Raw genomic sequence first — 72,089 nt, 5'->3', positions numbered from 1 at the left:
TCCTCGAGAGGAGGACAGAACAAAATTGCAGTGGCCACGGTGGTCAATTCGTCTCTACGCGAAGTGACCAGCGCCTCTATCCGACACTGCACAGCAGCAGAGGCCGAGGAAGTAGCCATTTCTCTAGCGGGGCGGAGGGCTATAGAGCTGGGCGGTCGCTAACGATACTCACGGACTCTCAAACAGCCTGTCGAAATTTCATGAATGGTAGGATTGGTCGTCACGCGCTTCGTATACTCCTCGAAGCGAGCGACAGATTTAAAAACCACGAAGAAAACAAGACCAGACACAAAATTATATGGGTACCGGGGCACATGGGGGTGGCAGGGAACCAAGAGGCTGACAGGATAGCTCGAGCATACACTACTTTCCGAGCATCCGACGGGTCCACGGAACTTTTGCCAGCACCCAAGGCATACTCGGCCATACTAGAAAACTATAGAGGAAGAAGAATGCGATATCCCCCACCGCACAGTTCTCTCACCAGAGAGGAAACTGTCATATGGAGACAATTACAGACGGGTTCATACCGAAACTTACACATAGTAAACAAAATGCACCCTACCATATACGCTGACAGATGTCCGTGGTGCTATGAAAAACCAACACTATATCACATCACATGGGCATGTCAAAACATAGATGTGGTCCCCAAAATTCGAAACCCGAGTGCGGAGCAATGGGAGACTCTGCTGTCCAGCGACCGCTGCGAAGACCAGCAAGGTCTGGTACAGCGAGCCCAACGGGCGGCAGCAGCCAGCGGAGCCCTGGACTGAGGGCAACCGACCATTGTAAAAAAGTGGACGAAGTCGACGGAGAAGACTCTTGTAGATACAACAAGCAGACATCTCTGAAGACGTCCAAAAACCGCCAAATAATATAGGGCTAAATAAAGTTTTTCCTCCTCCTCCTCCTCCCTCTTTCCCTAGCCTGTCATCCGACATCGCCACCTCGTCGTCCATGTTGTGGACACATCGATTCATTCCGGAACAACTCTAGTCGTTTGTGGCGTGCTTGATTTGCATACCCTTGCCAGATGTCCCCTCTGCGCGCACTTGAAACGCACTCTACTCTTGTTTTGGCATTGACGTGCCGGGTGGTTTCTCCGGCAGCGGAAACAACACCCACTACCTTGCTGCTTAGTTTTCACAACGTTCGCAGACTCTGCGTCAGCAGCATTCGCATGGACGCGCTCGGCCGGCGTCTGTTTTCTGAGCACATAATGCCCGGAAATCTCCGCGCCGCCTCCATGGCAGTAACAGTGTTCTTTGCGGTCTCAAATTCCATATCTGCTGTTTCTAGGAGCCGGCTCAGTATTGTGATGTCGTTGATTCCACTCGAGATTTGGTCTCGTAACAGCCGCTCATGGAACGGTAGGAAGTTGCATTCGCAAACTCCTTCAATGAAGCGATGAAGTCGCTGACTGTCTCTCCGTCCCGACGATATCAAAAAAAAAAAAAAACTAAAAAAAAACACCTCAGACACGCTCGCCGTGTAGTGCTTGTGGTTGAGCATCCGCCTCGCATTCGGGAGGTACCGGGTTCTATTCTTGGTGCCACCGGTTACCCACCGGTTTTTAAATGGGTACAAGCTTTCCCCGGGCCTGGTGCTCAGCTCTTCTGGGGTGAAATACTTGGGGAAAAAAATCGCAGCCAAACTGTTGTCGGCAGCTTTGTAGGGGCGAGCAAGCTCTGCAGCAACCAGTATGTTTCTGCGTTACAACATGTTAGAAATAAGACAGTCTTCGTTTCGTCGATGTTTGTCGTGAAGTGCAGTTCTACGACCACCGGCGGCTGTGCTTCGATGCAGGCGGAACGAAGAGGCGTCCGTGTGCTGTGCGATGTCAGTGCATCTTAAAGAAACCCATGGGGTCGAAATTTACGTGGTCCTTCACTACTGCGTCACTGATAATCTTGGTCGCTTTGTGGCGTTAGACCCTACAAACCAATTCAAACCAGTTCTACGCATTCACGGTACTCAAGCCCAACTTGGCTAAGTCAAAAAGGCTCTACCTTCCCTACTACAGTCATGAGTCGAGGGTAGACTCCACACTGACTGCAACTCAGCCATGCGTGCCTTTTATTCAGATAGGTGGTGACTCCTCCAAGTGAGCAATAGACGTCACAAATACTTTATTATGAAGCAGCGCACCAGAGAAACACACCGACAGGAAGAAGTGACAAGCACTGAAATGAATGGCAAATCAACTAGCCCGATATCCGCTTTACGATTCTTTCCAGGAGACTAAAGATTATTTTAATGACGCAGCCCATAAGCTTCGTCTGACAGAAATAACCGTTCGGTACAAGCGCACGAAAAAGCTTAAAAAGGCAATTTTTACTCCGCATTAGAACATCAGAAGCTGAAATTATTTTGTTCGACTTGAGCATAAGAGTATCTTATAATATCCCACGGTTGCATACAAAACGAGTCAACAATGCTAACAAAAAAGTAACTAGAGGCGTGTTTTTGTCGTGTTCATTAGTGTGAAATATTATATGTAATAATGAAGATAATTATTTAGAATGGCGATGAAAAACAACTAAATTCCAGTGGGTGGGCTCGTAACCCACCAGTGGCATGTGGGTGCTTTTTCTTTTTTTTTTTGTTTCTGGTCACTCATCTACGTGACTGCATTATTATTTCAAATTTATCAAAACTATTTCACGTGCTTTATTTAGTGTCAGTGGTTGCTGGGTATTTTCGCATGCATCGTGTAACGAGCCCTTCGTTTCTGTACATTTTTTTTTTTTTTGCTGTAACCTAACGAGGGTCTCGATTCTGATTCTGCCAGCCTTGACGTCATAGGTGATGTGAGATGTAACGTTATCATACAGCTCCCACCCTCAGCTTTAGATCTCATCATCATCATCATCATCAGCCTGATTATACCCACTGCAGGGCGAAGGCCTCTCCCATATTTCTCCACTTAACCCGGTTCTGTGCTAGCTGCATCCACATGACCCCTGCGAACTTCTTAATCTCATCCGCCCACCTAACTTTCTGCCGCCCCCTGCTACGCTTTCCTTCCCTTGGAATCCAGTTTGTTACCCTCAGCGACCATCGGTTATCCTCTCTTCGCACTACATGTCCTGCCCATGTCCATTTCTTCTTCTTAATTTCCACTAGAATGTCGGTAACTTGAGTTATTTCTCTGACCCACTCTGCACGCTTTCTATCTCTTAATGTTACCCCTACCATTTTTCGTTCCATAGCCCTCTGGGTTGTCCTCAACTTAAGTAGAACTCTCTTGGTTAGCCTCCACGTTTCAGCTCCATAGGTGAGTACAGGCAAGATGCAACTGTTGTATACTTTCCTCTTGAGCGATACCGGTAAGCTGCTAGACATAATCTGCGAGTGCTTGCCAAATGCGCTCCATCCCAATCTTATTCTTCTTGTTATTTCCTTTTCATGGTCCGGATCTGCGCTTACTACCTGTCCTAAGTAGACATATTCGCCTACTACTTCCAGTATTTCGCTACCTAATGTAAACTGCTGCTCCTTCCCGAGGCTGTTGAACATTACCTTAGTCTTCTGCATATTGATTTTCAAGCCTACCTTTCTACTTTTCCTGTCTAGGTCATCAATCATTATTTGCAGTTCATCCCCCGAGTTGCTTAGCAAGGCAATGTCATCAGCAAATCGCAGATTACTGAGGTATTCTCCATCTACCCTTATCCCTAACTGCTCCCATTCCAAGTCTCTGAATACTTCCTCTAAACAAGCTGTGAATAGTACTGGGGAAATTGTATCTCCTTGCCTAACACCTTTCTTTATGGGAATTTTGTTACTTTCTTTATGCAGAACTAGATCTGGTTACAATTAAAACTCGCGGTTGGGCAGAACGTTCTCACATTCGCCGCTAGGGAAAAGGATGGCGCTAGCTAACTGCCTCAAGATGCCTTAAGCAAATAGAAATTTCTAAGAGTGCAGAATACAAAAGAGCTGTCACCGTGGCTAGGTCGGCGTCGTATCGGATTTGAAATTCGAAAATAGTGGGCTAAGGTCCCACCGGAGGCATTCGATTGTCTTTTCTCCGATTTGCTAATAAATAATCTTCATAATTGCATTATTATTGACATTCATAGACGTAAGATATCCCTGATGTTTATGATGTATCGGGCTGTTGACTGTTTTCGTAGGTGCCTCATACCGAGCCCTTTATTACCCACATTTGTTTAATTAATATCCAACATTTGTCCCACAATTAAAAGGCAGTCCAAATCCCTTCTCATGAGTTCATTTTACAGGCTTATGAAAAACCCAAGCCGAAGAAATCAGTTTTTTGACCTGGTCACGTCTCAGCCTCCGTTTCACCTAAAAGTCCAGTCGGAAAGTTTCCCTCTCCAAGACCTAAGTTCACATTGAAATCAAACATTTCGATTTAGACAACTTCGCAGCTATTGTTTTCAGACATAACTCAAGGCCATCTAATAAGAGCATAAGAATTTAAATACTCACCATAAATTATGACCAAGGTACGGTGACATAAACAAGGAAAAATAATAAAAAATATAATGGTTATACTGCAGCGTGTTAGCGCCAGGAACTTATTTCAATCTGGTGTCTTCTCACAGTGCAGTATCAGCTCATTTCAAAACCCACGCTGCTGGCTCCAGCAGTTATCAGTGTACATTGCCACGATTTGCACGTCCGAGGTAACTAGAGCAAAATGACCCATAAAATGAAGTGGTCAGATTTAGGTTTGCTGCACAGAGGTGTTACTCGTGAGTGTGTGCCTTGATGGACCTTCTTACATGCAACGTATTTGTTTGCGGTAACCTGTATGCGGTAGCTGACAGGGCGCGCAGATTGACAACTCCCACTCACTTGCAGACATGCTTGATTTTTTTTTCTTGGCCTTGAATCCTCGTTCTGTCTCAGGTTCCGGGACTGCAGTGCAGGGTTAGGTTCAGAACGCCCTGGTGGCTCACCGTCGTTGCAAAGTCTCTTCTGGCCACATCTAGATGATCCGCTAGTTCTAGTGACGTCAGAACAGTACAGTCAAGCGCCGTTCTATGGGGCTCCTCACAGGTGTGTCGCGGTCACAGACTTGCGCCACCGCTGTACTGCGTAGCTACAGTGTCGCTTAGTTGTCTTCGAGTCGATTAAGCTCTCTTCTCTTCACTCAGAACTGTCTTCTTCTTCTTCTTCTTCTTCTTCTTCTTCCTCTTCTAGCTTGATAAATGGCACATACTCACGAAGGGGGATTGGCCAGGGTTCAGTGTTGGCTGCCAAACGTCCAGCAGATACTGAATTAGCGTATTTAATTATTTATCAACTAAACATAAGCTTAAGATTTAAGGTCACAAAACTGAATGCAAGGAAAAAAATATGAAGCAAAAATTTGGAAGTTTGTAAATTTGAAATACATTAGAAAGGGAATCGGTCCGTAGCTGTGATGTAGATATGTAAACACAGCCCAATTTGAGGCAACGCGAATCCTTTCGCATTCGGGCCGAAGGAGAGTAGAAGAGGGACCGACTATTTAAATCCCAATTGTGCTATTAGAATTTCTGAATGCACCCTTCTCTGATGTGGAAACCTTCGGCAAGCAAGAAAGAAATGTTCAATTTTTTTCGATCTCACCGCAAGCCTCACAAAAGTTTGTGGGGCCGAACCAGCATCTACATAAGTAAAACTTTATACGAGGAATCCTACATATCATGGACGTCAGTGTTACCTCACACTGCCTTGATTTACATGAACAAATTTTCTATGATGTTGTTGTTGTGCCCTCAGATAAAGGCACATACCCACGAGGGTGATTGGCCACATGTGAAACCGGGAGACTTCTTTTTCTGTAGCGCGCAAATATATGCTGTCTTCTTCCTTCTCTCTCACCCGTTTTATTTCTTTATTACCTGCTTTGACAACGCCACACAAATACGGGTCAATATAAATAATGGATAAGTGCCCCATAAGTATAAATTGTTATAGTAAAATTTCCTGGGATGAGCCAGCACATCAAGAATGCTCTCCCACTCAGATGGTTCGCTTTGGGCTCGGTGCACTCATCTTATGAACGAAGCACTTTTAATGGTGTTGTCACGTACTGAATGCACATTGATATCTTCATGGCAGATAGCTTTAGCTCGTTTGTCTTTGCAAACATGCGCGACAGCTGTAGTCACTCGTCCCTCTATCTGAGAACAGTTAGGAGACAATTTTCAATGACAACCTCTCGACGGAGGAGTGTGAATGTCTATCAGGCAGCGAGAATAGTGTGCACGTTTCACGGCACTCTCACTAGATGGCGACATTTGAACCAGGGCCCTGGTTCATGGCGGTGGAAGCTAGTAAAAAACGGCTGGAAGATTGGTGGCTTAAAAGCAAAAAAGTGACATAATGTTGGTAGCGTGGAAACAAAAATTTAATAAATAGAACGATGGCATAGAAAATTAAAACAATAATTAAGATATAGGGAGAAAAATGAGCATGATAGCTACTGTTACCACCCCGTTTCAAAGGGGACGCTCCCATATTCCATCCATTCCATCTATCTCATCCACCCTTGGCAGCGTTGTTTTCAAACGCTCGTTTTGTTTTAAACGAATAAGGTCGATAAAATATGACAGTTCGACTGTTCCGAGCAGAAAGAACGCATTTTCAGGCCGGAATTCAAGATTCTGGGTGCTAAATTCGATTGTGGGTTAGCACTTTTCTGGCCCCGTTCCTTTTGACTAGAGCTCTGGTGTAAATATCTCTGGCGTGGTACAGATCTGTCCTAAAGTTTGCGGTATCAAACAAGTGCCCAACACCGATTTGTCGAACACGTTCAACATCCGTAAGGAATCTGCGTAGAACGGAACAAAGAAACAGCGCTAACAGACGGAACGAGACAGACATATTCGATGCCTCGTCTTCGCTTCGTCTCATCTGTTAGCGCTGTTCGTTCCGTTCAACATAAACCAGCCTGCCCGACAAAGCCCTCTTCTCCGTTGCGTTATCATGCAGGAAAAAAATATGAGGTTATAAAAATTTCACGTCCTGTGGTTTTCAGCAATTGGCAGGGAAATCTCTGATCAACCGATTATAGCGCGGAAGGAAGTACGTTTTCTCTGACGTGTTTTAAAGGAGTTCTGTTTCGCTTTCTTTTTTTTTGCTGTAATCGATCCGCGATGGCCCTGAAACAGAGGGACTTCAACTCAAAAAGTCCCAGCACAGCTGAATTCATTAATTATCAGGGTATTTATCAGGTCCAGTTTCGGTTTCGATCTCTCCGAGGACGAGCGCGCGATGACGTCAAAGATGCGAGAATGCCACACGAGCGCCTCCTACTGGCAAGACTGGTGATCACTTGAATACAGAATCTAATGACGCATACGGGAACCGTTTTTCGTCTGCTTGCAATCACACGTACAAGAAAATATCGTCTTGAAGTAATTGTAACATGCACCAACGAAGACAGTATGAAAGGCCATCGAGTCAAGCGAGCAGAAGCGCAGACCATTCCCAGGGCATGGCCGGGCTCAAGCGGCAGCGGCGCCCCCACTTCGATTCCAGCTCGGTGAGCTATCCGGTGTCATCACTGCTCTTTGCTTTACTGACTTCACGTCACAGCTGTTTAATGACGTCAGTGTGTTTACCTATGTACACGTTTCCGTCACAGAGATATCAGCGTCGATGGGTTTTGAAAAACTGAGTATTTTCCTGGCTTGTATTTAAAATCAAGTTAAAATATCTTCGCGGCAGCGTGAGAGGTTGGGATTGCTTGGGTGGCATCTCTGTATAATCAATCAGGAAACCAATCGTATTCCTTCCGACGCTTCAAAAATTGGTGTCTACTCCTTTAACTCTGTGTAACAGCTGCTTTTACTCGAAATTTACCTGATTGTTTCAACTTGCCACAAGGCACTCGATGAACCGGTTAATGTGATGACTTCACGTAACATTAGAATTGTTTTTCCAAACGCAGTAAGAGGTTTAACATGGTTATGGACCTGTCTGATGAGCTCTGCGTGTGATGTCATCTGGGAGCCGGCGCATCCAATGGCGGATGTTTAGCTGTGGCCACCGTGATCAGCTCCAGCGCAGCGATGTGTTTTGCTATGGAGGCCACGGGATTAGCCCTACTTGTGGCGCCACCTGGAAGCCGCTGCCTCAAATAGTAGATGTTTATCCCAGCCTAAACCAACCTAAACTGAACCTGAACATCAGGGCCCGACCGCTTCAAATCAGCTCCGATGATTTTTAAGGCAAAAGCATTTATAGGCTCATGAGTGTGTGCGCAGAAAGGGTTCATTCGCAGAGAGTGTCACACTGTCCCTGTCGGCAATGCTGTGATTTGTGAGTAAAAGATTGGGGTTATGAGGTAGAGGCTGAAAAAAAACTATATGTGCAAAATTTCGTTCGTGTCGAGTAATCAAGAAAGACAATGCAACATCAAAATAATCGTGGACGTCAATATAGTGTGGAGACTTCTAAACGGTCATAGACGTCAATAGTGGGAAAAAGTGCAAGAACGTGCAAGAACATTGCAAAATTTGGTAAGGCCTCGTCATTTTGTTACAACATCAAAAACAGTCAGTTCAGTTCAGTCGTTCAGTCGTGTCCGACTCTTCGTGACCCTATGGACCATGTCACGCCACGCTTTCCGGTCTCTCACTATCTTCATAACATCACATAACTTCATCTGCAGTGCCTCGAGGATGCCATCTAACCATCGCGTTCGCTGCCTACCCCTTCTCCGGCGACCCTCCACCTTTCCCAACATCAAATCTTTCTCCAGCGACTCCTCTCTTCTCATCAGATGACCAAAGTAGCTGAGCTTTAACTTTAGAATTTGACCCTCCAATGAGCAGTCAGGGTTTATGGTTGACAATATCGACTGATTTGATCTTCTGGCATTCCAAGGAACTCTCAAGAGTCTTCGCCAGCACCACAATTCAAACGCGTCAATTCTTCGGCGGTCAGCCTTTTTCACAGTCCAACTCTTGCATCGATACATCACAACTGGAAAGACCATAGCACGAGTTATACGGATCTTGGTTGGCAGACTAATGTCTCTGCTCTTTACGAGGCGGTCAAGGCTAACCATTGCTCTCTTTCCCAGAAGCAGGCGTCTCCTAATTTCAGTCGAGAGCAAGTGGGAAAAAAAGTAAAGAGGTTTGGTTTAGTTTGCGGGGTTTAACATTCCAAAGCTACTCAGGCTGTGAGAGACACCGTAGTGGAGGACTGCGGAAGTTTTAACTTGGGTTCTTTAACGAACACTGGCATCGCACAGCACACGGGTGCCTTACTTTTTACCTGCACCGAAAAGCGGCCGCCGAGGCCGGGATTCGATCCCTCATCTTTGGGCACAGTAGTCGAACGCCGTAACCACTGCGCCACCCCGGCGGGGAGAAGCAGTAAAGGTGTGAACACAGTAAGCAGACAAAAAAAAAAAAAGAACCAAAACATATAAAAGCAGAAAGATTATAATGGAAAGAAAGAGAAAGAAGAGAAAGAAAAGGCGCAAATTAGTGATAAAACGGCAAATGAGTGCAGATTGCCGCAAAAAAGGCTTTCGCCTTACTGCGCTTAAGAGAGATCTAAGTTCCCCGAACGAATTTTTTTTTTTTTTGGAGGGAATGGACTGCAAGAAGTAAATGACAAAATTTGAGACGTAGGGTGCTTCACTCTTTGTTGGTTGGCGAACTCGAAAGATCCGTCGGTAAGGCTCGCGGGTCTAGTTTGAATTGGTCACGTGAGGTTGGTTGTTTGGTTGGTTCATAGGAAAGGAAAGGCGCAGTATCTGTCACACTTGCTCTGTGGACACCTGAACCGCGCCGTAAGGGAAGGGATGAAGGTGGGAGTGAAAGTGGATAGAGAGAAAGGGGGCCGTAGTGGAGGGCTACGGAGTAATTTCGACCACCTGGGGGTCTTTAACGTGCGCTGACATCGCACAGCACACGGACGCCACTTCGTTTCGCCTCCATCGAAACGCAGCCGCGACGTGGTTTTTCCCATACGTAAAAGCTTAGCTAATCGCAGGGACGGCACAAACAAGATCGGGTAGTTTTTGTCGCTAGTGGTGAGCATATGTGCTTTTGCAATAATAGTTGAACTTTGGCCAAAAATAGTGTGTGCACATGTTGGTTTGAACAGATGAAAGTATTAGCTACCCTATTGTTAAGAATAAAGGTTGCGTGATATCTCCATCACGTCAACCACAATTTATGATCCGGAGTGAAGGAAAATTCAAGGCTAAACTTATGCAGATATTAAGAGTGTAATGCGATAGCACTGTTTTGGTCGCTAAGAGGGGGCTGTTGCTTTATTGTCGCTAAGTGGTGCTGCGGCTTTATCGCTATGATGTGTTGAATTCGTTGTCTGTTTCCATGAATGCCATGGCAACCATTGTGCTAATGGTTGATTTCCATATGGTTCCAGAGGAGTAACGAGTGGTACTGGTTGGTATCAGTGGTAACGATTGGTAGCACTCGTCACAAGTCTGGTAGTATTCGGAGCCACAAGGTACATTTGGGTGAAGGGAGGAACCGCCTGGTACACTCTGACAATGATTGATACCACTGTCAAACGTGTAGTTGTGAAGCCGCCCAAGTAATGAGCGATGCTAAAGACACACTATGCCGTCAAATTTTCCTGAGCCTTGCGCTACGGATTAATCTCGTACCTTAATTCGCTGTTTAAACCAAGCCTAACTAGGTGCAGATAGCCTGGTAGCTAGAGCTGGCTCCAAGGTTAGTAGTGTGGTTATAAGTACTGCTAACGGGGAGTCGAAGTCCCCCCAAACCCAGTTCGTGCAGCATGTTCATCACGCTCTTGAAATATTTGTATAATTAAAGAAAACGTCCATGAAAGTTCATCATGAAAGGAAGTTTTTTCAGCAAGCATCAAATCAATCCCACCCTGTAGACAATGTTACGGGCGCACCTATGTCCAACAATATGTTTCGCAAAATATACTTGGTTTGTGGGGTTTAACGTCCCAAAGCAACTCAGGCTATGAGAGACGCCGTAGTGGAGGACTCCGGAAATTTCGACCACCTGGGGTTCTTTAACGTGCACTGACATCGCACAGCACACGGACGCCTTGCTTTTCGCCTCCACCGAAAAGCTGCCGCCGAGGCCGGGATTCGATCCCGCGTCCTTGGGAACAGTAGTCGAGCGTCGTAACCACTGCGCCACCCCGGCGGGTCGCAAAATATACTTAAACTCGTCTAAATTAATGCAGTTTTCAAAACGTGGAAACTTCTGCTTTACAAACTATATTACATAGCCATTCACAGTGCAAGATATTTCGAATATTAAAAGCACTTTTATTTGATAAAATATCACATGATACATAACATTTTACACATAATATATATGCTCAAAACAGAAGTGATGAGCAGAGGTCAGTCAGTATAAACAACTGTTATGGTCCACTTTAAAATCTTCGAGGTATCGGTGAAGCTTCAGCTTGCGGTAGCGGCCTTCAGAGGCTTCGCAATAAAAGTGTAGTTCACTAAAGCAACTCCAATGTTATGCGCAGCCGGTTTGCGTACACGTAACCGTCACGTGCGAGGTCGTACAGATTAAGCGACCCTTCAGGATAATAAAATGGTTGGTTTGATAATCCTACGGGCCTTTGCGTGAACTCGCACGAAAGCGAGGGTTTAAACTCGAGCTGCCGTTTCGTGAATTCCCTCGGGTGTACGACACTGAACCTAAATTTGTATTGGAACGGCCATTGAACGTCGTTGTCCAGGTCACCCTTATGTAACTGCAGTCCCAAATAAAGCACAAGAGCTTGACCATTAATGGCGATCAAAACTCCAGGAGACACGCAGTAGCCACGCAGGTAGACCTTCCCGCTGTCATAGATAGCGGACCCTTGCAATATAGCTACGTCATGGAGCGACTGGATATCTTGCACAAGAAAATCGCTCTGGGCTACATCTTGGTCGGTACGCTGAAAGAACTGTATCAAGTTGCTCATTGTCTTTGCATTCTGTTTTGCTTCGTATTTAATGGAATCGATGCCTGATGAGAGACGTAAATAATTCTGAGCCATCTTTTTTGTCACCTCCTGTAACTCCCTTTTGATTTCCTCTTCTAATGAACTTATCCTGCTCGAGAGATTGTTGACAATGTCACTTCGCTCGGGCGAGCATCCTTCCATCTCCTGACTAGGTTCGATTATTTCACGAGCGCTTTCTTTTAAAGCTTCGGGCTTTATTTCTAGCGCTGCTTGAAAAGGCACTTGCTTCAGTTCTTGATCGAAAGCGCTTACACCTTTCCAGGTTTCTTTCAGCCTGCTGAATTCGGCGTTGCAGGCGGTAAGCGACTGCTCCAGAAGTGCTCTAATTTCCCCGGCGTACAGTTCTAGGGTTGGTCTCAAAGCATTCAAAGCTAGCTCATCTTCGTTGCCTGTCTGCACATCGCATTCTACTGGAGGAGGTATCACGAGCCTAAAGCTTGCACAGTGCGATCTCAAGTGCGCACACACGCTGCGGCGAAGAACCGACGCCGAGCACGCCGGACAGTGAACAGCGTGGTGCACGCAGCGGAACTGAAAGTGATGAGCGATGTTTGGGGCAGTCATTATAGCAGGGCAACCATTTTCCTTGTTCCAGCATTTCACCTGCAATCAATAATAACGATGAAATTAATACAATATACACTTGTGAGCATCAATACAAAGGTATTGTAGTACTATTCTTAGCATTCGATCGCAATGATAACATAACTAAAACTGCTAAAAGTAAAGGAAGAAGGCTTTTTTACCAAGTGATATTGTTAACGAATTGCAAAGGAAACAAGCGTATGGAAAACGCGGCGCCGTGGAAATAGCGAATGCCGAACAGCCACTGAGATCATCGGTTTCCAAATTCAGGAAAAAGTAAGTGACCGGAAGATAACGCGATGTGCAGAAAAAAACGTACAACTCAGAAGTAGGCGGAAGTCTTCGGTGCAATCTGTAAACTCGTGTGAAGCCCAACGAAAAGTATGCTGAAAGAAGCAACTACAAGGAAAACTTCGAAGGTGGCAACAAATTCCCAAGTAAAAATGACGACAGCCAAAATATTGGTGTGATCGAAGCTAGCCAGCACTTTTCTACACTCTAAACACCCTCTTTTCTACACTCTGTTGGCGCATGAATGCTCCAGTCACGTGATATTTTTTTTTTTTTCGCGGGCTTCTACAGAGCATGGAAAAACAATATACGTGAAGTTTTGTTTATCGGAAGAAAATGAAATGGTGATTTTAGAAGGCGGTGTCCAAATATGCAAATCCATTTATTGTCTAAAGACAATAGTTAGTAAATTAGAAAAATTATCTTAATTGCCTGTTAGTTTAATGGAAAACAAAAAAATTCCTGTGGTGCGTCAAATGGCTGGCAGCAATATACAAAAAGTTGTTTCTCTGGCCTACCTCAAATGTTTCATTTTTTAACCCTTGGCTAAAGTTAGCTTACCAAGGGTTATTGTCTGATCAAGAGAGATCTCCCCCTGCCGCGAAGGAAGATCAACCAATAAATGGCAATGTCGATTACACTGTCTCAGTAATAGAACAGCCAAGGCCGTAGTTTCAATTGATTCTGCAACCTATAAAGCTCCACCGCTGTAGACAATTGCATTGACGACTGTTGGCTAACTGGAAAAAACGATCGAGAATCATTGTGCCGACAGTGATAAAAATATCGATAAAATAATTCAGTGGGCTCCTAATGCGCATAGGCACGCAAGAAAACGAACACTGCAGACCAGACACCGCGCTCTTGAAATTTCGCCCTGGCCTGCTCGATTCGACGCAGCGTTCACCTTCAGTTGATGCCAGAATGCTTATTGTACCACATGGAGCTGCCAGGGCCCCTGTGTGTTCGCATTTCATGAGAACGAATGGTTTTTTGAATTTCTGGCTATAGCACCTATCATTGCAACTGGATTTGCCTCGCCCAAATGATTACAGCAATAAAAAAGGGAACAACTCTGCCGCTTCCAAGTCCACCTGCCCACTATGAAAAGCAATTTAGCACAAAATCTTTTCAGGTTGCAGATATCACTTTCCTTTGCGTATAGCCTCCAAAATAAGTCCCTGCTATCAACAAAGAACGGATGCGCCATATGATCACGTCCCAACTGTCGCTGCATTAGATAGGCTAAACTTTCAGAGGTGCTGCCGTAATCTTTACTAAGATTTTGCGATTCCTTTCAGTATAGGGAACGTAGAACCACCCACCGATAAAACACAGGTTGCTTACGTGCGCACTTGGTACAAATGCGCGAAATTGCTTACTTGTCCGCCAGCAAAGAATGTTTTCTCGAGCACTAGTCGTCAACCACTTACTTAACCTTAGGCTTTCATAGAAGCATTTTCGTCTTTAGTCGTCGAAAAGTATCGTGATCCGTCTAGTTCCGCAAGAAATAGTCGCGCGGTCTATTTGGAGAAAGCTGCAGATTTTCTGTTGTCACAACAAATTTTCTGTGTGGTTTTTGTGAGTGAACCTGTTGTGACAACAAAAATACTGGTTTGCAAGGGCAGAATTGTCTGTAGGTATACAAGAGAAAAGTGCGTACTACTACAGAACCACAAACTACAAAAAATACGGTAGAAAAAAACTAAAAAACTGCAGGAAAGTGCTAGAGAACTATAAAAATTTCTGACGTTTAGGATACAACTCAAGAAAATTTTCTCAAAATGTTTGACAAGCTCTGAGTTGTTTTTTCGACGGGGGCCTTATCGTGGTGCCTTCACTCAAGCAACAGACCAATAAATAATGTCATGTTTGCCCTAATTGCATACCTGGCGTTTCATCACCAGTTCAGCTGTTGTCTTCATTGACTTGACCTTCTTCTCCGGGATCCGCAGGCCATCCAGGGGACAGAATGGTTTACCGTCCTTTTCGCACAACGTGTAGCAGTACTGGCACAGAACGTGCGGGCAAGTAAGAACAACAGTCTTTGTGGGCACCAGTCCACAGGCACTACACACTGCAACGCGTGGAAGCGGGCTCACAAAGTACAGCGGCCTCCAGTCCAATTCGGCCCCGAAACCGACCAGCGTGTAGGGGACTACTCCAGGAGGCATTGCGCCCGGCGTCTTCGCTCAAACCAAAGGAAAATCTGCTGTCGATCGAACAATCGTTGTTCATCTATCATTATCTCTCTCTCTTCCCTCTTTTTTTGGTTCGTCATCAAGGCTGTAATCGCTGTACAGCCACCTAGTATACACTTCTTCTTCTTTACGTGGTACTTTGAAGATAGTCCTCTCACTACTAGCACGCAGGCGCGTGGATGTTGATCGCAGAATTTGCGAACACTTGTGAAGTCTTGACTTGATAACAGGATAATATAATAATAATTGGTTCACAGGAAGGAAAAGGCACAGTAATATATCCTTGAATATAATAGGCTGTCTTCTGCTTGCTGTATCTTACATTCCTTTTGACAAGTGTGTAAAAGCAAGGAAGAGGTGCCATGTAAATTCTGTGTAAGCGCATCCGATCCACTGTGCCTTGTTTTCGAAGTGATATGTTTTCGACCACTAATATGTCAGTTGTCAGCAAAAAAATTCTTCAATACTTATGAGATGCGTCCGTTTTATCCGGAAGGAAAACGGCAAGGGATCATTCGGTTTATCTATATGCTTGCAACGAATCGAAATATATAAGCAGCGCCCAGAAATAGCCGCAAGGTCCATACAAGCGGCGTTGTTTTATTTGTGTTTTCGGTTAAACCACTGCACATATGAAGGTAAGCTAATGCGAAGCAATGAACACAAGGTCGCGATTAAAATGAAAGAGATGACAATTTCTCACAATCTCACTGCTTCACTGGATTCCAAGGCACGAACGAAAGCAGCCAAACTGGCGACGATGAAAGAGGAGCATAAATAAGTACGGACGATTTAAATTCGCATGGACACCCCAATGTCTATGTCCTAATTGCAATCACGTTCTTGACATGGCACCTGATCGTGGTTCACCATGCGCCTAATTCAATTCCAGCCACTGGCAACCACTTCAATGCATGCTCGAAAATCAAAGAATAACAAGCGCCCAGTGCGCAACATGCACCGCTGCGATACCCTACGACATATGTCGTCACGAATCGTAACTTCAGCACAAACAAAAAAAAAACATATTAAACCTTCTTTATTTAACTGATAGTATAACATTATCTCAAGAGATACACTAGCTTTTCAAGGGAGGAGAAAACTGCCCACGCCGGGGTCACGGCCTCGGCCAGAATGGCCCTAATGGAATTTCTCCCTTTCCCTTCATCTAGACTAGATGCTACGACGAGTTTTGAAGTAGAAAAAAAAAATTCATTTTTTAAATGTTTAGTACAACGTGATCTTTTGAAATGGCGCTGAGCGCTCAAAAGCAAATAAAACAAATAAAAAAGTTTGAAGGTCATTCGTGCGATTGAACCTTCAGAACGAATCTCCCGCCGCACGGCCTGCACCTCACCGTCGTAAAGTCCTGGTTTGCCCGCAAGCCGGCGGATAGCAGCACCTACCCGGCCCACACTCAACCGCGTTTCCCGCCGATGACCCATGCAGCCAGCTGTGAGCACGCAGGCCGCTCGTGGGCTTCCATCGAGAGACCATGGCAAAACTGAAGAGCTGCCTTTGCTTCTGTTTGTCCGAGCTGCAGGAAACCTTGCCTAGGTTTCTTCTCGTCAACGAACGATGTTCTCCATGATTAGCCTGCCTGAATCTTTTTCGCCATTACCTCGCACAGCCCGGGTAGCCCCGGTATACAAATTTCATTACGGCTCAAAACGACGCTAACCGGCTCAAATGGGTTCCAATATATTCGGAAAAAATTATGTTGAAATTCAGAGTGCTCCTACAAAGCGTTTGAGTTTGATACGTACATCCGACTTGTGTGGACCACCGTTGCTCGCACCAGGCTTCCTTGTAGGTCAGCTGATCAGGGCCAACCGCTGTATAGTACTCTAATAAAGATTTTAATCTGAAAGTTCTGCTTCTGTATGCAGGTGGAATCCAGAGTTTCGCCTCCCTTTGCATGCTTGACCTTCAAGCCCAACCAAGGCCAGCCATACCCCCAGGACTAACAATGTAAGCTGTGATATATGAGTGCTCATGACGTCAAGGGTTTGAGTCCCAAAGAGGGTGTGGTTGAAGCCTCTCACTCGAGTCTCAAGGACGGCAGCCGTCACCAAGACACCAAAGCGGCATGTAGAACAACGGCACGAGGAATAGGTAAATTTATTATGCTACAGAATGTTTCCACATAAGATGAAACAAAGCATGGTCCATCGACCTTTTATATATTTTTTTAATTTTTATATATTGTCTGATGACTTAAAAGAGGAGATGCGCAATTGCTTTTGCTTCCAAATTTTTTTCGAGGCACAGGGAATTAATAATGACGAGGAGGAGGAGGAGTGCCGTGCATATCTTCTTTTCTGTTTTGGGTAACTGTTTCGTCTAAGCTTCTCGGCGTGCTCGGCTTGGGGTAGGCAAGGCACGTGATCACCGTATTGATGAGTTTAAATTTTTGCTATTTCTGAGTTATTGTGTGTTGGTTAGGCGCCTGTCCTTTATCGCGGACTGAATGGGAAATTCTAAGCAGCTGGATAACGCGCCCTTGTTTTGAATGTTACGGATGGTTTGGTTTGTTTTGTTGCTCGTGGCTGCCGAGGGTATAAAAAGACTGCCGTAGTAATCGTTTCGAATAAAGTGTAGGAGTCGGCTTAGTAGGGGGCGGGGCCAAGGGCTGGTGTGGCTGTGGCTTGGAAATGGGGAAGGAGTTCAAGTGTCCGTTTGCACCACACTGCCGAGAACCATGGGTGTCACACAATTTCGCGGCCTAATTGACATCCATCTGCTAGTTTAGTAAGGCGATATGAATTCAAACCGACTTATGTGCCTCCACGCATGCCCCCTAATGACCTCAATACACCATGTGACCTAGCGTGGCACCCATTTTCGAATCGGGGACTGCTGCGCAGTCGAATTTTCGATATGAATGTTGCCAGTACCCTTTGTTTCGAGTTTCCCTTGACTACAAACCAAACGCTAACCACCAGAATATGTTATCGGGTCAAGATTTTGACCTCTGGTATTTTTGTTTAGTCAGATATTAAAACGCCTATTTACTTTAACATTAATAAATCCGCCTTTTGCGCGAGTTTTCTGCGCATGCGCGAAGTCGTAGCGGCGACCGATGGAAACACATTGGACGGCGTCGACGGCGTTTCTCGGCGCCGCCAGTGCACGGGGGCTGGCGGCACCGGGCGGCACGGTGGCCGTCACAGGCTATGCAAAGCGATGCCAACCGCATCTGCCGCGTACGGTTGCCACTCTCTAAGCGTGCCAAGATGCAAGACGCGGTTTTTCAGGTTTCCTTCGCCAAGCCGCAGCCAGCAACGACGTGAAGCTTCAATTAGGGCCACCAAGCGTCAAGATGTGAATGGCCAACCTTAGCAACCGACTGCGTACTCTCGACTGTGCGAAAACACTTCGTTACAGGTATGTATGCATCTAAAGGAAATGTGCGTGATCTACCGGAGTTTGCACCAATCCTGTAACCCACCAGTGATAGCCGCAATGAGCATTTGTTCGGCGCGTCTGATGGCGATGTATTTTGTCGTTTGAAGAGGCCGGGTAGCGCAGATATCACAGGTGGCTGTGTGCGCTAGACCGTAATATTTAGCATGTTTTATAGCGACTGCCGCCTGACTAAAAAGAAAAAAAAAGTTGGGCATTTGTTGTGATGCACCGCCATTCGCGAGCCGAGTGGTTGAGCTGGTCATGAGGCTCGCGAACGGCAGTGCATTAAAACGCCGTATTTTTTTTCTTGTTAGTGAGGTGGCAGTCACAATAAAACATGCTAAATATTAGGGCCTAGCGCACACAGCCGCCTTTGATATCTAAGCTACCTAGCCCTTTCGCACATAAAGAAAAGAAAGGACAAAATACATTGCCTTCAGGCCCCGGCGCAACTAAAGCAATCACGCACCGAAGAAATCCTCATTGCAGCTATCACTGGTGCGCTACAGCCTGGATGAAAACTCCAGTAGGTACTTTTCATCATGTATATTTCGTTTAGATGCATACATACCTGTAGTATCTGTGTTTTTGCCGCTCGGAGCATATGACGCACTTAACACTCTTGCACGACGCACAGTATTGTTTTTTAAATTAAAGGCTCGCCTTCGTGCACGCCAAAGCATCCGGATTTTGTTCCTTTGGTGTACGCAATCAGATGCATTTCGTTAGGGAGCTTGATAATCGTCGTCTTCGTCCAACCGTTTGCAACGGCAAGGAAACCGCCCGGCTCAATAAATGAGTCTCCTGGAGGGTTCATTCTCGTTCACTTGCAGAGTGGATCGCTCTGGACGTAGAACAGGTTTGGTTCCTAACCGAGATGCGCATCCGATATGTAGGAGATGCACATGTGTCACTAAGTTATTGATTCCACAGAAATCACGGCGGAGGCAGAAAGGAACGTTGGGGATCCTTTCACAACAGAATGACCATTCTCTGCGCACCCAGAACCTTTTCAGCACTGCGACCACATCCGTTCTGACTCCTGAGGGCAGAAACCGGCTACTGCGTTGAATCATCCGTTGCCAGAAAATGCAGCGCGTTTCCTGCAGGTGTGCACTCCTGCCGGGAAAATGCCCTTTTCAGGGGGTGTGTATATGTGCCTCTCTGCCGAGCTTCGTAGATGAAATCCTATAGCTGCACGCTTGTAGATGACGCGAGGAGGAAGCGACGCCCATTGCACCATGCCGGCGCCGCGGTGACCGCATTGTGCTCGGTAACTTGAGACACCCCGCGCATATGCGCCGCTCAAAGTCACAGGAGACGATTTCACCTAGCTGTGCAGCATCAACAAACCCCTGGCTGCTTTGCCCTTTGAGATCCCCCCCCCCTCTCTCTCTCTCTCTCTCTCTCTCTCTCTCTCTCTCTCTCTCTCTCAGCCCCACGCTCTCCTGTCTGCCGAAAACCTGCACGCTGAGAGCGTCTCATTCTGTCACGTCGAACACGGCCCGCGCTCTACATTCCCCCATACTGCGTGAACATGATATGCTGCAATCACTGTCACTACTTTCCGCCCCGAGGCCAAAAACGGGGCGAAGCTTTCGCTTTCTACCTGCGTTGTCGTGGCCATTTCGTATGGTGCGCTTTCACGTCGTCTGCTACACTGCCGTCCAATGTGTTTCTCGCCCGCTCCCGCATGATGGCGCCACATCCTCGCGCAAAAGGCGGATTGCATGCGAGTAAATACAGTCCATCGCGAACAATGGCTCATTGTTGCTGGCTGTTGTTCCTTTTTATTTATTTTTTTGTGCGAAAGATACATTGCTCACAGCCTCATCTCGTCATTTCGACGTTTCTGCCCGTGCCTGTGCGGTGCCTGTCCCGCCCGTCCGAAGAGCGAAGAAAGAAGAAGTCGTGGAGGCGGTAGCTGGCAGCTGACATGACCGAGCACTAACTGGACATAGGGCTTCCTGACATTACGTTAGGCAGAAGCTGCCAACTCTGGCCTCTCCTTGCATATGAGAGAGTGACGTCACAATCAGCCTGCCAACACCCTTGCATTCACGTTATCCCCAGGCCACGCAGGCACGTTCATACGGCTTGGTTAAAGCGGGGATTTATATGTTGGCAGGTAGCTAACGCTATCGCGTCATCGCGAAGGTGAGAGTGAAACCAGAGAACGAGCTGCCGTAGTGGAGAGTTCGGACCACAGCGCGATAGAGGCTTTCGCCTCATCGCACTTTAGTGGTCAAAAGTGCCTCCTATGGCATAATTAAAGCTGGAACCACGGAATAAATTACTATGTCCAAGAGCAATTTCTTTACTTTCGAGCCGAGCTTAAGCGCAGTCATGCAGATGTAGCTCTCGCTTAACTCCATGTTTAACCACAAGCTAAAACACTGCTAACGTTTTTCTTTTCAATTCTATTCTAACACAAAGGAAAAAGCTGAAACTAAATCCTTCCCTCGCGCTTCGAGTGTTGAGAAGCACTTCCATCCTAGCACAGATACCAAGGCGAATTGTCGAAAGGTCACAATTTCAAAACGCTGCCATTGTATTCGTTTTGGTTTCACCTTAACATTCCATGCTCTTGCCCCGCTATACTCTGCCTGTAAAGCTCGTCTTGCATTGTAAGACTACTGTTGGTTTCGCACTTTTGTTAATAGGAATACTTGTTAATCATTAAAACTAACAATGACTGTTGGATAATTTTACTACTTCTACTAAGTGCATTACGCTTTCACTCTGTGATGTGGCGATGCTTATGTAATGTTTTAAATGTGTCACTAACAATGCATGTACTTTGTCTTCTTAATGCAGAAGCCACTGCAACTTTATTCGAGTATAAAGTGATACCGCTAAAAGCTCAATTAATTAGTTATTGATAAACCTGTATGCAATTACAAAAAGTTTGACCGTAATAATTAGTGCAAGGAACAGCAAGTGGAGGCAATTTGATGGTCAAAATGACATTAATTCAGCGGCGTGTGTTAATTCAGTGGCGCGTGTTGTATGAAGGTGCGAGGGCGGGGGGGGGGGTTGTGATTAAGGAAAGGCTTCTAAATAATCCCCCCCCCCTTTCCCCCTCCTGCACAGACTCTCCTCAATGGACAAACTTTGAGCACATAAAAAGAACACTGGTAAGCGATCGCTGCTTGGCACATCCGGAGAAAACGGGTTTACTGCACTCTGCTTTTTTTTCTTTACCTTCTTACCCTGTGCAGATCACCTACAGTAAACATAGGTGGGTTAATTGTGCTGCGCTAAGGGCGAACAATAAAAGCAGCCTATATTTTGCCGCTCGTTTCGTTTTTCTACTTGCTTTTTGTGGGCGCTTTTTTGCGACGACGACTTCTACGTTTTTGATCACGGCAGCGGTGTCTAGCTGTTTCGCTGTCACAGTAATGCCACAACTGCAGATGTCCCGCGTACTGCCTGCTTCTCTATCCCCTGAATTCTGCATTGCGAAGGTTTTGGTCTCGTGCAAGTGCTCTTATCATAGGTATAATGCCTTGGCTGTGGGGTCAGGTCACGTGAAAGTTTTCACGATGCACCAATTAGGTTCGGGTCTCATCAGCTGCTACTCTTTAGCAAGGTCTTATTCTTGAAGTTCAACTTTGAAGCTTGTTCATTATCAATCTGTGATACAGGAGAGAAAGAAACAGTCAACAAACTAGGAGCTAAAGTTGTAGCCTGACAAGGGCTGCTGCCCTGTCGAACAGTAATGACAGACATGATGCAAACAATGCAAAATAAACACAGAGAAACAAGCATATGCAAGATATCTTACACAATAAACACTTTGCACTTCAACAAAAAGGGAAAAATAAGTATCCTAACAAAGCGAGGTAAGGGAACATCTAAAGTTGAATATGTCCTATTTTAGTCGGCGACGTGGATGTTTTTATTTATCTTTTCAACATACGTACACTCAAATCAATACTGTTTCCTGGATTATTTTAAAAGGGGCACTATGTATTTACGTGTTGTATGCCTGAGTTTCAAGAATTAGATCTTCAAGAATTAGATCTAGAAGACAGAGAGCCCGAAGAGATGTGGACTGATGTTCGTGATATAATACAAGAAGTTGCTACTAAGGTAGTTCCAAAGCAAAAGAAATTCAAGAAAGCAAACTGGGTATCTGAAGAGGCTTTGCAAATAGCTGAGGAAAGGAGGATGGCAAAAGTTACGGGGGAAAGAGAAAGACACAAGGTTCTCAATGCGGAATTTCAGAAAATAGTAAGGAGAGATAAGAATGCCTTCCTGAACATACAGTGCCAAACAGTTGAGGACAACAGCCAATTAAGGAACACAAGAGCTCTGTATAAGACAATCAAAGATATGAAAGGAAGCTTCTATGCTAAGCTGGGCGTGATAAAGGACAAACGAGGCAAGGACCTCACTGAAGCCTCAGAGATAAAGAGGTGGCAGGAATACACAGAAGAACTGTACAAGAAGGACCCGAATGTGCAAACCCTACATAAGACGGTTGTGATTACTGATCTCGAGCCGGGCATCCTGAAGAGTGAAGTTGAATGGGCTTTAGCCAGCCTTGCTAAGAACAAAGCTAGCGGAATTGATGGCATTCCAGCTGAGTTGCTTCAAAGCCTCAACCATGACGCTGTTAACATTCTGCATACATTATGTCAGAAGATTTGTACAACCCTGCAGTGGCCACAGGATTGGAGGAGGTCAGTTTACATCTCCATTCCAAAGAAAGGCAGTGCCAAAGATTGTTCCAACTACCGCACAATCGCGCTTATTTCGCATGCTAGCAAGGTGATGTTGAAAATCCTCCAAGGTAGGCTGCAGCAGTATGTGGATCGGGAGCTTCCGGACGTGCAAGCTGGGTTTCGCAAGGGCAGAGGAACTAGAGATCAAATTGCCAACCTTCGCTGGATCATGGAAAAAGCAAGAGAGTTCCAGAAACCCATCTACTTCTGCTCTATTGATTATGCGAAAGCGTTTGACTGCGTAGATCACAGCAGATTGTGGCAAGCTCTCCAAGAGATAGGAGTTCCAATTCACCTCATCTGTCTCCTCAGGAACCTGTATGAAGGACAAGAGGCCACAGTCAGAACTGGGCATAGTCTTACTGATTGGTTTCCGATTGAGAAAGGAGTGAGGCAAGGCTGCATACTGTCACCCTGCCTATTTAACCTATATGCAGAGTGCATCATGAGGAAGGCCGGTCTGGACGAGTCTTCAGCTGGAATGAAGATTGCTGGAAAACGTATCAACAACCTTAGATATGCGGATGATACCACTGATACCAGATGAAGTTATGTGATTTTAGGAAGATAGTGAGAGACCGGAAAGCGTGGCGTGACATGGTCCATAGGGTCACGAAGAGTCGGACACGACTGAACGATTGAACTGATGCCTCAGTTTATTCTCATGCGTGGTGTCCTCACTATTTCCTTGCGTAGGTAGTACTGGCTTGGTGGTTTAGGTCCGGTATTCCCACATGACTTATTTTCAATTAATTGCTTATGCTTGGAATGATATATTTGACGACTTTTCAGGATTGCATGTTTTAGATAGAGAGGTTCAGCTCATAAATCTTGAGGTCTATCTCCGAATCTTTCAAGCATTCTTAATTTTTTTTGTATGCAGTATGGAAATCGGGCATAAGTCTTTTGTGCCCATACCAGTCTGCAATAAGGTAAACAGGAATAAAATAACTAATTATATAACATTCTCTTCAACTAACGATCGCCTTCTGTTTCCGAACAGAAATACGGAAGTGGATTCACGTGTCAGTAACTGCAAAAGCGGAAAGATTAGGCGCGTGTTCCAGGTGCACAGGCGCCGAAATTCCATCTGCTCCTCATAACTTTGGCCTGTCAAAACCGCCTGGTTTTCCTTGGTTATATAGGTTAGGCGGCATAATATTCCTAGCGTTGCGCCATCTGCATCCGGATTATAGACCGTTTTATCATGGGCGCTGCCATTTTGTGTATGTGGCGCCATCTAGCGGCCGAGTTGTGAACAACCGCCATGCTGGTATGTGGGGTCCCATCCGCGGAACAGGTGACAAGTAGCGGAAATCGGCATTTTAGAGATTTCGCGTGCAAATTTTTGCTTTCTGAAAGTACCTAGCTGAAAAAAAAAATGTTTTCGGGAGCAGCGAAGCCATTTGGTCGGAAATGACAAAAAATTATGCTCCTGATCAGGTCGGCTGAAGGCTACAAGCCTGATTAAAATTAGTGTGTAACTTTTATGTGGCACAGAAGCGGCGGCGCACCACTGGCAGTGCAGCTTTCGATCTACTTTTTATTCTTAAATGATTTCTAGAGACGGCTTACCGTAACAATTTGAGGAAAGAAAGAAAGCGAATGTAGCCGTTTCATGTCACGTTTAGGTGCAATGCTAATCGCGCTAGATTTTTGGGTCAACCAATCATCATATACTCTTCACTGCTTAAGCGGCTACTGCGGAAGTTCCCACACCTCCACTGGGGTTCTATTCTTAAGTATCCATTATCCATTTCGGATCCACTGACTCTACCCTGGCTACTTTTGTTGGGTGACAATCAGGCAGGGTGTTCAAGCGTCCACTACCAGGCAATCGGATTTCAGCATTGCCTACATGACTCAACCACCTGTTTGCCGGTATGTGCGGGGAGTGGCGATGACTTGTCAACAGCGGAAGCTGCTATCCTGCAATTTCTCTGACTGGGCGTTAGTGGCGTTTGTCTGACGCTGCGTCATGCTGACAACAAAATACAAGGTAAAATGGACAAATGATACCTATCGAATAGTGACTTTAAATTATGTCCCATAATGACCTCATCGAAAGTTGCTTTTGTCAACAATTATATAGTCCATTTTTTGTCGCAGGGTTTGCTTACTGCAAGCAATCGCTGCTATTCCTATGATCATATTCCCATTTATTATCAACAGCAAAATCTTACGAGATGCGTGTTTAAAAAAATATTTTAGCGCTGTTTCACTTAATAAGTTGACCACCAATTTATTATTAGTATATCGTTGCCTTCAAGTGGGACGGGTTCTTTCATACTTGCATTAACCTCAGGTGACTGAATCGAAATAGTTCTTCTTTACCTGGCGGCATCTCGTAAATATTTGCCGCAAGAAATATCATCCACTTGTTGCCCAAAGTCTGTCGTTGTTGCACGGGTATTCAGTTTTTCCGGTCCCTACTCTACAAACACAGTTTTCGGAAATCACACGAAAGGCTACCAAAGCGAAACATTTTCGGTTGGGGCTTGAAATTCAGAAGCTGCTCGTCTTCGCCCAATTGAGTGAGTCGCAAGTGGAACAGTGTAGAGCAACACACGCTCATACCACTGCTGTTAATCTTTTATTTTCTGTTAATCATCTCCTTTTGGTTATTTTTTTTTTTTTGTTATTGCAAACAACTGAGTAAAACAAAAACGATTGCGTTAACCGCGGCAGCTCTTAGCAGCTAAACTGCGGCCGGCGGAAATGAAACGATCAGGGAAATAAAGGAAAGAAAGGGGCGAAAGAAGAAAGAACAGGGAAAGAAAGCACATCGCTCTCATCAGCTAATCGGCTTAGATACTTTGCGGCTATTCAAGACACTCTGTGTACAAAAGACTGCAACGTGTGCCCTTTCTCCGTAGAATGCCCTGCCGCCCCCGCTGCTATTCCCGCGTCCCCACATACCAGACAGGAGGATCCGCGCAGCGCGTTCCGGTTCGAGGCTATTTTCCTCCTCGCCGCGAAAACGGTCTATATCGAAGCTTGGCTTGGGGAAGGGTGGGTGGAGGTGGATATCTCTGTGGAACTGCTGTTACCGTGAACACTCCTAGCCCTAGGTGTACACGAACCACATGCTAAACTCGTAATCCCCCCCTTCGGACTGCAGGAAGAACCCATAAATCTGCTCATCCGCCCTGTGTTAGATTGAGAACAACTGTACGGGTGAGCCCCGCCGCGATGGCGCAGTGGTTCGGGCAAGGGTGGGGAGAGGGGGATATCTCTAGAACTGCGGTTACCGTGAACACTCCTAGGTGTACACGAACCACATGCTAAACTCGTAATCCCCACTCCGGACTGTAGGAAGAACCCATAAATCTGCTAAATCCGCCCTGTGTTAGATTGAGAACAACTGCACCGGCGAGCCCCGCCGCGATGGCACAGTGGTTCGGGCGCTCGACTTCTGTGCCCAAAGGATGTGGGTTTGAACTCCGGCGGCGGCAACTATTTTTCGATAGAGGCGAAAAGCAAGGATACCGTGAGCTGTGAGATTTCAGTGCATGTTGAAGAATCTCAGGTGGTGCAAATTTCCGAAGTCCTCCCCTAAGGCGTCTTTCATAGCCTCGTAAACCAAACCAAATGCACCTACGAGCACCTTCGCGTAAGTATGGCCACGAATGAGGGATTTCATCATCACTTCAGCATAAGCTTGGCATTTTTTGAGAGTGTTAAATTTACACTAGAATAGGTTTGGTTGAGTTTAACGTCCCAATGCGACTCAGGCTATGAGAGACGCCGTACTGGAGGGTTCGTAAATTTCGACCACCTGGGATTCTTTCACACGCACTGACATCGCACAGCACACGGGCACCTTGCTTTTCACCTCCATCAAAAAGTTGCCACCGTGGCCGTGACTCAATCCCGCATCCTTGGGCACAGTAGTAGAGCACCCCAACCACTGCACCACCGGTGCTGGTCATTTGCACTAGAACAGTGCATAATAAAGAACAGTATGTAACAACGGTGAAGATCCAGACTTACGATGCCCTGAATTGCTCAGCTCTTCAATAACAAAATCAGCTCCTTGGGGCTTTACTATATAAAGTTAGCAAGAAACATCAAAATTCTTTCGCATACACTTCTTCAACTGATAAGCGTTTTGCTTATATTTATAAGAAGAGAAGCTTTAACAGTGGTCCACTTTTTGTCACCGAAGATTTCGCTGAGGTGGTCAATGCATGGTAATGAGTTTCGTATCGCTATTGCTTACCTAGCGGGCGTCTTTCAGCTCCTTATCCTCCTGTGATCAAAAACCAGAAAATGTTGCATAAGAACCCAGTGAGTATCTTGTCTTCTCAGAATACACGCAACGCTTGACGCTTAAAGGCCGTCCTCGAAGATTTAAACTTTCAGTGCGAAATTCTCCTCGAGAAAAATAAAGCCTGGCGCGCTGCCGCAAAATGTTTGCATGATTCTCCAAGGAACCAGTGTCGTTGGTGCACGCTGCCGTCAGGAGAAGCGCAGTGTATAGCCGTCGCATAGAGTGCCGCTCCCACATCTCATATTGAAGCGCTTTACCGTCTCAACAACGCGGTTACTCTCCCTGGCTCCCGCACGTACAGAAGCTGCTACAACATTCTGCTGTAAAGCACACAAGAACAAAAGACGTAATAAAGAAGAAAGCGACAGGCTACGGCATCGTACCTTAATTGTATGTTTGAGCAGCAGCCCGGCTAATGCACACACAAATCGTTCTTAGATTTTGTCACAGGAGTTTCTTTTTATGTGCGCTGTATTGTTTTTCATCCACAGTGCTGCGTCATTCAGTGAAGACATTTCAGTAGAGCTGTACACCTGGATCGGTTTTAACGTTGTTGATGCACACTATGGCGGCAACAACGGGAGACTAAACCCTGCGACCGACCGTGACAACGTAGATCGTAGGTGCATAATTACACGCAATCGATTCTTATAAATGCTACCGCATCGCAACCGGCGCGAGAATAATGGTTCTAAGAATTCGATGCGTTATTTGCATTGTAAAAAGCGAATCCATGAATCATTGCAGGAAGGAAACACTTGAATTCCCCTCACATGACAAGCAGCCGTGCTGCGCTCGGCGTCGGCAGTTATTCCAAACGACGCCTCTGCCACTGAAAGGACAGGGCCTAGCTTCGATCCTACTTATGATTATGCTTCTTCAGTAACTTGACGATTCCTGTCATATGAAACGCTTCTTCTGACATTGCTTGCCAAAAAGTGCTCTACAGAACGAAGTAAGGTAGAAAGTTGGGCGAGCTGAATCTGATTCATGATGTAGCTGGCGACAGAATTGAGGATCATGAACAGCACAAAGGTGGCCAGTGGCGACGGCAGCCGGTCGCGGGGGTCGCTAAGATAGGTTCTCCGTGCTGATTATATGTCCGCCGGAGGCGGGTAAGCGGCGGCCGCCGGGGGAAAATATCTGATCATGCTTGAGCGGACGCGAACTACATTTCCTTGGGTCGGGATTGCGCCGAAAACGTCACCGGACGAAGTTCTCGAGCTATTTGAAGTTTTTTTTTTTTTTTTTCTCATTGGAGGTCAGTCTTGACAGGAAACAAAATCGCAGCTGGACAGGCACGATGACATGGTAGGTTTTTAATACTCTAAAAACTTATAACTGGGACCCATCGTAGGTAACGCCTATTTACTATGCACAATGCTTCAAGACAAACCTAATAAATGGAAGCAAAGGCAGGCTTCTGTTGTGTAGAAAGAGTGGGTGTGTTTCGAGTGACTAGCTTCCGCTGCTTCGTCAGGCGAGGACCTGGGTCCGTATGCAGGTGTGATGGGTTTAATGGCGCATAAGCAACTAAGGCTATGTTGTGGCTTTATCCCACCGCTGCCACCAGTTGTCGTGACGCTGGGGCTATGGCGACCCGGCCTTCACTTGGTAGCGTGCAGAGACTCCGGGTTGAAGAAGGACTGAATCTTCGAAGTTGGTAAAATATGTACAAGCAGGTTTACTGGCACTTTGAGAAAACGTATTTACAAGAATATTTACATGAAGAAGAAGGGTACATCAGCAAAATGACAAGCGTTAAGAGTTCATAGCGAGAAGCGACTGGATGAGCCGTTTACCCAGGGCCCAGAGCGACATTTCGTGCTCTGCAGCGTCCTTAAAAACCCCCTATGTCCAGCCCCTCTCTGAAGATGCTGACCAACCAAATCCAGGGCACGCCCCTCAGGTATCGGCATCCAATCGAACACATCACTGCACTGATGGTCTGAAGCACTGACTGGTCCGGCATTCATTCGTTGGGCGTGATCACTTGTTGGCGGGAAAAGCTTGGGAACGGCGAGGAGAGGAGGTACATTTCTATTCTTCAGCAAAGAAACCACAGGCTGGTTCTGGGGGTTTTACTTCTCAGAAACCCGAGTGCACGTGGCGCCGCATAGGGCTCCCAACATGGTCCCTTTTCGACAATTGCAAATCTTTCCTGCATTCCCCGGAAATCACTTAATGGCCGTATGAGTCATGCTCTTCTCTTGTCCTGCACGTCAGCGGACATGTCACTCTGTCGTCTCCTTTGGATAGGAGGCATTCATCACTGGAGGATAGCACTTCTCGACTGGAAGGGTGAACAAAAGAAAGCACTTCCTGCTATTTCCCGCAGGGGGACGTTTCTTTGTGTTTTTCCAGACGTTCTCTTGACAGGGCCAATTTGGCATTTGCAGGTTGTCCACAAAGCAAAACATGCTTACAAAACAGGATTCCTGGAAACAGGCTCACTTAGAGCCAATGGACCATCACCACATATTCACAAAACTTTTCCATGCCCACAGGCGAACAATAGAGCGCGCAAATGCGGATGCTTGGTCGTAACAGCCTCCTCCCCCGCCAGAAGAGACTCGGAGGGCAGCAGCCGCAGCTGCTGCATGAAGAGACGACTTAATGGCCTGCACGTGAACGCTTGAAGCTCGCTGTTGCATGTCGCGTTGTCTTGATTGTTGTAGGCCAAATTGCTTGAGCTATCTGAAACTCAACCACATGTCGAAGCAAGCACTCGGCTCCCGTCTGAAGAGACCAGGTCAAAAGAAAACTGCCATTGTTGTTCGAGAAAAGCCCACTCTCAAGACGTTCAGGACCCACGTATGCCTCGAAAACCAAACGTGCTGCTTTACATAGTCATCTATATTCAAGCGCACGAAAAAAAAAAAACCTGATTATCAATTTGGATACATGGTGAGGAACATCTCGGACCGCTTAGAAAGAGCGGCTAAGCGCGTCCGCATTCCCATTTAACTTCCCCTTTTTGTATCTTATTTCAAAATTGTACTGCTGTAAAATCAAGCTCCACCTAAGAAGGCGACTGTTCTTCGATGTCGCAGTTTGCAGCCAAGCCAGGGGACAATGGTCCGTCTCTACGGTGAATTTGGCCCCTCCAAGATAGCACTGCAATTTTTGAATGGCCCATACAATGCAAGCGCATTCCTTCTCTGACGCGCAATAAGCCCTCTCTCTAGAACTCAGTTTTCTGCTCAAGTAGAGCACGGGGTGCTCATTACCGTCGTCATCTCTCTGGCAGAGAACAGCACCTAACCCTCGATCACTGGCATCACACTGGACCGTGAATTCTCGGCCATAGTCTGGAGCTCGCAATACCGGACGGCTAATCAGCACAGCCTTCAGGTTTACGAAGGAGGCTTCCTTTTGTTCGTCCCAGACTACATTTGTCGGTTCTGTCTTGCGGAGAGCGTCGGTCAGAGGGCTAGCCAAAGCTGAATAGTTAGGGATGTAGTGATTGTAGTACCCAGTCAGACCCAGGAATGCTCGAATTTCCGTCTTCGTGCTCGGCCGCGGGTAGTCTGCTACCGCAGAAATCTTAATCTCGCTGGGTTTCCTGAAACCTTGACCTACATTGTGACCCAAGTAGTCCACGGTCGCCCTTGCCAGGCAACATTTCTCGGCCTTTACGGTTAGTCCAGCTTGACGCAAAAGGCTCAGTACAGCTCTTAGATGTACCATATGGTCCGCCCATGAGTCGGAAAAAACCGCAATGTCGTCTAAATAAGGCACCGCGAATGTTTCACACCCCTTTAAAACCCTATCCATGAGTCGGGAAAAACAAAATGGAGCATTTTTGAGCCCGAAACTCATCATTGTTGGCTGGTAGCTGCCCGTCGGAGTGACGAAAGCCGCGTATCTGCTGGCGCGTTCAGTGAGCGGTACTTGCCAGTATCCTCGAGTAAGGTCCAGCGTAGTCACATATGCCGCTCTACTGACCTGTTCTACTCTCTCCTCAATATTCGGAATAGGATACACTTGATCCCTGGTGAGAGAATTTAGCTTTCGGTAGTCTACCACAGGCCTAGGGTCTTTACCTGGAGCTTCTACTAAGATCATAGGCGAAGCATAATCGCTTTCCGAGGGTTTTATTACTCCCAATTCCAGCATGCGAGTTACTTCCCTATCCAGAATTTCTCTTTGCCTTGGAGAAATTCGGTAGCACCTTGATCGCACTGGCACGTCTGAAGTCAGCTCAATATCGTGCTCAGTCAAATCAGTTCTGCCTGGCCTGTCCACGAAGCAGGCCTCAAACTCTGTTATTATCTCGCCCAGATCGGACAGCTGGGATTTCTTTAGTTCTCCTCTCTGCTCCGTCTTTTTGAGAAGCTCCTGAGCGTTGCTTCCTTTTCCGCTGAGGCAAATCAAGTTGTCCCCCATCTCCTCGGGAAGGTTTAACGTTAGATTTACCACGGCTTCCCTCTGCACATAAGGCTTCATAAGATTGCAATGATAAATGCGCACTTCTTTACGCCTACCGGGAATTTTCACTGCGTAGTTAGTGTTAGAAAGCTTTGCAACGACTTCAGCCGGTCCTTCCCACTGTACTTCGAGCTTATTCTGCCTTGAACTTCTCAGCAACATCACCTGGTCCCCGATACAAAACGTCCTTTGACGGGCTGACTTATCATAGTACACCTTGGAACGAGCCTGGGCTGACTTCATGCTGGCCTCAACGAGTTCCTTAGTGTTATGTAAGCGATTCAAGAGGTTCAGAATGAATTCTACTACTGTTGGGTCTTCTCCGCGCCCCTCCCAGGCTTCGCGCACCATTCGCAAAGGTGAGCGCAGTGACCTTCCGTACACCAACTCGGCTGGGCTAAATCCAGTGGATTCGTGCGGCACTGACCGCAAAGCGAAAAGCGCTGCAGGCAGGCAGGTATCCCATTCGCGCTTGTTTTCATAGCACAGTCCCCTCAGGACTCGTTTGAGAACAGAGTGCCATCTTTCTACGCTGTTGCTCTGCGGATGATGGATCGAGCTATGCACTACCTTAATGCCGCATCGCTCGAGAAATGAGGTGGTGAGGACACTCGTGAAAACGCTACCCTGATCACTTTGTACCTCGGAAGGGAATCCAACTCGTGCAAACACTGACAGCAGCGAATCCACTACACTCTCGGACGTCACCTCGCGCAGCGGAACAGCCTCTGGAAACTTTGTGGCTGGGCATAACATAGTGAGGATATAACGGTACCCTGACTCGGTCACAGGAAGTGGCCCAACTATATCTATTACTAACCGGTGAAACGGCTCGGTAATGATTGGTACTAACACCATCGGAGCTTTCCACTTATCTTGCGCCTTTCCAACCCGCTGGCACGTGTCGCATGACCGTACAAAATTTTCCGTGTCCTTAAAACATCCAGGCCAATAGTATTCTTGCAACAGCCTCTGCTTTGTTTTCTTTATTCCAAGGTGACATGACCACGAGCTGCCATGGGAAAGTCGCAGTAAGTCTCCGCGGTACTTTTGGGGAACGACTAATTGGTCCCGCTCTACTCCGCGCTTATCCTTGAATAAGCGATACAGCACTCCCTTTCTCATCTCGAAAGAAATATTGTTTGCTGTCTTAGTGGCGCGGTGGCGCTCCCTTATCTCCTGTATATTGGGATCATTGGCTTGCTCTATAGCTAAGTCCTCTCGGGTTCCACTTAAAAGTCTCGTGAGATTACTAGACACTGGCGGCAAGAGGTTACTCTCAAGAACGTCCTCATTCCGCGTCTCATCAAGCTCACTTTCAAGTTGACTTATCTGAGATGCCTCGCTCTCAAAGTTTTCTGACCTGCTATCTTCCGCATTTACCATTGTTTTAACTGCCGTTTCCTCCGCTGTGGATTTTTCTGGAATGAGCAGTGTAGCTAGTTCTCGCGCCTTTGAACGTGTTAAGGCTTGCACAACTCTGTCTCCGAAAAGGATGCCCCTCTTTCGCAGCAGCATGTCCGATTTGTTGGAGAACAAATACGGATAGCACTTAGGAAGCTTTCCTGAAACGGCAGCCTCGGTTGTTAATTCGCCGAAAGGGCCCTCGATGACCACGTTCGCGATCGGCAAGCACACACTCTGTTCCTCAACTACCTGTCGGATCCATGCACACTGTCCTGTATAGTCGGAAGGCGATACATACGCCGGATGGACAACATCCATCGTTGCGGCCGAATCGCGCAGTACCTTGCAAGGCTTCCCGTTGACTACTAGGTCATGCAGGTAGGGTTCTAAAAGCTGCATATTTTCATCGCAGTCCCTGACATACGAGAAAGCAATCTTTTCTTTCCGGCAGTTGACGGCAATGTGACCCTGCTCATTACACCTAAAGCATGTGAGCGGCTTCCTAGCCTCAAGCTTATTCTTTGTGTTCTGCACGTTGGTCACTTCCCCACTTTTCTCACTGCCGTCCTTTCTAGGGAATTTGCCTGAAGAAACCTTCATTTCTTCGTTTCCAACTCTAGCAAAGTGCCTTTCCTGACGGTTTTTCATACTGAACTTGGGATTGCGGGGCCTATCCACTGCTGGGTTGCTGAATTGTCGGCGCGAAGCATACTCCTCAATAAGTTCGGCAGCTTCAGTTGCCGACTTAATTTCGCCTCGGTCCTGTAACCAATTTCTTTCTTTTTCTGGGAGGCAGTTATAAAACTGCTCCAAAAGAATTTGCTCGACTACAGCGTCCCTATCACTGTAGGAATCTGTGCTCTTTAGCCACTCGCCCAAATTAACTCTTAAATTGTACAGGAATTCAGGGTAACTCTCGTCCCTGGACTTAGTAGCTTTCCGAAAACGTTGTCTGAACGCCTCGGCGCTAAGCCTATACTTTCTCAGAAGGCAAGCTTTGACCTTCTCGTAGTTGTCCGCGTCCTCCTTGCTTAGCCGCGCGACAACCTCCGCTGCCTCGCAGGGCAGAACCGTCAATAATCTCTGAGACCAAGTGTCTCGCTGGAAGGACAGTTTTTCGCAGGTTCGCTCAAAGTTAGCCAGATACAGACCGATATCCCCTGATATCACATATGGCTGCATGTACTTTGACATCTTGAAATCTGCCTCCTTGTTGAGAAGAGGTACCGCTAGCTGGGGACAATTACCCGACCTCTTGCTCAACTCTAGTTCTAATTTCCGGAGCTCAATTTCTTGGTCCAGCTTTTTTGCTTCTCTTTCACGCTTCTTTTCCTCTTTTTCCCACTCACGTTCGCGCTCCCTTTCCTCTTTTTCCCTCTCAAGTTCACGCTCACGCCTCTTTTCCTCTTTTTCCCGCTCTTTCTGCTCTTTTTCCCGCTCCTTCTGCTGTCTGAGCTGTTCCTTTTTTTGACCGATGAGGTTCCATGCTTCACTGAGCTCCTCATCATCGGCTCCCAAATCTGTGATTGCCTTTATAATCAAAGGTTTTCGTGCCAAACCACTTGTATCAATTCCCAATTCCTCACACAATTGCAACAGTTCCGGTTTCTGCAGCTTTTGTAGGTCCATGATCGCTCCGAGTGTCGGCTACTTCCAAAACAACAGTGCAAACTACCAAACCTAAAGGCGTTTCCACACTCTCTTTACCAGTTCTAAAATCTAACCCTGTTCTAGAACCTGGTCCACATCAGAAGAAAAGCCAAGCACTCACCCACACATGCGATCGATGTTCCGAGCTGCCCTCTTGTTGGCCGATTGTTGCTCCTGCTTGTTGCTTGAGATGCCACCTCCGATCACAAGGTGTTGTGGCTTGTAGCTTCAGATCCACCTCCAATCACCAGATGTTGTGGCTTGTAGATTCAGATCCACCTCCAATCACCAGATGTTGTGGCTTGTAGATTCAGATCCCACCGCTGGTCACCAGTGTTGGGGCTTGTAGATTCAGATCCCACCGCTGCCACCAGTTGTTGTGGCTTTATCCCACCGCTGCCACCAGTTGTCGTGACGCTGGGGCTATGGCGACCCGGCCTTCACTTGGTAGCGTGCAGAGACTCCGGGTTGAAGAAGGACTGAATCTTCGAAGTTGGTAAAATATGTACAAGCAGGTTTACTGGCACTTTGAGAAAACGTATTTACAAGAATATTTACATGAAGAAGAAGGGTACATCAGCAAAATGACAAGCGTTAAGAGTTCATAGCGAGAAGCGACTGGATGAGCCGTTTACCCAGGGCCCAGAGCGACATTTCGTGCTCTGCAGCGTCCTTAAAAACCCCCTATGTCCAGCCCCTCTCTGAAGATGCTGACCAACCAAATCCAGGGCACGCCCCTCAGGTATCGGCATCCAATCGAACACATCACTGCACTGATGGTCTGAAGCACTGACTGGTCCGGCATTCATTCGTTGGGCGTGATCACTTGTTGGCGGGAAAAGCTTGGGAACGGCGAGGAGAGGAGGTACATTTCTATTCTTCAGCAAAGAAACCACAGGCTGGTTCTGGGGGTTTTACTTCTCAGAAACCCGAGTGCACGTGGCGCCGCATAGGGCTCCCAACATGGTCCCTTTTCGACAATTGCAAATCTTTCCTGCATTCCCCGGAAATCACTTAATGGCCGTATGAGTCATGCTCTTCTCTTGTCCTGCACGTCAGCGGACATGTCACTCTGTCGTCTCCTTTGGATAGGAGGCATTCATCACTGGAGGATAGCACTTCTCGACTGGAAGGGTGAACAAAAGAAAGCACTTCCTGCTATTTCCCGCAGGGGGACGTTTCTTTGTGTTTTTCCAGACGTTCTCTTGACAGGGCCAATTTGGCATTTGCAGGTTGTCCACAAAGCAAAACATGCTTACAAAACAGGATTCCTGGAAACAGGCTCACTTAGAGCCAATGGACCATCACCACATATTCACAAAACTTTTCCATGCCCACAGGCGAACAATAGAGCGCGCAAATGCGGATGCTTGGTCGTAACAGGCTATCATGCGCCAAACACGAGATGTATTGTGTTTATGTTAGGAATACGAACTACAGATATCAAGGACATTACAACTTGTTTAGAAGCATTGCCTCTTCTAAGAATTTAAAAACACTGAATGTATCGACAATCGCATCCTCTACATATGCAGAGTTTGCGTCGTTATTGAAATATGTCGCTATCTCCCAAACCTCAAATCATCTTATTGGTGGAAACAGTGGAACCGGGTGTCAGTGTGATTCCCTCCGCTTGCGATGTTTCCACGAATAGGATGACTCAAGGTCAGGAGATAGCGACATTTTCGATAACCACGCAAACTCCGAATACGGACCCAGTATTATAAGGCAGCATATCCTCGTCTTGCAGGCTGCCTCCACAGCAATTCTTTTGTATACGAGTCTATGGATACTACAGAGGCTTACAAACGTCACGCCTTTTGTCAACGCTGTGACCGCAAGCTCTAACTATGCTGTAATCACCTTAGATTTAGAAACTGCATACATTGGTGCGGTGAGATTGCTATTAAGGTTACATTGCTACGTTTGGCAATACAAACTAACGAATAAACCCTGCTCTAAAGAGACCAGGCTTTATACGCATTTCTCCCATTCCTGGTCACTTAAGCAGTTCCTGCTACCTGCTGCACCCTTGTTTACGCATAGTCATGCATGAATAATCGGTCATACAGTTTTCCTTTAAGAGGAATGCCGAAGGTTATGTCTATGCTGCCTCGTCAAGGAGGAAAATTGATTCAATACTTTGACCTGCGGGAACGGGTATAGACCAACAACGTGTTTACAAAGGTGCCGCTCGTGATGCTGCAGCAGATGGAGGTGAAAAGTAGGCTTAGCGCCCATAGAAATATATGGAAGTGAAACTTTTCAAAGCAGTGTTCTAATTACACGGGCACTTAGGATGCCGTCATTTTTGGTACAGAGCAACCATGGACATCCATCCTATAGAACAGATGGTGAAAGCATGAAGTGCCATGACAATTAAGCGCAGTATTTTTAAACATTGCGAGACGTATGGGGTGACAATAGGCAGGGCGACGCGTAGAACCCATGCATGTAAACGTAACTTACCGCAACATTTTTCTGGTTTCGCAGAGCACCAGAAGACGTGACCAGTCTTTAAACGTTGGTGAGAGCTTTGAAGTAATATGCGGCAAAGTAGGCTACGTTGTTCTGGAGGCAAACTATTTTTAAAACGCAGCTGAAAATATGTGTTGTGAAGGCGTACATAAATCACCAACAGGCACGCCATCCGCTGGATGTTTCTCCGAATTGCGCGAGCTTCTTTTGTAGACTGATATGCTGCCCTATGCATTGAACTTGCTGACTAATAACGGCCGTTCAAGGCAGCCCAGGCAAGATTACATTCAGAAAGCCCTTCTCAAACGTCAATACACGGGAACAAAAAAGAACGACCGATTGTAACTGACCGCGGTCCAGACGACGCCGGAGTCCGCGAACGCTACTTATACGTACGAAGACGGGGGATTTTGATTGTATGCAGCTGCGCGCACTTTGTTTATCGTGCTGTGCGAGGCCTGTCTTCAACTTAGAAGTTTGTATCCCTGAAGCGGCAGTGTTTAAGAGGGAATGTCTGCGCGGAAGCAGGTCGGACAGCACGAGAAGCTGTCGCGGCTACGAGAAGCATCCAGCTATCCGAATAACAAGTTTTTCAAGTATATGTCGGTCTTTACAATGTACTTTTGCCGAGGCTCTTTACATATTGATTGGCTTAAAAATAACGTAGCATACTCTGTTACATTTTTGAGGCCGGATATCACCGTGTGTGTCACAAAGACCTTCCTGGTTTAGCCAAGGTCAAACCACAAGTCACACTACAGGGGGACCGCCAAAAGGTCAAAGTCAAGGGTCACGTGCTCAGCCACTACACGCGACTTGCCGTGGAGGGGCTGTAGCCGTGATGTCATGCCGCCAGCCGTATGTAAAATGGTGTAGAGAAGCCGAGCATTGGAGACATCCGGGGCTGTCGCAAGAAGGAGTCACGTGATCACCGTATAGGCTCTGTAGGCCTTGACGTCACGCCTACAGTTATGTATGAAGAGGGACCGGAGACGCCTTTCAGTAAGAGCCATGAAGTCAGGCGATGAAAACGTGAGGGTCTCGTAGAGACCAGAGTCCTGAGACTGTGGACCATATATTATTGGTGTGCCCAGTGTATGCGTGTGAATGAAATGTGCTAGCCGCTTTCTTGAAGCGTTTGGACAGGAGGCCTCTCGGAGGAACTGCTGCTGGGAGCTTGGCAAGTCAAGGGTAAGGGTGTCCAGGCCGAACGTGTTTCCCCTCTTTTACCCCCACCATTTACCGGCGGTTTAAAAATACCCAAGTCTGCAATTAGTTTCATAGTTTCATAATGTGTTCTACGATGTTCACAGTTACTTTGTACGGAATGACATCATATGCGCATTAGGAAATCCGAAAACTGCTGTTAAAGCTTTTGGTTCAATGTATACCTATGGGCGCTAAGCGTTCTCTTCACCCTCAGTCGGCCCAGACTTTACAGCAGTGCCACCGCATCTTACGTCACAGATCGGTGTTGGTCTCATCATCATCATCAGCCTGATTATACCCACTGCAGGGCGAAGGCCTCTCCCATATTTCTCCACTTAACCCGGTTCTGTGCTAGCTGCATCCACTTGACCCCTGCGAACTTCTTAATCTCATCCGCCCACCTAACTTTCTGCCGCCCCCTGCTACGCTTTCCTTCCCTTGGAATCCAGTTTGTTACCCTCAGCGACCATTGGTTATCCTCTCTTCGCACTACATGTCCTGCCCATGTCCATTTCTTCTTCTTAATTTCCACTAGAATGTCGTTAACTTGAGTTATTTCTCTGACCAACTCTGCACGCTTTCTATCTCTTAATGTTACCCCTACCATTTTTCGTTCCATAGCCCTCTGGGTTGTCCTCAACTTAAGCAGAACTCTCTTGGTTAGCCTCCATGTTTCAGCCCCATAGGTGAGTACAGGCAAGATGCAACTGTTGTATACTTTCCTCTTGAGCGATACTGGTAAGCTGCTAGTCATAATCTGCGAGTGCTTGCCAAATGCGCTCCATCCCAATCTTGTTCTTCTTGTTATTTCCTTTTCATGGTCCGGATCTGCGGTTACTACCTGTCCTAAGTAGACATATTCGCCTACTACTTCCAGTATTTCGCTACCTAATGTAAACTGCTGTTCCTTCCCGAGGCTGTCGGTCTATACGCGAGTAATGCTGAAAATCGGAGCAGCTACAATGAGCACTCGTAGTTCTACATTTTCCATCGTTATATATTCGTAATTTTATGATGGCTTCATCTCGCATATCGATAAGTATGAGTTCCTTGTATGTGTGCGCGTGCGTGTGTGCATACGTGCTCGTATCACCTCATATTTTCTGCAAACCACGATTATGCTATTTGATTATCCATGTGTTTCAGAGAGTCGAGCAGAAATCCACACAGAGAGAAAATTTAATTTGCAACAACCATCAATCAAGCTCGTATTACAAAGTGGACAGCAGGAACAAATAAGCAAGCCTGTCAACGTACTTTATTCGTGTGCTCGCATGCATGCAGTTATCTCGCTTTGTTCTTCGCCGGTACTTCACAAGCACGAGTCAATGATCATCGTTACAAAAATATATTATACAAAGATAAAAGCTTTCATATGTACATTTATATACATCTTATACGCGCGCCTCAACTCTGCACAGCACTTTCATCCGCCAAATAAAAAAAGATCCACTCAGGGAACGCACACAAAGACAGTCATGCATGAATTTGAACGCTGTTATGAACAATGGAAATTACTTTCGTGGGAGGCACAAAAAAAAGGAAGATTCTATTATGTGGCATCATATGCAACAACTTTTTGCGTTACACAAATTGCACACTTAAAAGGCACTTAATGGATATGCAGCAGCAAAAAAGTCTGTCGTTGTGGAAGCAGGCAGTAGTCCAATATCAGGAAAATTGTGCTATGTTTTCTGTCGCACGTGCAGTTCATTGTATGTTACAATACTAAAGAGTAACTGTGGCGAACGCGATCGAACAGCATGAAAACAAAAACATCACCTCTCCTGCATTCTTTAGGCATCTTGAGAACATTTACGGCAATAAAAAATCCGTGAACAAAGGTTATTAAGTAATTGTATAATTTCTACGCAGCTCAATTTGAAGGAGGCCGTTAAGAAATTGCGAAGTTTATGCGCACATGGCCTTTTGTTGAATGCGCTACTGGTATGGCGCTAGCGCAGGAACTTGATAAGCTCCAGATAGCCAGCTTGGCTGTTTGGGCAAAAAAAAATATATATATCCCGGTTGGTTATGAAGATACCCGCCCAAAAAGCCGGCCTGTTTTAAACACTGAGCTGCCTAACATTACCCTTCTCCGCTACCCCAGTAATCGATAAAACACGCGTTTAGATAAGCGTTCCAAAAATCACTTTGAGCAGTACATAGGCGGCCACTAGGCACTTCAGAATATTGCTCTGCTCCGTTTTTACATATCTTAAATTCTCTTTTATAAAGCAAATGAATTATGGCTAGGAGAAAACAAGTATTATATTACATGTATATTGCTTTTGTGCATTGATTTCAGGCATGTTCTCGCTTCAACAAGTCCCAGTTGACGCACCTGAAAACCTGCTCTGCGCAGCTGCCTAACAAACAGTACATCTTCAATTCAATGGCGCAAGTGCGAGCGGGATTATTCATTAATGTCGGCCGCCTCGACGTAGTATACCCGCAAACAATAAAGAGATGTCACCTTTGAAGCGGTAAGTTGTGCATACTCTATCGTTGTCTGTGTAGAGACTACAACGTAGGAATGACATGGTGTAAGCAGGAACACCTGTCATTGCCACATGATCTCCAGCTAAAACAATTCATTACCATTGCTCTCAACTTGTACTGCATTTCTCGGTTGATTAGGGCACCATCATGTACAGGTCTGTGGCTTAAGTTTGTTCGAATGCTCTCATCAAGAACTCCGTGTGTGTTCGTTAATGCTATATCCCACTGAGCACAGCACGGGACATGCATTACCACTCTTGAAAGCCTGCACACGGTCATCATTATGAACCATTCAAAGAATGCACACGATGGAGAGGCACAAACGGTAAAATGTCCAGCGGAAAAAGTGCGCACAGTAGTTGAGGTCGCGGCACATGGTTGGACTCTAGATGCACGCCATTACATGTACATCTGGGCACCGTGAGACCACGTGACTGGCTCCGTCCAGGAAGACCAGGCCGAGCGGTGGGACGTGGCCATGTTGGGCTCTGTGGGGAATGACGTCAGGAGCACAGGCGACGAGCACAGGGCACCCAGGCTGACGTAGCGGCAAGCCTTGCTGATGGTACGCTTGACGAGCTTTTTCGAAGAAGTTTTCTGCACGAGTTCAGAATAAAAAGAAAAGAGAAAAAGCGTTACTAAAAGGCATCCCAGAAGATTAAGAAATCTGGCACTCATTTAACAGGAGTCGAAAGGGCATGACTGAATACCGGTCATGACGAAGTCGTTATGGATAATCTTTAGACACGTAACGATGGAGACAAGTATCCGAGCCCATGCATTTTTGATGGTCTCTCCAAGATACAACGTAGATACACGTAGATGGCAACAAAGTTCAAATAACAAAATTTATAGAGTGCACCTTTACAAGTTTAAGCTCACACCTCCTGGGGAAGTCAAAGTGCTCAGACGGCCTTCAATAGCCGGATACGTATGGGAGGAGCGGCGGAAGGCGTGACTTGATTTGGTTGGCAATACATTCCGCTGCTGTCAGTAGCGATGCAGTGCATTAGGCCTCAAGTAACGAGCTTTTCCTGTACATTTCTCAGTGCCGTCTAGATGTTGCAAGGCAGGATGTGCCAATCCTCTGACTAGAACCAGCGGCATAAGATTTTTGCTCGTTGTCATTAGCAGAGAGCGAAGAGAAATGGGTCTCGTAGGAAGGAAAATGGCGATGTGAAGAAAGTAAAGAACTAATTGGCAGGGCCTGCTGCATGCCATTTTAATAGTAAGCACATTTCCCCGGCATACTCGCACGCTCAAGTATCGCTGGGGAAATTTTACTGTCTCCGAAATTATGCTGAAATGCTGACGGATCGTGGGACTAAATTCCTGGATAGCCGTGTGAGGCACATTATTCTAACGTTGCGGGTAATGGTCAAGAATCTAGCTTTTCTCACGAGACGGCTTGCAAGGGCATGCCAAAAAGCCTGATCACTCGAGTACAACCAGATTACAAAGACGCTGTCTTGTCTCGGTCAAAATACAAACGGCTTTGCTTGCGTTGCGTTAGTGGACTCCGTGCTCTGCAATGATGGTGTTGTGTGTGGTAAAAAATGCATTTATTTAGATCTTTACTTTGAATACCAGTGCTAGTATTATTGCGCATCTCAGTCGTCATTCCCTACGGTCTCCACTTACCCTGGACGGCACATATACTAGCGAGATAAACATTTATGCGGGACACCTGTCTAGGAGAAAAGTGCGTTTAATTTCTGCGAACTATTCGCGTAATGTCTGCGTACGCGGAATGCGCGTCCTCTCATATCTTACATATCTGAGGCGACTGGACTGTGCGACTCCGGAGAAACACCTTTTTGTTTCCTGCACGGCCGCGTCCGGTAAACGGTTGCCTGAAAACGAGACATTTTTAGCTTACCGTGGTCCGCGATCCGCTACCGTGATCTGCAACAGCGCGTTCCACTGCGCATGCCCAAACCCCCTCGACGCGGATAGATGGCGCCACATACTGGATGTCGGCACATGGCCCTGCCGCGTCGGGACCAATGAGCTTGTTCGCCCCGCCAACGCAAGGTAGATGGTCACCGTGGCGGATCGCGGATCACGGTAAGCTAAATCTCTAATATTTAGTTTAGCGCTACAGCTTACCGCTACCTTCTACCCCTACAGACTTTTAGTTGAGCGCTACCGCTTACCACTACCGTCACAGCTACCGCGCGAATGTTAGAGCGCGTGCGCAGATTAACCTGAGGGCGACACGTCCCGTCAAATGTAGACTGATTCGGCACGCAGGGCCAATGGGCGCCTCCGCCTATGACTGCGTGCGGTAGCGGTTGACGGTAGCGGTAACGCTGTGGAAAATGTCTAATACCTCTGTCAGTGACATCTTTAGGCAAAGGTAATCTAAATGTCAGAAACCAGGAATGCCAGTACTTGAGATAGGAATCAGCCTTTCAAGTACGTCGTTATCATCGTTCACGAGTGATTACACTTCATGGCACTCGACATTGCCTTCTGCGATGGGCCTTTAGAAAGAAGTGCACGGCATCGAGATTTGAAATAACCATTTGTATTACATACACTTATGTCGTCGAGTTTTATGCAGTTCAAACGCTTGGTGGGTGTCAGTACCCGCGCACGGTCCAGGTTTGACCGCTGCCAATCACTCATTGATACAGACTGAAGCGACACGCGTGCTTGTGCCTCGTCTAAATATTGGTAACGAACTATTGAAAACACAAATGTACATCAGCTGATAGCCCTGTGATGTTCCGCACAGCAGGAAAAACGAGCAAGAACAGAGGCTTTTAAAATCCAAGCAAGGAGGCTCTTTCACCGCACCGACTTGCCCACTGCCTCCTCGGACGTCACATTATTTGCAAACAGCTTTACGGGAGAACTGTCGCACACTTAACCAAGCCCTCTTCTTCACAAATACGATGAAGATCTAACTGCGAAAATGAAACAGTTCCAGGAACAAGAGATGAAACGTTACCTCGTATTTCCACCAATTACACCAGTTTTCAAGCATGCGGACACCTCGTCACCCGTGGTATACGTACGCACTAGCGCAGATGAAGTTCACAAGCACAAGGGACATCGGAACATCTGTCATAACTGATGAGGCAGTGCTGTGTGAAAAAAAAATGAACTTCCATCTGCACACTCGACCGATATTTCACGAAGTTGAGCTCATTTTTCGCTTACTTACAGCACTTTAGTTCCACGAATAAGTTGCGACCACAGACCCCCCCCACTTTGACAAGTCCCACTCGGGAGGAGATGAAATAAATTTGTGCTGTACATGACTAACACGAAAATCGTGATCAGCGAAACAAGCCCAACATTACGTACTCGAAAGAAAAACAAAGGCTTCACCTCCGTGTTTTTCCGCTCCTTGTCCATGACCGCGAACACTTGTGAAAGCCGCTGCAACTACCTCCGGACACCGCCCTTACGCTGTGTGCGCGCAAGTTCTGCCCGGCGCGTCTAACGCATGCAAGCGAAGTTGTCGCGACATGTTCTCTCTCCGCACGCTTTTGGAATTGCGCCCGCTTTCCGGGGGCCTTAATTCGGAAACGTGATCGGACTGTTTATCGTGCCCGGCGTGGCGATCAAGGCCGCCGTTGAGTTTTTCGCACGCTCGCGACCTCGACATCCAGAGCCAAAGACTGAGCTTGGCACACTCTCTCCCGCGTGCATAAACACGTTTTCCCTCTCCGCTTTCAAGCGAACCTCTAAACTTGCAGCCATATTTCTCTCACAAATTCTTTCGGCTGTACAGGATTCCCAAATCCTGCAAAATAATTGACCTGCAGGAGGACCACTGAGCGTTCCAGAGTGACGCAGCTTCCCTGGAACAAGCTCAATAAACGCGCCGCTTGCCTCACTCTTGCAGAACATAATATACAGCCGTGTCTTAGAGGGGAACACGTGAGCTCAATTAATCTTGTGCCCGAACTGAAGCACGCGCATTATCTTCTGTGGCGCAACGAACACCGTAGAAGAAAACACGGCACGGCCTTTAATTCGCTCCACCCGCTTTCTTGTTCCAACTGAGGTGCACACGCCGAATTAAGTTTCTGGAAAATAATCACGACCGTATATACGAACGGTTACTTCGGGGATGGATCAATGCCCGATACGCACTGACACCGCTCTGGGATGTACAACTGGTCGAACCCAGCCTGCAGACCCAGTCGAGTAAGCCGATGAAAAATGGGCCATTATACGCCACTATGACGCGGATCGACGTTCTGGCCACTTGCGATTCAGATCACACATGATGTGGCAATAGTCTCCAATGAACAGGTGTTACACATTCTTGCGTAAGTTCGTAGCAGACACGTGGACACTCTTAGCACGTACACATACTTCGTTCATGACGGGTTCGATTCCAACTGCCGGCGGCTGCGTTTCGATAGAGGCGAAACGAAGAGGCGTTCGTGTACTGTGTGATGTCAGCGCACGTTTAAAGATCTCCCGGTGGTCGAAATTACACCCACTACGGCTCCTCTTTCTATCTTTCTACTTTCTCTGCCACCTTCCTTCCTTCCCTTAACCCGACCTCGGCGGCTGCGTTTCGATGGAGGCGAAACGAAGAGGCGTCCGTGTGCTGTACGATGGCAGCGCACGTTCAAGATCCCCAGGTGGTCGAAATTACTCCGTAGCCCTCCACTACGGCTCCTCTTTCTCCCTTTCCACCTTCACTCCCACTTTCCTCCTTTCCCCTACGGCGCGGTTAAGGTGTCCACAGAAAACAAGTGAGACAGTTACCGCGCCTTTCCCTTCCTATGAACCAATCAGTTTTTTTCCTTCCCTTACGGCGCGGTCAGGTGTCCACAGAAACAAGTGTGACAGATACAGCGCCTTTTCATTCCTGTGAACCAATTGTTATCAAATGTGTACACCACAAAATATGTAAAATAAATAATGTAACATGTACCCACACATCTAAAAATACCTTATAAATATATATTTGGCAATTGATTGAGCCTCATAATCAATAACTTAATTGACCGTAACGCTAGCACTAATATTTCAACTCTAATAAACATATTTTCATCAGTTTAGTATTGCGTTCCAGATATACGCGTCCAGCTTATAAACGAGATCAAAAGGTCGCATGCATAGTTTGAACGTAACAGGCGTAGCTATTTGGAATTCAGTGGACGTTAGTGGACTTCGCGCTGCTGCTGGCGAAGAAATGCAGTTGATTTAGGCTGCGCTTATATTCGTAAAGATTCAATGATTGATTTGAATAAGGTGCATGAACAAGCGCATTCCTTTCTCCGGAGTAACACCGACCCACTGGTCGGCCAAAGCGACAAGACCACTCCCACGAGATGTCTTTTCTAGCTCTGTCACATGGTGCGGCACACTTTGTAGGAGAAAAACCGAAAAAGATGGAATCCTGAAACGTCTGATAAAGAGCTATATGCACAACAGCGACCGTGATACGTCTCCTAGAGAAGGCAGTAAACAAGATATCGAGATGCGCAGAAACACAGGTAAGCGAAAGACATAGCAGCCATACCTGCGAAGGCGGGGAGACCACGTGATCGCGGATGCGTGGGTATTAAGTGCGCGCTGGCGTGAGAAGCACAACATAAGATATACGCTTCCTATCACGAGTGTGTCCGGAAACGAGGCAGACGGCGAAGGGTGGGGAGGCAAAAGCGAGTGCAGGGAGCAGAAGACAATGGCTGTCAATGGAACTGGCAACTAGAGCATCGTGCGCGATGCTCAAGCTGATTAGGAAGTCGCACTTGTAGGCACGTTCAGCCTATCTACACAACGCGCGACGACCGCACGCTAAACGGAGGCTCAAGGCCGGGAGAAGCAAAGGTCTCGTGCCTTCACGATGCTCGTGTTCGACGGTAAGCTCGTAGACGCAATGCTAAATAAGCCTGCTAGGAAGCGTTATATCGAAATCAAGTAGCTCGTGAAGTATTACTTATTCTGGAAGGTTCGCATATCCCAACTCAACCGATGTATTCAGTTTAGTAAGAGTAGTAACTTATAAGACGAACATTTATATATGCTACAATAATATGTATTTACTATACAATACTATATAACATAGTACTTATACTGTAGCAGATGTTCTAGATTACCGACATCTAGTATACACGTGAAAGGTGCTTTACTTAACGCCGATTTTGTTAAAACGACACAAAGAGCGACAGGCGTGAGAGCACTTGTTTCCAACCAAAAACCATCAGATTTTCTGCTTTCTTCTGCCCAAGGATGTGATGCCAGCCATCTCCCTGCTGTCTGCATCATCTTCCGCCGTTTTTACATTTGGATGCAGCATGCATTCCACTGCAGCCTAAACCTCATGCAAAATGTATAACCTGCTCCCATTTACGTGCTAATGTAAGGGTATATGTACTTTACTATGCATAATTAATATGGCATTTTGAATCTGACCTACAAATAGACATACAAATGCAAGTTTGTGTTCGAGTTTCCTCGGTTTAATTTCTTCATCGATTCAACTTTTAGATTATTTCTTCCTCCCTAACGTCTTTGTCTCAATTGTTCGAGTTGGGTGGCAGGCAAACTAGAGTGTTTTTTTTTTTTTTTTTTTCAGAAGACGTGAAACTTGCCTTTTTGTTACGATATAAACGATCGACTAATACCCGTCAAGGAAAAGGGCATTCTCTTAAGGATCAGAGCAGCGCAGCCAACTGTATTGTTTCGCACAACTAATCACTGGCTAGGTGACATTACCAATCACCTTTTGAGGCATTGCAAGCAAATTGTTTCCTGGGTAATTTACGTCATCACCGCTTGCGTTTTTGTTGTATATATTTTTCTCCGCCTCGACTTCTCATCTCCCTTCGTGTCCCTGTTAACAGAGAGCAAGCGAAAGGAAGTTCTCTGAATAGGCGTCACCGTTGTGTACTGCGCTCGAGAGAGACGCACTTCCATGTAAACACGGCCAGATATCGGCGCCGCCGCTGTGTCGCTCAGGCAACACTTGAGTGAAAGTAGAGTGCGACAGAGACCCGCAAGCGATTGGGTAGACACGAGCACCTACTCTAAAAATCTGGCGCTGGAGTCTTATTTAGGCTTTTTCAGTTGGATATGTCCTGCTCAAGCGCTCTATACGCAAGGATGGCATCAACTGCTGACGCTTCATCCCTCTAGGTACTATAGCCGGATACAGGTCAAGAAGAAAGCGGCATCCAGCTCATAAAGGAAACCCCTTCAACCAATAGCTGCCAAGCTATACCACGACGTCACGGCCGACCGCCTTGACCCTACGAAAAGCGCTTAGAACGTGGTTTCTTCGAGTGAGTCCGTGCTGGCAAATAGTTCATATGCTTCGTGAGTTCCAGCAACAATACATATATTTGCTCAATTCCATCGATAGTTGTTTGCTCATCAGAGTACAACAGGTCAAACGACGAATTTTGCTGATGAATTTCAGCCCTGTCAAGTTTTCACGAAACCGCTTCGTTATTCTGCACTTCACTATATCTCTTTTCCGCCATAGAGCCCTACGAGGTGACACCGCTGCAGACACCGACGGACGGACGCGAGAACCGGAGGCGCGCATTTTGGTAAAAGTTCGCGAGTCCGTGAGCGCGAAAGAACACATTTTTCTGTTTTTTTTTCTTTTCCCGTCTGTGCCGCGACGTCACACATTTGGAGCGATGCCTCTGGCTTGAGGGGGGGTCATTTGAGGGCTGTTTGCTGCTTTTTTCTATACCTAAATCCGACCATACTGGAATCGCCATACCTATTATTTAGTGGGATATCACTAATATTTTTCGTAGACTAACGTTCGCCAATAAGCCATCCTCACCCGTATGTTCCGCTGAAGACCTGCCAACCGGAACAAGTTAAAATCTAAAGCGAATGAAAATTTAGCACGGTTTACTCCTTCAGTATAAAACCGCATTCCCACACCCATTACTCACAAAACAAATGTCGAACCTTGGAGATTAACAGCGAATAGACTTTAACCGCCGCTAATCCCTGCACGGGCGAACTGTTCCCCATGAAAAATAGCTGACGCATTTAGCGCCATGTTCGACATTGTTTCCCGAGAGCGCGCTAGTACTTCTTTGCTTTATTTAAACATTTCTAACAACGCACAGGACGTCAAGCGTGACAGGATCCACATACGAGATAGATACTCAAGGTCGAATAACATTCGCATCAAGCGCTCTTTATGAGGATGTTCGTGATGGCGAACATCTGCGCCTCGAGCGTATACGGCTAAATGAACGTCAACAATGACCCTGAAGTGTGCAAATGTGCACTATGCTGAATATATATATATATATATATATATATATATATATATATATATATATATTCAACATAATGCACATTTGCATACAGAGACACACACACATACACAAGCACATACAATATATATATATATATATATATATATATATATATATATATATATATATATATATATATATATATATGGGTATGCGCGTGTGTGTGTGTGTGCGCGTGTGCGTGCGTGTGTGTGTGTGTGTGTGTGACCTTCTTATACTGTTCGTTTCATTTGGCTACACCCCTCGCATCAACATATGCCTTTAGCGAATGTCCTGCATCAATGTATGTTTCTACCTAGGACACACATGTAGATGGGAATGACGTACGCTTCGGACACGTAGGAAAAGTTGATTTTAAAGGGTTTCCTGCGCATTTACTGAGTAGTTATTACAGCCGTATAACACTAACGGGGTGTATTTTTAAAGTAACTATAACGAATCAGTTAGGTATTGGAAGATACTTTCCTCAACATATTTAAAAAAGAACCTTTAAAATTGTGTTGCGTGCCAAAACATCGCTTCCAATTTTTTTTCTCTGCGCTCTAAAGGAGTAATTAATACTGCCATAGAGACCTAATAGGGTTCCCTTTGTAAATAAATAGCACAAAAACTGCGAGCCTGTCGAGGAAGGATACACTGTTTTGTTTTTACTGCACAGTTCCACAAAATGTAAATAAAATGTGCTCGAAAAATCTTTTTATGAATTGTTCGAAAATTTCTCGGTAGGCTGTCAAACGACACGTGCTCTACTGCTCTACAGTTCGCCTTGATCACCCCCTTTTCCGAATAAGAGTAAAATTGTGGGGCGATGTCCGCATCTGCTGGCAGCCTTGAAGGTGTACAAACCTGTTTCAATTCCTTACAGCCCCGTGCGTGCTAGCGTGCTACACTGCAGAGAACAAGTCCTCGGATAATGTCATCGCTCCTGTGCCAACTCCCTTCTTTGCTATTTCTCTCTAATGGTTCTCTTTACACCAATGTAGGGAAGCCTTACAGAGCCCCTTTAAATTGTCTTTATTGATTTTTCTCCGTAATTATAAGGGTACAAAATTTCCTAACGTTCTCTTCGGCGTATGTATTGAGTACCTAATCTTACACTGCATTATGATTTTCCGCTGGTATTTTACTTTGAAACCTCCCTCAGCGTCTGTTCTTTGCTTGCATGAATTCTGTAACCGTGCTTATTATCAAAATGGTTTCGATGCTGGTAAAGTAGATGACAGCTCAAAACGGGCCGAGTTTTAAAATGGGGCAGGATGCGCGTAAGCAAAGCCTTCTACGCTGCTTTGCCAACTACGACTTCGACACGAGAACCGCTGAAGAAGAAGAAGAAAAAAAAAAAAAGCAGAAAACAAACTTCAGAAACGGGCTCGAACAGGTCTACCTCTAAATATGAGCAAGCAAAGAAATGCAAAGATAAATCACTACCTTAGCGTAGCCAAAATTAAATGAAAATCCCGGAGCACGCAAGGATGTTTACCTGAGAAGATTTTGAGCAGGCTTATCGTATGTGTTTACTCACTGGACTTTTTATTGTTCTGTTTCCATTATATTTCACCTTCATTCTGCAATTCTAAGCAGTAACCTGTATTCGCTGGCTGCACAAACTCGTCCCAGTGCCGGCAGTCCTTTGAAATACAAGACGACAACAGACATAAAACAAACACCGAACCAGTTAACTTCGACAGTGCTCGTGATCGTCGGACTAAAAGAGCTGGCTGGTACATTCTCCCCTTTTTTATTTTACATACCGTGTCTTTTATGCAGACTGCACATCGAGCTGATCCACAGGTGCCGCATGACATTGTGGGAGACGAGTATGACTGCAATGTGAAGCGCGCGACGAGACTTTTAATGGTCGTATCATAGACGAATAACAATGAAGCATCGTCTCACTGGAACTAGTTGTAAAAATTATTTTTTGCTCCTTTATTCTTTTTTTCGTCGTATTTGCAAAGCGAACGGCAGACCTCTTCGTAAAGAAAAGAAATACCGAAATTTGGACGCTCAGTTCAGTGCCAACGGAATAGTAATATGCGACGTGGGAACGTGAATAACATGCGCTATCGATTACTATACTGGCGGAAAGCCACTCGCATATTCAAGGTAATTTGATCAGACCTGCAGAAATGCACACAAAGGGCCAACCAGAACAGGTCGTGGATATGTAGCCATCATTAAGTTTTTTTTTTCTTTTTTCTGTCCACGGTTGCCTTGGTTAAAATTGAATTCTAGTCTTAGACAATATATTGAAGTATTACATTTGCAATTTCTGTAGTGTTTATTTTTGTCTCTGCTGTTATTCAACATAACCTGCCGTTAAAACACCACATAAACTGAAAGTCAGCGCTTGTCCAGTCTTCCTCTTACAATTGTTCGTGTTTCCTTCAGGACAGTTTTTCGTTAAAGTGAATTTGACTAGTTATTGCGCGCGCTTCGTCCTCAGAAACTAACAGCGGAGTGAAAAAAAGAAGGCAACCAGCTTAAGCAGTACGGCAGTAATACTATTCTTATCCCAATAAAAAAACGAACCATAATTGCGCGCATAATTTCACGCCAATATCAAATGTATGTGGATGCTGCATTTGAAATGGCCGCCGATAGGAACTGCCATGCCTTTAGCTTTGCACATTTTAGTATTAGTAGGAGTGAACGAAGTATTTATTGACCTTGTCTACTGCTGGTGACGTAAAGAAAAATCTAAACTGGCACACGCACGCACGTGCCTTTCTAAATGAACTGTAGTTCAGCTCTGACTTTTCATTAGATTATGGAATTTGTAAATGCTGTGTGCTGAAATGAATTGCTAGAGTTACTCTCTTTTGTACGAAGGCCAGCCATCACATGTGCGATATACAGAGGCTGTCTGATGCTTTAGGAAAATGAGAAACTAGGTAACACCTACAGCGCAGTGATTTGGCGACCTCTTCGTATGGAATGGAAAGCTTCATGTGTTTTTCTTAGCATGAAGTCAGAGGTCTTAAATCGTGACGTCAAGGCTTTGAAGCAGGTACGTTTGCACTTCACAGCCAGCGGAAACAGGATGTCCTTGACAGGGGCTGTATTGAAAAGCGTCGTGTTCATCAGAAGTGGAGCATTCTATAATTTATTTTTTCAGGCTCGGCCGTACGAGTCTCAGAACTACGCACGCGTCGAAGCCTCGAGATTCACTACGCTCATGGAGAAAGAAAGTAGGTGCGGTTTTTTCTGTGTTCGTTTTATTTGTTGTTTTTACTTGAACACCGCTGCAATGTACCGAACACAGCTCTAACCCTCGCGTTAAACATCCGACAACGCAGGTACTGCAGCGTGTCCCAGAATTTTTCAGCTTTTGCGCATGCGTCGTGACTGTTCGTACACATGTACGTAGAGGATGTTCGCCTTTTTTTTTTTTTCGCTTCAAATTTCCAGCCAGCTATGTGCTCCAAACAACAAAAAGCTGACACCCTGAAAACGGAGGCCGCCAGCTGTTGCTGCGGCACGCAATTGCGACTGGAGAGGATTCGATTTACACGGGTTTCGCGCTGTCCAAGGTAATACCTGGGAACTTCGACCGCCATTAAAGCCGCGCTTCAAAGCACTATTGTTTGTGTCGCATACTCGTCGCGTCCTTTCAGTGCAATGCTTGCTGCACCTCAGTATAGGAAATGTACGGGACCTTGAAATTCCGGAAATACACTTGCGGACTGCTAACGAATCATGAAGCCTTCGCAGTGGTGCAATAGTATTTAATGAAGGAAAGAAAAAGCAGGATAATATCGCATGATACATTTGGCTGAAGCACAGGATATGAGATGTCATTTCATGGCCTTCAGACTACAAAAACGCTTTTGTTCGTAGCGCGATCCGCCGTTTTCTTTACTAGTAATTGAGTGCACCTCGCCACGTTGCACAGCGCCGGCAATGCGGGTGACCTTGAAACTAGAGCGCACTGCATGCGCGTCGGCTAACGAATCTCACAGTTTTTGTAGTGGGCGAAGAGCTTTAATCGGCAAAGCAAAGAGAGAAAACTCCGCAGACTAACACTGCATGCCCATCGGAAGTGATACTTATCAGGTGGCCGTCGATTTTAACGCCGGGTTTTAGGACGAGCCCGAGGCACACGAGTCTGTTTTTTCTTATTTTGGCGTAAGCCCCAGACTAATAGGTCACAGATAGCTACACGTAATGCGCCCCGAAGATTATGAACCCAATTACACTCAATACGAGATGACGGCGACCTGTACCACGTGGTATGAACATGCCAAACAAACCCAGGACTGTTTAATGTAGTTATTTCAAATACGGAGCGGTGGGAGGTAAGGCTGTACAGCCTGGACCTATATAGAGTTGCAAATGGTGCCCGCCTATTGAACGAAGGCTGCAGCTCAACCTATGAAGTTGCTGTAAAAAAATAGTCCGCCTGCCTTTTTTTCGTCATCATTCAATTACTTTTTCCCAGCGGTTCTGAGTGCTAACTGTCCTCAAGTACTAACTCTCGCAATCATTAAGCATTTAGTATTAATGATGCTTTTCTCACCAACACCAAAACAAAAATGGATTTTCATGTATTTTAAGGCGTCATGTGTTAAGAGCACATTATCACCCCTGCAGCGCTGGCATAACCGCGCAATGCTGGCTGTTCAGCATAAACTGATCACGCCGTGTTTCCCCCATCAGAAATAAAGAAAAACCATAGCGAACAATAAACTTTATGTTCTCCGCATCACACATGCATGGGGTCACACATCAATACATGACACCGCATGCGCATCACACATAACACCTCTCAAGGAATTTATTTCCCCTGTTCCTGGAGATAATCAAACAACTTAGGACAATAAGAATGAGGTGGATTGCGTTTTGTAGGCACTCTCATAACATGAATAACAGTCGATACCGTTATCTCTCAGAAGGCGAGAGTACACATCAACTGTACCTTACTGGCGTATGAGGCCGAAAGGCGGACGCTAAAGAAAAGGCTTGATAAAGGGAAGTTAGGGGTAACAGAGATAAAACAGCAGAACAAGTCAGGGGACAACCGTGAGCAAATGCCTCCTAGCCATTATGAAGAAAAATAAATGGGTACGTGCAGGACTAAAAGTACGAAGGCAAGATTAAACATGTTTATCTTTCAGTCAGTATAGATACCAGGTGAAGATAAGCTCACGAAGTGGGAAGAAAAAGTAAGGTGATCAAAAAACAATAGTAAGTTTGATGTAATAACATGGAGCCTCAGTATGTACACAACAGGGTTAACTGAAGGACTGTGGGAAATTCATTTGACCATCAGCAAGAGCGGTTAGGTCATGATGAAAATGAAGAGGTAACAAATCAACCGTGTTGTTTGCTGCACTCACTCGGACGCACGCACGCACAGAGAGGAATAAGCTACACGTGAATGCAGCTCACAAAAACGGTATCATTTTGAGCCCGTTTTCAAGCACTGGCGTTTTAATTTCCAGAATTCTATCTGTCACGAATTCCACTCCTCCCGGAAACAACATGCCCTTGACACATCTATGAACGGGCTTCCCGTTCATGTAAGTGTTAAAACTGGCTAAGGACTTCCGACGTCTTCGTGCCTGGAATATGTACCCTAAATCATGTAGTTCCAAAACGTCACGATGAGGCGCAAGCACAAAATACGGGTACCTATAAACAGCTGCACTGTAGTAGTGAAAAAGCAAAATAACAATTGAAGCACTAAAAATGAGCGCACGAGGAAAGAAATGGCGCCGTCACTTGCTGCGAAGCTTTAAGTATGACCTCATAGTAAATAAAGTTTCTTGCTGTTGCTAAGAGCGGTCGGAGAAGAAGGCCGGCATAGATGAGAAGGTAGAGATCTGGATATGTTCTTATCTATTTAAATTTATCTGCTTGTTAACATGTCTCCAACGCTTCAGCCGGATAGTGCTGCAACAGGTTTATGGCCACTCGTTTAGTGTCAGGTCAAGGTGGCCTCCATGGACACGTGTATTCCGCCCACGTTTCACTTCCAGGACACAACATTTGTAGTGTGCTTCCTGCATTTCTTCCTCCGTGACATTTACGAGCTCCTCGTCTTTCCTCACGACGTCGAACGGCTACAAGTCATGGTGCTTGCAAGAAAAGCACGTTGCGAGCAACAAACACTGATTTGGCAACCAAAGACACCGACAGAGGCTATGCATCAGCGCAGTTGAGTGACCTACACCACAACTCTCTGACAAGCACTGAAAGTTGTAATTACGTTTTTCTTAAGTGTGTGCTTAAATATTGGACATCAAGTAATAGCGCGTTCTTCAGCTACAAAATATAGTGCCTTGAGACTGAAGCTTAGTAGGCGACCTCACTTTCCTAACGAGGCTGCTTACCAGTCTTCTTGAATGAAACTCGCGTTAAAAAAATTTGGGTGAACAATAATTACGATTACTTGCTATTATTAAAGCAACAGCAACGCTCAGCACAAAATAGCTTCGAATGTTTGCATTTTCATTGCTGAATTGCTGAAAAGTTTCGTACCGTTTGACAGGGAAGACGAACTTAACAAATCTGTTAGGAATGCGAAGTGAGTGGCACTCACTAGCACGAACTAGCAATGAGATGAAAGCTTGGATCGATGCAGAAGCGCTTATACCTAAACAGGAACCCTCAGTGAAGCCTCTGCCAACCTCAGTAAGAAAGAAACCGTCGCAGCGTCACGGATTCGAACCCAGGAATTTCTCGTGGGAAGCTAACACAAAACATTAACTTTCGCCATAGCAGGTTACGCGTGTTTTAATTTCACTCACTAGCCCGCTGCATTGAATGTCATCGTCTATATCAACTTCCACCAGTGGATCCAAACACAGATCGTATGCCCTCTAAAGATGCGTTAAAGGTGAGAAATGGTTTGACTAAAGGACTTCACCTACCTTCAAATAATAGGTAATAATAATAGGTAATAATAGATAGCCAAGATTTGGACACTTTTACACCTCAGTACGCTGATTGGCGGAGTCAAACCAACCGCTGTTTTTGTTGCGCACTGAATTGTGCAGTTCTGTGATATTTCTCTTACTGAATATAGTAACTTTTCCCTTCTATACTAAAACTCCAATTTGCCACGTGTGTTGCCCTTGAGCTTCCGTCCTTGCTTTCTTGCGCGGCATTTAACCCTCAGAATGAAGGAAATCTCGGAGAGTTGGTTTTCCTTTCAAAACAGAAAGCATAAAAACGAGGACGACACAAAGGACAAAAGTTTTATTTTTGTCGTCCTTGTTGCTCTGTGCAGCTTGCACATGCTGAGGTCCCCACTTCATCGGTGTCACTTTTCCGCTATGCTAGGAAGCTAAAGATCAGTGTGGCTTAAGAATGTGACACTTCTGAAATATAACTTCTGCATGCATTTAGCAGATCATCCATATGAACATGCTTTTTACCAGCACTTAAGGTTTTTGCGCGGATAGGTTAGAAAGTCTTGTTTTCTTCAAGTCCATTTGGTGGCTCAATAAAGTTTCGCCCTGTCCACTTCCTTCGTCTTTGTCTGTCCGAGCGCTTTCAATTTTATTATGCTATACGAACTAGCCCGGCAAAACCCTTTGTTTGTTGATTAGTCATGCCAGCATGTTTCTCCAAGGATAACGACTACAAAAAATACTTCGGAGAAGTTTACAAACAAATTGAAGATAAACTGATCAACTGACAAGAGTCACTGACTGACTAGCTGGCTGATAAAATGGTTAACTAATGTTAAGTGATTATTGCAGAGCGCATAAACCTCTCAGAACCACGCCGCGGTGGCGTAGTGGTCAGGATAATCGACTGCTGTACCAAAGGAGGTGGGTTCGAATACCGGCCGCGGCAGCCACCCGCGTCATGTTCGGTATCAGTGCACGTTAAAAAACCCCGGGTGGTCGAAATTTCCAGAACTGTCCGCTACGACGTATATCATAGCCTTAGTCGCTTTGAGACATTAAACTACACAAACCAAACGAAAAATAAATTGAAGTTGTCATGAAAAATTACAAAAAACTTGGTGATTAATCGAACTCCGTTTTTTCTGCGTGCAGCGAAAAGGGCATGTTTGAGAGAAAATCACTGCTGCATTCGCCTCAATGTACAGGTTATGACGCACAGTTTGCACAGGTATACGCGTGTTGCTTGAGCAGGTATACCAGAGCGTTCAGAGTCCACTTCGAAAGCGGGATGTGACCTTTTTGTTGCACCTGCCTCAGTTCTCCACTAAATGGAGCACACGATAAAAACTGCTGTGGAAACCAGTGACGAACAGATAATTACCTCAACCTATTTGTTTCAGCTGCACTGTAATTCACTGATGACGCGCACTGGTGGTGCCGTTTACACAACGCGGCCCACAAGCGTATCGGCTCTCTAAACTGCATGAGTGTTTACGTGGCCGCAGGCTTTTGGTTGCTTTTTCGCTGTTTTCTATCGCCCTACTCTGGCTGTGACAATACCGTACAACCTGTAACGTGTGATTGCATTTTTTTTTTCAGTAATGGCTGACACATTCGAGGGTTACGTTGAAGTGTCATAATGTTAGCCGTCCTGCAACTACTGCAAACACCACCACAGTGCCGCAAACTCTGGGCCACAATCGTGGACCGTCAGCGTTGCATCCTCCTTCTCCTACATCTTCCTCTTCTCTCTATCCGTCCCTCTGTTTCTTCCATGCCGTAAGGGGATGAGGGTGGAGCGAAGAGATGGGCTTCTCTCTAGCACAGACCCGATGTCAAGAAACGCCATGTGATGCGTCCGGTGGAGGCGGCCCCTCTGCGCCGGCGTCCCCAGTGCTTTGGTGTTGCTACCGTGTGCGCCACGAATTCCTGCTCTCGGCAGCTCACGTTGTCCTCTTCCTCTCTGGCTCTCAGTCATTACGACGATCAGCATGATCTTGTTTGCAGTTTCTCCTTAATGGTACGATGGCTCGTCACTTGAGGCGTGTCAGGACCTAAGCCCCAGTTGTAGAAAAAATTTGGTGGCTCGGAATGCTGAAGGACGGTAAGACTATATGACAGCTCGCTGAGCGGGACATATTACGGACGACTCTCACCCGTATATGTCCAAATCACGAACGGCTTCAAACTATCAAAATTAACCTTCTGAACTAAATGATCTTGACAACGCAAGCCCTTTCAGAAAACGCTTGCAGACCATGGATATCTAACCGTTGCGCTACCAAGTTGGTAACAGTTGCGGCCATTTCCGATACTTTGTTCTTTGCACTGCGACTGCTTTTTCAACATGGCGCTCTTCACCGGGCGTCCTTATTTACCGCAGCAACTGTTTTGTCGCAAGCATTCAAAAGTGCACAAAGCTGGCATGGTATATCCACCACTCGGCGATGTCTGTAAATCAGCGGCAATGCAACGGACTCGTCGAACGGAACAGCAGGACACTCACTGACATCCTCGCCTACTACTTGGACTTGCTCTACACAGAACGGAACCATTGTGCCTATGACGCCGCTTTAATTAGCTATCAGAAGGGCGAAGCAAGAAACGATGCAGGCGTTACCTTCCTCGCTAGTGTACGGTAGTCAACCGTTGCATCCTTTTGACCGCCAGCTTGGGCTGGCCCAGCTACGTCCGGCCACTCACTGCGGAGTTAGTGGCCTGTTGTCGGCTCGACGCTCGAAGTCCTAACTCGGGTCCGAGCTGATGATTAGACTTCTACAGCTTTCAAGGTGTAGAAACCTTCACTTTCACTTGGTGCGAGGAATTGTTCAGTCCGTCTTACAAACCACGAAGCCTTTGCCTCGCTTCCATGGGTACCTTTTTTATTTGCCGTTTTGGTCCATTGGCCAACCGTCTTCAAGACCTCGCTGAGCATCAGCGGCCTTGGCAGCACTACACCTTCCTGGGCCATGTCTCGTACATGGAACCCTATGCTGCGAAAGTGGGTTTGACAGCAAGGAAGAAGTGCTATGTGCCCCGATTCGGTTCGATAGATAGCGGCGAGTGCTTGTTGCTCTCTGCTAAATTTGTGCTAGAGGAAACCATGGCAACGTCATATATGGTATTGTTACGGGGCGGCAGGCCGATGAAGACAGGAGACAGAACATGATCGATGACGATGGTAGATGACTTTTTAATGAATCTTCGCGGGCCTAGCGCGAGCGCTCCTGCCCGCTCCACTGCTGGCTTCTACTTCCTTGTCGTTCATAACATGACCCGGGGCCACCGAGTGATCGTCCCGATCGTGGACGAGGAAGTTTAGCGATGTTGATTTGATGGCATGATAGGCGTGCCCAGCTCCTGCGAATATTTACTGATTATATGCTCATTAAAAGTTTTCTCTCTCTCTCTGGATGCTTGAAGAAGAGGAAGAAAGAAGAAGAGAACTGCTTGCCGGCACGATAATTCCCACTGAACCTTGACCCAGGAGACTCAGGCCACACGTCGCCATGACCCCAAGGCGGAGACCAAGGCACGCACCGCATGACATAGGCAGGGGAGGATGTCTTCCAGTGTAGTGGTATCTTGGGTCGTGGGGTCGTTGGTCGGCATATCAGGTCAGTGAGGTCACATAAGGTCGTTCGGGTCTCTCCTTGTGTCTTGTGGTCATATGTGGCGTCTCGGGTCAGTCTTTCCTTCGTCGTGTCTTGTGGTCGGGGCGGGGGGGGGGGGGGGGGGGGCGGAGGAACGGCCAAGTCTTGCTGGGTCCGGCAGGCTGGGGAACAGCCATGCGATGCCTCCTCACCTTCAGCCGACGGCGCACGAAGTCGCAGGGGACCGAAGCTCCGGACCAAGATGAGGGGATGATTATGAAGCACCCAGCACCTCAACCAAATGTTACGGGGCGGCAAGCCGATGAAGACAGGAGACAGAACATGATCGATGACGATGGTAGACGACTTTTTAATGAATGTTCGCGGGCCTAGCGCGAGCGCTCCTGCCCGCTCCACTGCTCGCTTCTACTTCCTTGTCGTCCGTAACAATATGCTAGAAAATGGAAGCGCACACGCAAAAGGTAAAAGAAAAGTGAAACTCGTGTGGTAAATAAAATGACACGGCTCATTAAGGGTGGATGTGTAAATAGAAATGCACGTCAAGAAAAAGATATTAAATAAATAATTGTGTCGCAATCCGCCGACGTTATCAGTTGAAATGACGGCAACTGCACGTGTGCGTTCACCGGTTTAGCAAGAAGCGTCGTGTTCTTCCCGAGGAGGCCAGATAGCCGCTTGCTCTGCAGGAGCAATCACTGCACCTGGAAAGCTATACCGTGTTTCTGTGCATTGCTGGGTTCAACGGGCTTCGTTCTTATTGCTCGGAAGGGGCGGTAGCTGTTCGGTTGGCTTAGCATTTCAGCTGAAAACAGTGCAGAAATATAAATATGCTTGAAAAGGTCATAAATATAGAGCTCCTTTGTCCCTCTTATCACAGCTGCCTCCCCCTTTTTTTTTTCTTACTTTTCTCTCGATGAACGGCAAGCTCCGTGCCGCATGCAGGCTGAATGACGTCAACAATCTACATGCCCGCATGTCAGGCCTATATATATATACTTTTTGTTCGGGAATGTCTTATGAAATGCACATCTTCGAGGTTTCCGGCATATGCGCAGGAGCACAGCTGGTGGATACAGCTACTCAAGCTTCAAAAGAAAGTCGACAAAATGACTTCGCTGAAATTATTTCAGTTGAATGGAAGAGGTAATGTGTGTTGTCGGTTGCCTGTTGGCGCCCAAGTTTGTGTCAATCTTTAGACGCTTGCTCTGAAATTTATCAGAATATTAATAGCTACAAACAGGAGTTCAGTTATTTTGATCATTAGAAATGTACCGTGGGTGATATACCCGTCTTAATTGCGTATTAAATTACTCCTCTACGCCGCGCCCTGTGAGCTGCGAAAAGATAGCCCAAAAAACTAAACCCCAGGATTCCCACTCTAGTTGACTTCGTCACCATGGCGTCATGATGCAATAAAGACGGAAAATAAGAAGCTATTCTTTGTCATTTTGTTACATACAAATACAAGCCTATGTTAACAGCTTCCTTAGACCGGTAATTAGCGATTTTTAGAATAAGCCGCCTAGTCTGTTAAGAGGATAGGAGTGTAACAGCGGGCTCGTTGCCAATATTATATGCGCCAAACGTTACTCGAAAAGGTGAAAAGTTATTAGCTTCAGGTTTTCTATGCAGTTGATTCTGCTGCATCAAAAAAGCTGAAGTATGTACAAACTAGCTCAGTTATCCAACATTTTAAAGTCATTAGCGTATTGCTATCCGCATTCCAAGGAAAGGAAAGCGTAGCAAGGGGCGGCAGAAAGTTAGGTGGGCTGATGAGGTTAAGAAGTTCACAGGGGTCAAGTGGATGTAGCTAGCACAGAACCGGGTTAAGTGGAGAAATATGGGAGAGGTCTTCGCCCTGCAGTGGGTATAGTCAGGCTGATGATGATGATCCGCACTAACCATTTCCTAAAGCTGCGTAATTTCGTTTTCAGCCGTAATTCTGCGGAACAATCCTGACCAAATTATATTTATATACTGGCAGAAGTGTGCGAGAATGACATGGTCGTCGTAGATTTAGGTTCCTGTTTCATTTGTTTTTCTTTTCTGTAGCGTCTCTAGTTTGTAACGAGGCGAGCATTATCCCAGAAGAGAGAATAAAATGCCTATCAATCATTTCCATGGTGCCCGAGATCAAACTTCAAATCGGCCCCAGAGCGAACAACCGCACGGTCTCAGCCACAGATAAAATCATTCACTGAAGAACATGCCCTCACTCCTTATCATTGAAGACGCGCTGACCTGGACATCACGCCCTGTAAACAGCCGTACGCAGGTTATCAGCGGAGTGCCTGTGCTGAACACACGCAGTCTGTCGATATCGGTGTTCTCCTTCGTCCCAGACCCAATACGCTTGCATGCACACTCCAAGTCATTAGATTTCTGCCGACGGAGGGCGCAGCCTTGGCATCCGCACGGCATCTTGGGACAGGAAGGAGGACCTTCGAACGACATCAATATAGGGTCGCCGCCGGCAGCTGCTGAATGAGGTCACTGAACACTGAATTTCTGCCGTTTTTCTTTCGATAGGAAAGCTGCGTCAGAGATTAGAGTATGAAGCACATATCCCCATTCAGCAGACGATATGCTAGATTCAAGCGGAGCAATATACCATCTCAAAAAGAGAACACGGAGGCCAGATGTGCCGTGAGGCAGTGCAGCTACCTTAGGCAGACCTTTCGCGCAGCGGTTCGAAAAATGGAACACATGTGCTGAGTTAATGTGAGCTCGAACAGCGACATGTGTTCCCGAGCGAGGAGAAACAAATCCTAGGGGAATTAATCTGTTATAACTTCTCGATTCTTAAATGCAGTTGTGGACAACTTGCAACATATATACGTGGAAAATATTGTTCTTAGGCCTTTTTATTTCTGGCCTTAGTAACGCTCGATCGACTGCAAAAGGCCTGAGCATAGCACGAATACATTGTAAGATAAATGAAAGCCAATTTCTCGCTACTCGTTCAAAATTCGTGACTGTGGTGATTACGCCGAAACCGTCAAAAGACTATGTGACCACGTACCGGAAACCTATGTTGCTGTTGTCTTGCCTCTCACATACGAACACAAAATTTTCTCATCTTAGTGTTCTAGCGAATACGGCCGATAGAAGCGACCCCTACTTATTTTTGTTTTTATGCTTTTCGATCTCGCAAAATCTGCGCTTTCTGTAGCAGCAGCCAGTTAAACATTGAACTGCGGAAATAAATAGGTACAAGCGAGCATCAGTTTGTCACCAATGTTCATTTTGGACACCGTCGAATCACCACGCGTTCTTTGGACAATGCGTTGCTGACAAAGTATTGCCTGAATACGCTTTGAGTCATTCTCAACTGCAACTCCAATGATACAATGCGCGTACTTATGAAGACATGCGCCCGATAACAAATCGGTTTATTCTGATATCACTGCAGAGGGCACTGTTTATGAGCGCGAAATGTTTTGCAACGGCATATCAGGTAATGGAGTCCAACCGATTGGGCGCAAAATGAGGGCATTCCAGAGTAGCTGTGTACCAAAGCAAGGTCTCCCCTCTCCCCCTCTCTCAAATAACGCCCTAGTCATTTTTTAAACTAAATTTACTGTTCCAGGCATGCTCGATCTGGAGCACTAAGAGTTCAGCCCCTAACGTCCTGAGTCAATAGTCTACTGCCCTTTACGATTCGTTGAAAGAGGTATTCGCCAGGCTTTACTACAGGATCGAAGTAATGCAGTTGAGCTAACGGCAGCGCTATTGTTACGACATTTTGTTTTCTTTCTTTCTTTCTTTCTTTCTTTCTTTCTTTCTTTCTTTCTTTCTTTCTTTCTTTCTTTTTTTTTGCGAAACAGCCAAGGGGACAGCGATGGCAAATTAAAGGCAGCCTATAGATGAAGTCCGTAATCTAACAGCCTCGAGTCTCACGAAAAACGAGGGCCTCTTAAGCTGCCAAAGCAAAGTTAGGAATGTAGACGTCACCCTTGTCGGTAGATTTCACGGATAGACTTTTGTCCATGGACGGAACTTCGGGTGCAGATCTCGGAGACTGGGCTGCATCAGCATTTACTTCAAGAGAGCGGAGGTTTTCAGTGTTGACGTCAGAGTTTCGAATCGAGGGGCGGGAAAATTGTCGAACAAAATTTTTTTCACCAATAAATGCTTGGTGTCTGACGACCATCGCCGCACCTTGAAATGCATCGAAGCGATTTTTAATATCAACAGAAAATTAGAGTTGCGCCTAATGACTGAATACAACAGAACCGTGCATCCCACGCAACAAGAAGATTACTGCGACAACGCGCAAGCAGCGAGCCCTCCGGGTTTGTAACTCGCTCAATGAGATCAATCGAGGATCAGAGTTGACGCTTTGATCTCATTAACGTCAAGGGTGCTAGATGAAACCCGTTAATACAAAATCCACGTAATTCTCACATATACTTTCGGCGTAACTCGAGTTTCACGTATGGAGGGCCGACTGCGAGCTCCTCAACTCGTCATAGATTACCCATATCTCGAAACAAGAATCGTTTAGGCGCCCAGTACTTGACAGTGACCCTCTGAGAGATAAGTAAAAAAAAAAGAACGCCGATTAACTCTACTTTCATTTCTTTTGTTCGCCGGAAGAAAAATCCCGCAACAACAATACGATTGCCTCAAGCATGACGTCAGTATTTTCGTCTAGTCTGTGATGACAGAATCAGTGACGAATCGACTGCCCAGCTCGATCGTAAACAGCGTGCACAATATTTTTCTAGACGGTCACTCAACGGTGGAGACTTCATTGACGACCAATGCTAATCATTCGGGTATTTCATTATTTCCAGCTACACTTATCAATGAACGTTTCTTTGAGCGCACTAATGTCAGTAAATACAATATTGGTGACAAAAACAAATGTCTAAAAGCTCCTCATGAACAGGCTTTGTTCTTTCACAACCATAGCAAGGCCTATTTCATTTATTCACCAGAAACAAACTTCTGGGATATTGAGAGTACCGACAACTTGGTGCGGCAAGTAGAGTACTCGCCAGACGTACCGGTGCGGCATAAGTAAACGGAGTGCGCTATTTTCTTCTAAATTTTTTCACACGTTCTCTATTTGAAACTGGCTGTAGTCATGGCATGCGCATACTGGTAGTAGTCACCAGTGCGCTTTATCTAGGACAAATGCCATTTTATTATCTCCAATACAAAAGGCGCGATGGCACGTTTAACAGAAAAGCGTGCTGCGTTTATTCATGTCCGCCCCTGTACATCTACGTACTATTTACTAGTGTCACATGACACGCCACGCTTGCGAATTCTATGAACAGCAGCTTCTCAGACGTCTGCGCTTCTAGGACTCTCCGATAGTGGTACTGATATACAATAATGGCTAAGAAATATTCCTGCATTTAGCTTTATCTCGCAGCGCCCGTGTCATTACAGCCGAAAGCTAACTAATTTTGTTGCAGCCTTGCGTCCAGCACAAGACAAGCAACTGGAATCCGCGTCACCGGACGCTCCGTCTAGGAAACTTGCAGCCAGTAATTTTTTCCTCACATTTATTTAGTTCCAGTATTGTACTAATGTGCTAACTAATCTTATATAAATTACTGAACAATAAGGGTGTAAATTGAATGACCTGCGACTCTCGATCCTTTCTGGCAGAGAGGCTTGTGTCGACGAAGCGATGGTCAAAGCTTCGAACCCCTCCAACTAGATTACTTTGCTTGTGTAACGAATAATAAAGAATGCTGTGCGATGTTCGTCATACTTCCTTTGCTTGCGAAGAAATGCGATCTTAAATCGCCTATGAGCTGAGGTTGGGATAAAGAGGAGTTTCTTGTTTGAGTAGGCAAAAGGCAGCTTATTTCTGCTACCTGTAATAGTTCCTGTGGACATCGGACAGTATAGCAACAAAAGTTTTGGTCACATGTGCCCTTAGTTTTACTTTAGCCAAATCCGCCCACTTCTGAAGCACTAGTTATCAGGACGTAATAATAATAACGCAGCCTGGGTAGACAGTCTTATCTTTTTCCGATAGAGGCCACAGGCGTATAATCGTTGGACAAATCACGCACAGTCACTCTGCGCAAGAAACACGAGGTGCGGGAGTGATAATTTTTGTCCAGAATAAACATCATAATCAGCTTAACGCAGACATCTGATAACTGAGGTCGTCTGGAATGCATTCTGCGCGTTTCCGCTTGAACGTTGATAACTGACAGCACGACTCAATATTGACCTCCTGGCTATATATTTCCGCATCTTAAGAACAACTTTGTTACCAAGGGGCGAACTTGAGCGCCTGCGTTGAAACGAACGACATTTATAATAGTGCTACCGCGTGTCTGATTATGAGAACTAACAGCAAGAAACTAGAACGAAGTTCACCGCTCTTATCACATTATCAACATAGCATCGCAAATATCAGCAGCCTCCGGGACGTTGCCAAGACCAAGCGTTTCGCAGAACCGTCTGATAGCTATCGCTGACCTCTGGGTATCGATTCTCGGTAGATCTGGAACGCTTGAACAGTACTGTAGAGAACATGTTGACAATGACGTCACCAATAAAAACTTTGTCGAAAGGTATTGGTTTCATGCGAATTGGAAGTGGCTTCCAGTGAAGGTGCTGGTTAATAGCAGAAGGATGTGCGAGTGCTTATATGCACGCCGACGCTCTCAACCACTCCGAGAGTGAATAGAGGCAGGCAGGCTGACGGTCGCATCAGCTCCATCTGCACTTGCGGGCACAAAGATAAGGAGATGCTATTGATGTTTTTGCTCTTTTCAGAGTTCTTTAAGGACAGCTGGGCAAGACACTGTTTCCAGCGCATACGATAGTCGTGTCTTTGACAAATATCTCACGAGGTGCAGCCTACGGTTACCATCATTTTGCGGGAAATAAGTTCACACCTAACTGTCCCTGTTGACGCAGAACTCTTCGCTGGCTCGCCGCATCATCAGATGGAAGAAGCAAAAAAAATAAGAACTAGCCATGCGTCCCCACATAGTGTGCTGCTCTCAAATAAGAAATATCGCGCAAAGAACAACCCAGAAACTACAAGTGGCCATCAGTTAACTTCAAAGACAACACGCTCAAATACTGATGTACGCAGTAAGCGACACGATCAGGAATATCAATTTAAACACTCGTATAATATCAATTTAAACACAGAACCGGGTTAAGTGGAGAAATATAGCAGAGGCCTTCGCCCTGCAGTGGGTATAGTCAGGCTGATGATGATGATTAAACTGATCTGACAGATGGGATCAGGTTGCAATGGGCAAATCACTACGCGACAATGAACTTCGCACTGCACCTAGATCAGAACTAGGCTCACCGTTGTGGATTCCTCGAAGCGGACCGTCTTCTTTGCCTTGGCCGTTGTCGACGTCGGCGACTTCCGGAGAGAAGAGCGCGTCACGAGCGATTCTTCGGCCGTTGACTTGGAGCGGACGCCGAACACAAGCCCCAGCCTCCGTGCCACCTTGGCGAGCCTCTGGCGGACCTGCATGTCGTCGACGTCCTCAGTGGTTTTACTCCGCACCTGAGGCGGCGGTCCTCCGACGTTCTTCTGACGGGCGACAGACAACTGCCGGGAGAGCGACGCGGAACGCTTCTTGGGCGCGAAGATAACGACTCGGCCGCGGTTCATGATCACACGATAACGCCCTCCGTATTACGGGGCTCTTCAGCTGTGGTAGATAACGAGCGAGCGAGCGAACAATGGAACTTGCAGGCCCGGCGGGCGTGAAACGCAGGCAGACAGACCGGGCGTCGCGACAATCCTCGTCTGCTCCGGCGCGCGCGAGCGTGTGGTATGTTTACTTTCGCTTGAGACGCCCTTGCGTACCGTGCCTGCCAGCCGTTGTTCTCCGTGCGTTCAACGATAGCGCAGCCCTGTTTTGTACCGCGCGCCTCGGATGGAGCGGCACGCCAACAGATGGCGCCACAATTTCGTCAGCAGGAGATCTACGGGAAGAGCACACGAGCGGTTTCAGTTTCGGCACAGTTGTTGACGTTGTTCATGCGCACCCACCAGTTTCAGCAACATATAAAAAACGTACCTCGCACATACAAACGGCTGGAACTGTGCGGATGATGTTCGCAAAAGGCTTGCTTTTTCCGAAGCGGCGGAAGCGCCTCCAATAAACGGTTTGAGCAGCCTACGTTTTCATTCATTTGTTTGTTCATTTCTTTTTCTCTTTAACCTGCCACTTGCAACTAGAATCCAGCGGCCGGTACCGCTTTTCATTTTTGTTTTTCACGGCGCTGAAGGAAATAAAAAATAGAGTGCTTCTAAGGACGGGATGTTTTTCTAGTTTTCACCGGATGCAGAAATGGCCTACGGGCGTGCAGTAAACACTGTTTTTGGACCTCCAGCGCTTCCTCTACGGCTCGACACGTGTCATGTGCTTTGTAGCCAATGAAGCTCTACTTGGAGCCCTTAAACTGCGATTTGATACTTCACTGCGTACTAATCAACTGCTAGAAATAGTATTTACAGCGCGTAAAAATGATTTTAGTGCATCTTCATTCACTCGCTGGACGAAGGGTTTTTGTGGACGGACACTAGGGCTTGTTTACTGTCGTGCACGTTTAAACTTAGCTTCGTTTACTGTCGAACCACAGCGCACTATCAGTCGTTTCAAGTTCTCGGGGACGCTGCTGATCGCAAAGTTAGTGCGATAAGGTCTTCGAGCTGTTGTCCTTGTTGACAAGGGATCGTTGTTTGCGTGCACGAACTTCCAGCGGTACACCGAACCGAATATGGTCGGAGTAACTGAGTGCAACGTATTACTGTTAACGGCCCCAAACACTTTTCTTTGGACCTAAACGATGAATTGCTTTTTTTGCCAATCCTTGACCTATACATATAATTGTAACGCTTCTTGTTCTGCCACTCGTGGTCGAGATGGTTCTTTCAGAAATAAGCTAAGTAGGAAGACCTCCTGCGTACGAAACGGCCCGATTTGCCTCTTAGGAAGGTGTTTAAAGACCTCAACAGGGTTTGGTTTGGTTTATGGGGTTTAACGTCCCAAAGCGACTCAGGCTATGAGAGACGCCGTAGTGGAGGACTCCGGAAATTTCGACCACCTGGGGTTCTTTAACATGCACTGACATCGCACTGCACACGGGTGCTTTGCTTTTCGCCTCCACCGAAAAACGGCCACCGAGGCCGGGATTCTATCCCGCATCGTTGGGAACAGTAGTCGAGCACCCTAACCACTGCGCCACCCCGGAGGGAGACCTGAACAGGGGATGCGGAAGACGAGTTTCCCACACACGCGGAGGAATGACGCTTAAAGTTCGGGCTGACATTTTTTGCATTCACGCTTGCGCTCCTTCGACTCTGGCTACTAGCCCCGTCTTCTGCCTCGCCTACTTTGCTATTCCGTGTAGGGAGCGACATTGCAGCCTTTCGAAAACCACTACTCTTTACCTCCACATTGGCGGTGATGCGACGATGGGTCGTATACTTAGCCCATATCTCATGTCCAGGGTAGCAAAACGGACGATGGGCATTGAAATGCCTTGATACTTGAAGTGCACGCAGTGCTCCGGTCCCGGAAAGCGTTTTTCGTTTCGCACGTAGAATGCCCGTTCTGAGTACAAAACGTGCGGCCGATCTTCGAATGATTGCCTGAAGGACTAGCTCGCTGATTTGTTGGGGCAGCAACTCCCGAAAGCGGCCTCACCCTTCGCTGTCCAGACTGCAAGAAGACAATTACAGGCCTGACTTGTTTTAACGCAGAATTCTTAAAGGGGTCATACCATGGTCATCCTATATATTGCAGTTTTGTAGTCTGGCCGATAATACTGGTCCTTATTAATTTATTTCTGAAATTTGAGAGCCCTGGGCGCATTCTTTATTTCAAACGAAGGGACTGAAGTTGAGACAATGAAGCTCCTCCCACCGGCAGCGACCGCCACGTTGAGACGATTGGTGGCGTCACAAAATGACTCCGCGTCGTCTGCTGCTGTGCCGGCGCCGATAAGCTGCCGATGCACTACTGTGTTCGCGCGTCCTCAAAGACGAGCATGGCACCCAACGAGTGTACTCAGCATGTTTCTGAAAACAGAGCTCAGATTGCAGTGAAGCGCGATTTAGATCTTGCCCACACATATAGCTTCAGGGCGATCGCCGCCATCGTCCGCGGCAGCACTGCATGCCTCCACCGCCGTAAACACCGTCGCTCTGGCCGTGCCCATCGAACCTTCCACAAGCTGCTCGCGCCAACGATACGATATATCCCTTGCGCATGTGTCAGAAAAGCATGCTAAAATTTGCTTATCTCGTAATAATTTTAAGCCCAGGAAAAGGGAAATAAAAAATATTAATGCTTTTTTGAGATATTTTAAACTACACGATGGTAGTTCTTGCTTAGTCTTACACCAGTGCGGTGCCCGTATTCTTGTAAGATACATCCGACCGTATACAGGGAGACGTGTCCCTGGTGTGGACAGAAACCGAGAATTTATCACATCACATGGGCCTGCCAGAAAATAGATGCAGTGCCGATAATTCACAACGCCACGCCGGAGCAGTGGGAGGCTGCGCTGTCCAGTTCGGAGTCGGAAGACCAGCTTTGGCTGAATGAACGGGCCAGCAGGGCAGCAAAGGCCGCTGGAGTCCTGGACTGAGGACCCAACCACAGGAGCTCTAGACTTTTTCCTTTTTTGCATTATATAAAGTTTTCTCTCTCTCTCTCTCTCTCTCTCTCTCTATCTCTCTCTCTCCCTCTTGTAAGCTACCTCCGCTGCTAAGGCGTTGCCGAAAATAATCATTTCCTTCACTACGAAACAGTGGGGTTGACAGTAAGTTTCATAATCGTGTGGTCCTTTTACTAAAACGCCTCGCTGATTACTTACAAAGTGCCATACGCTGTGGCTTCGATGCTAAGTAAACTAGGCCTATACCGAGAATTAGGGAGAAGCAGACGGCCAGAGCGCCGTCTTCCAGCGCGCTCGCAGGTGACATCACTGCTGTAAGGTAATGGTATCCTGTGCTGTAAGCCTCTAACGTCGGCTTTCACAATGCGGCTGCGGCCAGACTTAGGCGTTTACGCAGACGAACAGCGTAAACGATGCTTCTAAGACGGGACGGGGTATTGGCCGGGTGCCTTTACGTGTGCCGTGTGCACTTTATACACTACGCAGCTGTCGAATGGTATTCGAAGATTGTACAAAAGCGCCATCGGACTGTACTCTATGTGTATTTTATGTTGCTTTTGAGACGTGTTTCAGCATGCAGTGTGTGGTACATTGTTCTAGCGGGCCAGCTCATGCATGCGGCTTTCGTACTCAGGCGCAGACGGGCTCCTGAATCCCGCCCACAGGCGCTGCGCTACTTCCTAGGTTAAAAGCCCTGACAGAGATCAAAAAGCAGTTTTTGGAAATCTCACTTAGCAGCATGAGTGATGTTTGGTCCGCCACATCGGCTTCGCGTAACCGCGGTTGACGCTGCTTGTGCACAGAACATGCAGCAGATGACAGAGCGTCGGTTGATGATGATGATGATATGACCCAAACCCTTTTCAACGGGTGATCACAGTGGATTCTAGATCAGGCCTAAAACAAACGTTCCATACAACGCTAGTGCGTTGTTCACAAGAAATTATTGTCCAGACGTCCCCGCCACCAGTGCTCAAGGCGTCGCTTTGCTGTTTCCACTGCCTAGTTTTTGGAGCTTGTGTCATGCACTTCATGGTGCAGCCCGAGTGCCATGTCGTCACCGGCGACGCTGGTGGCCAGATTAGCAAGCTGTTCGCGAAGAAACGAAAATATTAGTTTTAAAATTATCTGCAACTCCGATGGAGCTGAAACTTTGAGGTTTAGTTGCTTAGCGCATCAGTCGGAGTGAATAATTGAAGCGGGGTCGTCGTGACAGATGACGCCTGAGATTATGGATTTTATCAAAGCGGGCCTTTCTCTAACAGGAAGCAACTTGCAGCGCGCCATAAATTAGCTTCATGGATAAAAGAATCAGTTATCTAATCCTTCACGTTTATGAGCTGTGGTTTTTTATCATCTTTATCATCTAGTAGCTGTGTGTGTGTACAACTATTCCTATTTATTGCCTAGTCAGCACTAATGCTTCAGTTGGTACAATGACATGTGTTATCAGTTCCTTCTAGTGCCGCGTTCTTGCACTAAATTCACTTCAATTATTTATGATTGTAAATGTCTAGCCACCTTTACAAGCAAAGCGTGCAGAACAGCCGCTGTTAGGATAGAAAACTGTGAGATGGT

General features: G+C 46.4%; 2 protein-coding genes across 2 annotated transcripts; both read right to left on the bottom strand.

Moving 5' to 3' along the window:
* Positions 1 to 11,262: 11,262 nt before the first annotated feature.
* LOC146173164 (uncharacterized) lies at positions 11,263 to 15,086 on the bottom strand. Its single transcript, XM_084583733.1, has 2 exons — positions 14,733 to 15,086; positions 11,263 to 12,570 (listed from the first exon to the last, which is right to left on the bottom strand). Exons 1-2 carry the CDS (start codon positions 15,015 to 15,017, stop codon positions 11,452 to 11,454), a joined length of 1,404 nt encoding a protein of 467 aa, XP_084439859.1. The 5' UTR covers positions 15,018 to 15,086; the 3' UTR covers positions 11,263 to 11,451.
* Positions 15,087 to 39,791: 24,705 nt separating this feature from the next.
* Positions 39,792 to 67,721, bottom strand: LOC146173163 (uncharacterized). Its single transcript, XM_084584948.1, has 2 exons — positions 67,177 to 67,721; positions 39,792 to 41,729 (listed from the first exon to the last, which is right to left on the bottom strand). Exons 1-2 carry the CDS (start codon positions 67,489 to 67,491, stop codon positions 41,532 to 41,534), a joined length of 513 nt encoding a protein of 170 aa, XP_084441074.1. The 5' UTR covers positions 67,492 to 67,721; the 3' UTR covers positions 39,792 to 41,531.
* Between the last annotated feature and the right edge of the window lie 4,368 nt (positions 67,722 to 72,089).

This window comes from Amblyomma maculatum, chromosome 11 (assembly GCF_055883805.1).
Source record: "Amblyomma maculatum isolate TAMU_Amacu chromosome 11, ASM5588380v1, whole genome shotgun sequence".
Lineage (NCBI taxonomy): Eukaryota > Metazoa > Arthropoda > Arachnida > Ixodida > Ixodidae > Amblyomma > Amblyomma maculatum.
The sequence above is the reverse complement of the archived record's forward strand: the minus strand, read 5'-3'. Positions and strand labels throughout refer to the sequence as shown.

What these genes read in the sequence shown, in the direction of transcription:
- LOC146173164 (XM_084583733.1), bottom strand. Translation starts at nt 15,017, where the DNA reads ATGCCTCCTGGAGTAGTCCCCTACACGCTGGTCGGTTTCGGGGCCGAA. An exon ending in AACTGGTGATGAAACGCCAG is followed by an intron (nt 12,571 to 14,732) that starts GTATGCAATTAG and finishes TATTGATTGCAG; the next exon opens with GTGAAATGCTGGAACAAGGA.
- LOC146173163 (XM_084584948.1), bottom strand. Translation starts at nt 67,491, where the DNA reads ATGAACCGCGGCCGAGTCGTTATCTTCGCGCCCAAGAAGCGTTCCGCG. An exon ending in GCTTCGAGGAATCCACAACG is followed by an intron (nt 41,730 to 67,176) that starts GTGAGCCTAGTT and finishes GAACTCGTGCAG; the next exon opens with AAAACTTCTTCGAAAAAGCT.